This window comes from Raphanus sativus, chromosome 5 (genome assembly GCF_000801105.2).
Source record: "Raphanus sativus cultivar WK10039 chromosome 5, ASM80110v3, whole genome shotgun sequence".
NCBI classification, from domain to species: Eukaryota; Viridiplantae; Streptophyta; class Magnoliopsida; order Brassicales; family Brassicaceae; genus Raphanus; species Raphanus sativus.
The window spans coordinates 5555424-5623858 of NC_079515.1; the positions used below are offsets into that span (position 1 = coordinate 5555424).

At 36.4% G+C, this 68435-nt stretch overlaps 11 protein-coding genes across 12 annotated transcripts; 4 read left to right on the forward strand and 7 right to left on the reverse strand.

Moving 5' to 3' along the window:
* Positions 1–3164: 3164 nt before the first annotated feature.
* Positions 3165–3754, reverse strand: LOC130495104 (uncharacterized). Its single transcript, XM_056986211.1, has 2 exons — positions 3565–3754; positions 3165–3444 (listed from the first exon to the last, which is right to left on the reverse strand). Exons 1-2 carry the CDS (start codon positions 3709–3711, stop codon positions 3307–3309), a joined length of 285 nt encoding a protein of 94 aa, XP_056842191.1. The 5' UTR covers positions 3712–3754; the 3' UTR covers positions 3165–3306.
* Positions 3755–4059: 305 nt separating this feature from the next.
* Positions 4060–8932, reverse strand: LOC108862383 (protein STRUBBELIG-RECEPTOR FAMILY 7). Its single transcript, XM_018636489.2, has 16 exons — positions 8491–8932; positions 8075–8210; positions 7901–7972; positions 7742–7807; positions 7572–7643; positions 7407–7475; positions 7249–7320; positions 7099–7164; positions 6951–7013; positions 6536–6867; positions 5839–6128; positions 5488–5759; positions 5266–5398; positions 4807–4940; positions 4570–4726; positions 4060–4479 (listed from the first exon to the last, which is right to left on the reverse strand). Exons 1-16 carry the CDS (start codon positions 8582–8584, stop codon positions 4348–4350), a joined length of 2160 nt encoding a protein of 719 aa, XP_018491991.1. The 5' UTR covers positions 8585–8932; the 3' UTR covers positions 4060–4347.
* A 4585-nt stretch (positions 8933–13517) lies between these two features.
* LOC108838732 (triacylglycerol lipase OBL1) lies at positions 13518–16272 on the forward strand. Its single transcript, XM_018611610.2, has 5 exons — positions 13518–14013; positions 14085–14347; positions 14438–14471; positions 15014–15675; positions 15767–16272. The coding sequence occupies exons 1-5, from the start codon at positions 13668–13670 to the stop codon at positions 16022–16024; spliced, it is 1563 nt and encodes a 520-aa protein (XP_018467112.2). The 5' UTR covers positions 13518–13667; the 3' UTR covers positions 16025–16272.
* A 2472-nt stretch (positions 16273–18744) lies between these two features.
* Positions 18745–21067, forward strand: LOC108859958 (triacylglycerol lipase OBL1). Its single transcript, XM_018633857.2, has 5 exons — positions 18745–19151; positions 19222–19484; positions 19574–19607; positions 19892–20553; positions 20645–21067. Exons 1-5 carry the CDS (start codon positions 18806–18808, stop codon positions 20900–20902), a joined length of 1563 nt encoding a protein of 520 aa, XP_018489359.1. The 5' UTR covers positions 18745–18805; the 3' UTR covers positions 20903–21067.
* A 1938-nt stretch (positions 21068–23005) lies between these two features.
* Positions 23006–26408, forward strand: LOC108858033 (uncharacterized). Its single transcript, XM_018632023.1, has 7 exons — positions 23006–23317; positions 23380–23919; positions 24018–24644; positions 24748–24882; positions 24987–25516; positions 25613–25694; positions 25788–26408. The coding sequence occupies exons 1-7, from the start codon at positions 23006–23008 to the stop codon at positions 26406–26408; spliced, it is 2847 nt and encodes a 948-aa protein (XP_018487525.1).
* An 821-nt stretch (positions 26409–27229) lies between these two features.
* LOC130512726 (uncharacterized) lies at positions 27230–28306 on the forward strand. The gene is made up of 3 exons (XM_057010997.1): positions 27230–27287; positions 27357–27936; positions 28015–28306. Exons 2-3 carry the CDS (start codon positions 27357–27359, stop codon positions 28044–28046), a joined length of 612 nt encoding a protein of 203 aa, XP_056866977.1. The 5' UTR covers positions 27230–27287; the 3' UTR covers positions 28047–28306.
* Positions 28307–28807: 501 nt separating this feature from the next.
* LOC108858034 (uncharacterized) lies at positions 28808–29612 on the reverse strand. The gene is made up of 3 exons (XM_018632024.1): positions 29483–29612; positions 28962–29410; positions 28808–28891 (listed from the first exon to the last, which is right to left on the reverse strand). Exons 1-3 carry the CDS (start codon positions 29610–29612, stop codon positions 28808–28810), a joined length of 663 nt encoding a protein of 220 aa, XP_018487526.1.
* An 8720-nt stretch (positions 29613–38332) lies between these two features.
* On the reverse strand, positions 38333–39981 carry LOC108859888 (serine/threonine-protein kinase WAG2). The gene has a single exon (XM_018633791.2). The coding sequence runs from the start codon at positions 39940–39942 to the stop codon at positions 38500–38502; it is 1443 nt and encodes a 480-aa protein (XP_018489293.1). The 5' UTR covers positions 39943–39981; the 3' UTR covers positions 38333–38499.
* A 7283-nt stretch (positions 39982–47264) lies between these two features.
* LOC130512508 (CASP-like protein 2A2) lies at positions 47265–48049 on the reverse strand. 2 transcript variants are annotated; one of them, XM_057010569.1, is made up of 2 exons: positions 47784–48049; positions 47265–47669 (listed from the first exon to the last, which is right to left on the reverse strand). In XM_057010569.1, the coding sequence occupies exons 1-2, from the start codon at positions 47977–47979 to the stop codon at positions 47380–47382; spliced, it is 486 nt and encodes a 161-aa protein (XP_056866549.1). In that variant the 5' UTR covers positions 47980–48049; the 3' UTR covers positions 47265–47379. The 2 variants fall into 2 exon arrangements, with proteins under 2 accessions (XP_056866549.1, XP_056866548.1); XM_057010568.1 differs by having other exon boundaries at positions 47265–47734; positions 47816–48048.
* Positions 48050–59227: 11178 nt separating this feature from the next.
* On the reverse strand, positions 59228–62785 carry LOC108862326 (ubiquitin carboxyl-terminal hydrolase 25). The gene is made up of 8 exons (XM_018636419.2): positions 62259–62785; positions 61680–62172; positions 61524–61599; positions 61346–61438; positions 61015–61101; positions 60043–60929; positions 59822–59953; positions 59228–59665 (listed from the first exon to the last, which is right to left on the reverse strand). Exons 1-8 carry the CDS (start codon positions 62440–62442, stop codon positions 59563–59565), a joined length of 2055 nt encoding a protein of 684 aa, XP_018491921.1. The 5' UTR covers positions 62443–62785; the 3' UTR covers positions 59228–59562.
* A 247-nt stretch (positions 62786–63032) lies between these two features.
* LOC108862327 (probable sugar phosphate/phosphate translocator At3g14410) lies at positions 63033–65140 on the reverse strand. The gene is made up of 7 exons (XM_018636420.2): positions 64912–65140; positions 64398–64505; positions 64268–64302; positions 64058–64170; positions 63709–63970; positions 63361–63629; positions 63033–63254 (listed from the first exon to the last, which is right to left on the reverse strand). Exons 1-7 carry the CDS (start codon positions 65011–65013, stop codon positions 63100–63102), a joined length of 1044 nt encoding a protein of 347 aa, XP_018491922.1. The 5' UTR covers positions 65014–65140; the 3' UTR covers positions 63033–63099.
* Positions 65141–68435: the final 3295 nt, after the last annotated feature.

Here is a 68435-nt window from a genome sequence, read left to right on the forward strand (position 1 = left end):
GAAGATTTTATAATATAATTCCACTAATCTAGGCAGTATATGAAATCTTAGTAAACTAAATATCAAAAAATTAGAGTGATTTCTATATACCATGAAAATTAGTTTAGAATACATTAATTCAAATGTCGAATGTGGTTTGAATTTTTTTACTAAAGTGAAGAGTATAAACTTCAGTATATAGAGCATTTGTCGAAATCTCAATATTTTTGAAAGGTGTTAACCCACAGATTTTGAAAAAAATAAAAATATGAAAATCTTGTTTTAGTGTATATTTTAATAGAGCACTGACATAAGATGATGTTCAAAGATGATGTTCAAAGAGTTTAGAACCTCGGTTGTCTTCGCTTCTCTAGATAATGAAGATTTATAATGCTAATTCCACTAATCTAGTCTGTAAATTAAATTTTAGTAAACTAAATATTAAAAAATAGAATGTTTCCTATATACCATGAATGATAGTTTAGAATACATTAATTCAAATGTCGAATGTGGTTTGAAATTTTTAAAACTAAAGTGAAGAGAGATAAAACTTCAAGTAATAGAGCATTTGTCGAAATCTCAATATTTTTGAACGGGTAACCCACGAAATTGAAAAAATCAAAAATATGAAAATCTTGTTTTAGTGTATAGTTTATTATAGCACTGACATAAGATGATGTTCACAGAGGTTTAGATTCTTTGTTGTCTCCGTTTCTCTAGAAAATAAAGATTTTGTAATGGTAATTCCAATAATCTAGGCAGTATATGAAATTTTACCAAACTAAATATTAAAAAATTAGAATGATTCATATATAAGATGAAAGATAGTTTATAATACATTAATTCAATTGTCAAACGTGGGTTTAAATTTTTAAACAAAAGTGAAGAGTATAAACTTCAATATATAGAGCATTTACCGAAAACTCATTATTTTATAATGGGTTAACCTACGGATTTGGAAAAATTTTAAAAATATGAAAATCTGGTTTTAGTGTATAGTTTCATCGAGCACTAACATAATATGATGGTCAAAGAGTTTAGAACCTCTGTTATCTCCGTTTCTCTAGATAATGAAGATTTTATAATATAATTCCAATAATCTAGGCAGTATATGAAATCTTAGTAAACTAAATATCAAAAAATTAGAGTGATTCCTATATACCATGAAAATTAGTTTAGAATACATTAATTCAAATGTCGAATGTGGTTTGAAAATTTTTTAACTAAAGTGAAGAGTATAAATTCAGTATATAGAGCATTTGTCGAAATCTCAATATTTTTGAACAGGTTAACCCACGGAAATTGAAAAAAATTCAAAAATATGAAAATCTTGTTTTAGTGTATAGTTTATTAGAGCTAATTTTATAATGAACGGGTTAACCCACGCTTCTCTAGATAATGAAGATTTTATAATGCTAATTTCACTAATCTAGTCAGTAAATCAAATTTTAGTAAAACTAAATATTAAAAAATTAGAATGATTCCTATATATCATTAAATATAGTTTGAAATTTTAAACTAAAGTGAAGAGTATAAACTTCAGTATATAGAGCATTTACCGAAAACTCAATATTTTTGAAGGGGTTAACCCACAGATTTTGAAAAAAATTCAAAAATATGAAAATCTGGTTTTAGTGTATAGTTTCATCGAGCACTAACATAATATGATGGTCAAAGAGTTTAGAGCCTCAGTTATCTTCGTTTCTCTAGATAATGAAGATTTTATAATGCTAATTCCTCTAATCTAGTTAGTAAATGAAATTTTAGTAAGCTAAATATTAAAAAATTAGAATGATTTCTATATACCTTGAAAGATAGTTTAGAATATATTAATTCAAATGTAGAATGTGGTTTGAATTTTTAAACTAAAGTGAACAGTATAAACTTCAGTATATAGATTATTTACTGAAAACATAATATTTTTGAAGGGGTTAACCCATGGGTTTTGAAAAAAAATCAAAAATATAAAATTCTTGTTTTTAGTATATAGTTTCATCGAGAACTACATAAGATGATGATCAAAGAGGTTTGGAACCTTTTTTGTCTCTGTTTCTCTAGATAATAAAGATTTTATAATTGTAACTCCACTATTCTAGACAGTATGTGAAATTTTACTAAACTAAATATTAAAAATAAAAATAATTCCTATATATCATAATGATAGTTTAGAATATATTAATTTAAATGTGGAGTGTGGCTTGAAATTTTTCAACAAAAGTGAAGAATTTAAACTTCAGTATATAGAGCATTCACCGAGCACTAACATGAGATGGTGGTCAAAGAGTTTACAATCGCTATTGTCTCCGTTTCTCAAGATAGTGAAACTTTTATAATACTAGTTCCACTAATCTAGGCAGTATATGAAATTTTTGTAAACTAAATATTTAAAAAATAGAATGATTTTTATATATCATAAAAGATAGTTTAAAATACATTAATTCAAATGTATAATGTGATTTGAAAATTTTAAACTAAAGTAAAGAATATAAACTTTAGTATATAGAGCATTTACCGAAAACTCAATATTTTTTGAAAGGTTAATCCACGGATTTTTTAAAAAAAATCAAAAATATGAAAATTTAGTTGTAGCGTACAATTTCTTAGAGAATTGACATAAGATGATGGTTAAAGAGATTTAGAACATTTGTTGTATCTTTTTCTCTAGAAAATAAAGATTTTATAATAGTAATTTCACTAATCTAGGAAGTATATAAAATTTTACCAAACGAAAAATAGATTTGTCTAAACCTACTCCATCTGATTCCAATTGTAAATAGTTTTAGCAAAAAATGTTTGTTTCACAATATAAATAATATACATATTCCAATTGTAAATAGTTTTAGCAAAAAATGTTTGTTTCACAATATAAATAATATACATATTTCAATGCACATTTTCATTCATTGAATATTGTGTGACTAATGAAATAATGTTATGTTTTTTATAACTAGTTAAATTAATTGATTAAATATTTTTTTAAAAAAATAATAAATTTCAAAATATTTGTATTTTTAAGCAAAACTATTTATAATTAGAAACGGAGGTAGTATTATACTATTATCTAATATAAAATTTCTGCTACTCAGAAATAAAGTTACATTTGTTATGATTATATGATACTGTAGTTTCTAGGTCTTATTTATTCAATATCTGTGTTTGTATATGTGTGTGTGTGTATATATATCTAGGTGTGGTCATGAACTTTATTTGGTAAAATGAAATATCTTAGTTGAAGCCTAAAGATGAGTCCAAGAAAACATATAAAGATACACCTAGGTAAATTCTCGAGAGTAACATTTAGAAAATGTCCATGAAGCATTAGGCTCATCACCGGCCAGAGGAGGATGCATCATCATCGCCCGTGGATTCTGATCTTTGCGAGCCTTCAACTTTTTTCTCGGTCTCTCTTCTTTTCTCTTCTCTGTCTTCTTTCCCTTTATTAATCCTCTCCCTAATCTCTTCCTCCTATTACAAGAAAAAAAAATTCATAATTACTACTAAGACAAATGTTTTTTTTAATAACAGAGAACATGTTGAAACCTTGTAATCTCAGTTAATTAGTAGCTACATATGCTGTAAACTTACATTGTCAAGTGATTTAGCGTCAGGAGTCCTGGAACCATGAACACCCGCTCGGTTCGAGGCTTTTCCAACCATTGTCCTCACGCCGTAGTACAGACCTTCACACTTTCCGGCGGCTCTTACAGATCCCGACCATTTTCCGATCATCATTTTTCTAGCTTGATCCTTACCTTTGATCGTTCCTAAGCTTGACCTTCTATATATGAACGTGAGGTGTGGTGCATTACTACTATCCACTGCTTGTCACGTGTCACTAAAATGTCCACGTGGTGTACTCAAAAGTCTAGTAGATCACCACGTGCCATTTGAGTTCCGGGTCGGGTTAACAAACGGTTCCGGACCTTCCGGTTAATCTCAGTCGATCGCATTCGATGCCGGTTACTGACAACCGAGATCGCTAAAACCAAGACCGTTAATTATATTTTCTTTATTAACACCTAAAATTATTTTAAGAAAATAGTAATAATACAAATGGGAAAGACCGTATTAGCTCGGAACTCACAAAAGGACATGTTTTTTTTCTGTTCAATGTTGTTGGAAACTAAAAAAGGCTACAACTCGGGAACACATTACAAAGAAACACATGAGATTGTACACTGCGTAAAGGTTGTTGTCTGTTGTTGTTATTCTCTCAGTTTTATGAAAAATAAGAATAAAAAGAAGAAAACTTTGGTTTGTTGTTGATCGTCTCTCGTCTCTTGTCACTTGTTCTCCTCCGACTCAAAATAATAAGAGTAAAGCTTTTTGTTTGTTGTTTTTTTTTTTTGGATCTCTCAGGTAAAGAATTTACATGTAATCATTTGCTCCGGAGCTACCAGATCCGACTCCAACAGTTCTCTTGCTCATGTTAGCTCTCTGCACCAACACAACCAACGCCTGCACCACTTCAGACATCGGTGGTCTGAACTCTGGCTCCGGCTGTTTACAAGAAAATTACAAAAAAACAAACATTCAGATCTCATTCTTTCCATGTACACACATACACACACATTTCTATGTATACGTTACCTGAACGCAAAGTGCGATAACATCTGCAAAACGGGAGAGAGATTTAACAGGGTAAAGCCCTTTGAGAGCTGGATCAACCATTTTGCTCAATGCATCAATGTCATGAAGCTGAGGTGTTGCCCATCTCACCAATGACTGCTCAGATCTTGACCTTGTGCTGTAATTACTTAACTACTTCAGAACATTGTTTCACACTCTTAAAAAACCGATTATATTTGGATTGCAATAATAGTGTACCTGTCGAATGGTTTTCTTCCGGTCAAAAGCTCAAGCATCACTACTCCAAAACTGTAAACATCACTCTGCAAAGAGTATTGGCCTGACATTGAAACTTCTGGTGCGCTGTATCCTTCGTCGTTTTGGTTCAGTAGCTGCACATTGTATCACAATCATAAGTATTAAAACCAGAACCGAACTGGAACCGAGTTGGACCAAAAACAATTTCAGTTTTCAACTTTGCTACTTGAACCAAAACCAAATTTTATAGATAACCGAACGGTTCCTAAATCCTTTTTTTCGAAACGAAAACCTAAAAACCAAAAAAAAAAATCAGAATATTATCCGGTTTTCAACTTTGCTACTTGAACCGAACCAAATTTTATAAATAACCGAACGGTACCCAAATCTTTTTTAGATACCCGAACCGAAACCGAAAGGGAAAGGCCCCAAGCAATGTTGGAGGTTACTGTACATTACCTCATTGGCAGTAGGGAGGAAGCTAGCGAGACCAGAGTCTGAGAGATGAGGATTCAGCTCAGAGTCAAGTAAAATATTAGCTGATTTGATGTTCTTATGGACTATAGACGGGGAACAAACTTCATGCAAGTACCTGCAACAACACTTTTCCATGAGCACTCTTTGCCATATAATAATAGGCAAATAGATGCGGCGGTTAAAAATGTTTTTAAAAATACTTACTCCAATGCGCGTGCAGTGCCAAGAGCGATCTTCACACGAGGATTCCATATCAAAGGTTTGCTTTCATCTTCCGAAAGATGTAAAACGTCATGCAACGACCCGTTTCTATGAAACTCATATATCACCAAGTGTTGTCCGTGTTCAGAACAATAACCATCAAGCTTCGTCACGTTCTCATGATCCAAATGCGCGATTTTCGATACAATCTCGGTGAAATCTTCAGCTGTGTCAGTGGGAAGAGCAGAAGAGTCTATTTTCTTCACAGCAAGTACCTATCGATCGGATCAAACACAATATGAGAATATTAAAGAAGCCCCTCGTAACGATTTTATTCAAATTTAATTAAGTTACCTTTCCATCATCAAACTGAGCTCTGTACACTCTTCCAAAAGTGCCTTCACCGAGAAGGTTATCGACGCTGAAACTATTGGTAGCTATTTGAAGATCTGCAACCGTGTACACATTCACGTTTGAAGGGACCAGGACTGCGTGTTTCTTTGCAACAATGGGCTTCCTTGGTGTTGAATCTTCTTCATCAAACGACTTGTGTCGCTCAGATGGTGGAGGACGTAGATTCATTGACAGTGAAGTATCCAGCTTCTTTGTCTCAACTACTGGTGGTGTCTGCATAGACTTGTTCTCTGTAACCAACACGAATACAAAGTTAAAACACACACATAAGAACACTTAAATTCGTACATGACTAGCCAGTAGGATTAGTCCATTTATCTTACATTTATAAAAAAAAAATATATTAGTTTTTATGATGAATTATAAAATTACTTTGATGAATTCTCAAATTTAGAAATGCAAACAAAAATAATTGGACAAATGTGTGTATTTGTATTAACACTATTGCTTAATTTAACGTATTTAAACTAATTTCAATCGATTTAAACTGATTTTAACCGATTTAGAACAATTTAAACTCGATTTAAACTGATTAAACGGTTTTACGAAAATTAGGAACAGTTGCTACTATACCAGTTTTTAGAACAATGATTAAATGTATATAGATTACTAGAGATTCTTTTAACTGTGTTATTACCTTGATGAATGTCATTGGAGGCGACTGTGAAGGGCTCGTTAACGTTTTGATCACTCCTTTCAATGTCAGTGGACGATGTCCGCTTTGATCTTTTTCTCTTGACCAAGAAGAAAGCTATGACTGCTGTTACAACCAACAACGAAATGACTATTCCTGCTATTCCACCAGCTCCAAGCCCTGAGCTCTTGGAGTCACTGCTACTGCTGGAATCACCACCACTGGATGGGGATGATCCTCTGTTACCGGATTTAGGAGTAGGTGATCTACGGATAGGAGGTGTGCCGGGAGGTGGTGGAGGTGCAGGCCCGGTGTTGAATGAGTTACCATCTTTTCTGTTTCCAAAGATTCATTCATGACAACATTTAGTGAGATTAAGAAATAAAAAAAAAAGTTTCAAATGATGAAAAAGACTTACTGCAAGTTAATGCCTCTCAAAGAATCAGGAATCCAGCCTGTGAAACGATTGTTTGCAATGTTCCTAAGGAAAGCAAGAACAACATCAAGGTGGTGTTTATATATATGATAAAAAAAATTAAAACCGGATAAAGTTTTATATAACTCACAAATTTTCTAGGGGAAGTGTGGCTAGAACATCAATGGTGCCTGTGAACTGATTGTTCTGAAGATAACTGTGTTAAGTTCATAAAACGTTATTAGTGTTAACTGGTTTCGCTTGAGTAAAGTTCTTTCAAAACTCATGGAGGCCTACTTACATTGACTTTGCACTTGTAAGAGAGCTCATTGTGTTGGGAAGAGAACCTGCGATGGTATTGGAAGAGAGGTCCCTGAGAAACACACACACACACATGAATTTGTCAGAACATTTGTTGGTTAACTAGTTTAACCCAGGAAAGAGAAAAGAGGATCTTACAAGATAGATAGAGAAGTGAGTTTTGTGAAGTCAATAGCTAGTTGCTTAAGCTGGTTGTGAGCAAGATTGCTGTGCAAAAACACATGGAGCATTAAATAACCAAAACTTGTCCAAGAAATGTCTGAAGATAGGTAACTGAACTAAACCAAGAAACAGAGAACTTACAGGTACTTGAGAGGTGTCATTAGAGAAATGGAATACTGGGCAGATCCAGTGAACTGGTTATTAGCGAGATTCCTAAAACAAATTCAGAAACTTTTATCAACATAGGAACACAAACAGAAAGAAAGTTGTCAAACATATATATATATATAGAGAGAATCATCAAAACATACAATCTCTCCAGATTTGGAGGAAGCTGATAAGGCAAATCCCCTCCAAGGTTATTGTTGCTTAAATCACTGCAGGGTTCCACCAAAACCAATCTTGAGATTGTAAGCTATGCCAATCAAGAGAAAAAAAAAAAGAAACTTTGGAGCATGATGAGTTCTTACAACTCAGTAACAGAAGTCAATTTATCGAGCTGGTATCCTAGCGATCCAGAAAGTCCAAGACCTGATAACTTTCTGCAAGCAGATTAAAAGAAATAAACAAATGTATTAAGGCATTGATACAAAGATAGAAACACAGTGATGGATGATTCTTAAAATAAATGATTAAAAATTTACATTTGAGTAACTCGTGAGCCAGAACACGTGATGCCTTTCCAGTTTTTTTGTCCACAAGGATCACCTCCTGTTGCTGTCCACTGTGATAGCTGTCCTGGTGAATTCATGGAGGTGAACATGTTGTTTAACGCCAAACCTGCGCACATATTCAGAATCAGAGAAACTTGAGAGTTAACAACATTCAAACCCATTAAACTGAATCTTTATTTGGTTGGTTCTGTGAAAGCAGATCCAACGTTAGAGAGGGGTTTTATGGACAGAAAGTTTTGAGCTTTGGGGATGAAAAACATAAAACCCAGAATCACCGATCAAACTTACACAAAATAAAGGATTAGAAAGAAAAAAAAAACAAGAAAAGATGGAGACTTTTTGGGGGGGAAACAGAGAGGGAGAAGCAGAGGAAGAGTAAAACTCACTATCAGATGCATCTGTGTCTCCAAGGATGAAACTTGGCTTCAACCCTACAATGCAGAGTATAAACAGAGCCAATACCACATGATTCTCACTCATCTTCCTTCCTCTCTTCTATCTCCCTCTCTCTCTCTAGAACCCAGATGAGACAGAAGACAACCCAAATGGCAAAATCCCAAAAGGAGGAGAGAAAAAAAAGAGCTTGAGTTTGTAGATTTTTTAGACTTTTTCTGTGTTCTGAGATTTTATTTTTATTTTATTATTTTTGTGTTAGCTCTAGATTTTATACTGTTTCAGCCATAAGACGAGTTAATCGAGTAAAGCTGGAGGGCGCGATTTGCTATAAGCCTGTAAGTAAGAATCCAAGAGGCCATTGAAATAGGCTTGGCTTAGCATTTCCTTTTGCATTTTTTATTATTCCTAATTTTAATTTTTTTATTGATTAATGATACTCTTGTGAGATGCTAATTTTCCTTTCAGGTATGTTCATGAATGAGGTTTGTTTAAAAACAATTTATATTGGTTGGTGTATTCATGGTTATGGAACAATTTATATTGGTTGGTGTATTCATGGTTATGGTCTGACGCATGTCCTTTTTTGGGTTTTTTATGCAGTCCTCTCATTCCCACAAATAAAAAAAAAAAAAAAAAAAAAAAAAAATAAAATAAAATAAAATAAAATAAAATATATAAATAATACAAATAAAATAATAACTACCTGTAGTTTTCATTAGCCCCCGACGCGCTTTTAGAGGTCGTCTTTTCTATTCGGTATTTTAATTCTTTTAAGCTTCTAACATTTTTTTCTTTTTTTTTGTTTCTGTGAATAAACCGGAGCTTTCATACAGTACATATTTACTTCGAAGATTGGTCATGATTGGGTCTTTCCATCATTGCTTTGAAGATTTAGTTACTTTCCCTTCACATCTAAGTGGAATTTAAAAAGGAAATAGTGTTACAACAAAAGGTAATTAGTGAATAACATGCGACTGATTAGTGAATAAGTATATGTGTTAAAATGTGTATTAATATCGCAATTATGGGTATGCAATGTATTTAATAAATTCGTCTTAAATAAATTCACGAGATTCTTGTTTGAGTGTATGAGAAAAGAGAATAATTATTCACTGCTACACTAATTAATTATTAGGTTTAACATCAGCGGTTAATTACTTGAAATTATGGTGCATCCTGGTTCAGCACTATGCCAATCATTTCGTTAACTTTGAACTTTAATGTCAAAAAAGAAGTTATACATCAGGATAATCAATCATGTAGTTTAGATTATCCCAATGAAAATGAAATAATTGTTTGGTAATAACGTGCTAATCGGTCACTCTACGTGGTTTGCCTCTCATTCCCTATAGTAATGTCTTCGTTGAAAAATTCTAACTTGCTCTTAATATTTGACCGGCCATCAAAATACGTGTTTCGGATATTAACTTTTAAATGCACCGACGAGACAAATAAATACGGTTTTGCATTTTAGCATTCTGGAGAAATAGAATTGGAAAACTATATTATATTGATACGATTTGCAGAAACCATTGGCGATATCTATCTATTTTCTGAAAGGAAATATACTACTTAAATAACAGATTAGTATTTATGTATTTATAATAGAACTCAAGATATACTTAAATTCTCGTATTTTTTTTTGAACTTTGAGTGTTTTATATTCTTACATATGTTTGATACATGTAATTTAATATGAAACTGTTATACATGCTTACTGATAAATAGATTTCAATAGCCAACCGTGTGCCAGCAAGAAGGAACAATCTATATTAAATAAGGAAAGATATGATGTATCTCTCCAGCAATTTTTGTTTTTATGTTCAAGATCCATTCATTCAAACTTAACAAGTACATATATATTTTTGAAAACAGATGTCAAGAAAACATTAAATAAACACGAAACACAATCAGGTTAGCTTTGTGAAACCTGACGTTTACCTACAAATATTCGTCGGGTGACGAAAACACTCACATTAGTTATCATGCTAGTGTTTATTATTTATTATCGTTTTTGTTCGTAGGATTGTATGGTGGAGCAGGTATTAGACCATGATTAACTGGAGTTCTTAGGGGTGGAATATTTAACATAATCTTTTGTTAAAATTAAGAATCGGTTCTTAAATTCTGATAAGAACCACATTCTCAAGAATTCCCACTAATCATGTTCTTAGGTATATTCTCGTTTCAATGGGAACTTGACCCGGACTATTAATTTTGATAAGTACAAAGTTTATAGACAAAAATAAACAAGAGAAGAAGAAGTACGAATCATTATGCACAAAACGAGTTGCGTTTAGTAGCTTACAACAATACATCTTTCAGAAAAAACAATGAACCCGTTAAACTACTAGGCCAGGTCACACGAATCTGACTAGTCCACACGTAATGGCTGTCGTTTATATGCTTGCCGACAAACTACGCGTCGTTTTTATTTCTGATTTTCTACAAAATCTAGGCGACCTAATTACGTTATTTTGGTAGGTCCATACGCAACGGATGGAGGAGAACTATTTGCTTCCATAATAAAACGGTCGGTGCGTGCATGTTAGTGTGTATTGTGTACGTTTTTTTCTATTTATCTATTTCCCTGTAAATAAATCGATGGTGTATATGCTTCTGTGGTTTTTTTTTTTTTTTTTTTTTTGCTAAAAGATTTACTAGCATTCATAAATCAAGGCAAGATCACGTCATATGCTTCTGTGATTTACTTTAAAAGATATATTCCACCACGAAATTTAAATAACATGATATGTATAGATCAACCCACTACAAAAGCCTTTATATAGACTGGATCTTGTAAAGTATTCCTAGGTTTCGTAACGTTCACAGGCTTGGTCGTTGTTAACTGCATCGTGGTAGTCTACGTATCGTGGTAGTCTAGTGATTTTCACTGTAGGAAGAATCGTTTTGTACTTTTGTTGGTCTTGGATCCTGGTTAGAAATCGATTTTTCTATAGTGTAAAGTTACTATCGTTTTTTGTGGTTAGCTGGTGTGAGTATCTTACTCCCACGTCACCGGTAGTCTGGTAGATAGACTCGGGGAATGAGTCGATTGCGACTGCCATACAACTTTGATTAATAAGAAAACGTATATTTTATGCCCTTTATCGTTTTATTCCTTTGGAGTCCAGGAGTCTGTATTGAATATGGTTTTGGTGTTATGTACAGACCGAATAATATAGTTTTTCTTTTAGTTTAAATAAATAAAGCACTGAAAGTTATTCGAACACTAATGTCTATAAATATCAAAATAAGCCACTTGCTAAAAACACAGTCCACCAAAAACTCTTATAGAAAGACAAAGAATAAAAAAATAAATTAAAATATATCATATAGATAGATGTAGTTCGTCAAACTAGCTTTATTTTGCTATAAACATATCACAAATTCACTGAGAATCTAAAATCAAATAGCTAAATGAAACTGGAATCACACAAAGAGAAAATGCTTTGCTTGTTGGAGAGTTTACTTTTTCGGAATAATTGAAACAGAACTGATAAAATACAGAACCGACGTCTTGCGTGCATGTCAAGAGAATACAAATTTATTCGTCCCAAAAGGTCAGAAGACTTGCATTAGATGATATAAATCGTTCTTTAATCTATAGCGAGAGTCAAGAGAGAGCCGCTTTACAACTTCAGAGTACAAATATCATATCTACTTGCAAAAACTAATACCGTCCTATAATAAGGACAACATAATAAGGCAGATTCCCAAGCATCCTAAATCCTTAGTCATAGTGATTAATTTACAGTGATACACGTATCATTTGGGGTTCGATATTTACTCTAATCTTAGCTTAGAAAGAGTTCTAACTCTTGTTTTTAAGGTAATGTGTAAAGAGAGCAATGAAAAATTGTCAAAATATGGTGAGAAAAGGGAGGGAACGAGAGGAGAGGACACGTGAACTGCAGGACATGTGTTGGATTGTTGGCCCGTTGTCCGTTGAGGACAGGGGCTCACTTTCTGAACACTTTTACACGTAGGCACGCACAGTTGTTGGGCCATTGTTATCGAAGCCCACTTTCTGTACACGTACACGTGTCCGCGTTTATCAGAAATTTTCATTTGGTCTTTTTCATTCTCTGGCATTAGTCCATTTTACATCGATTAATAGTTGACGAAAAATTCGATGAATAGACAAAAAGGAAGCAGATAGATCTGTTATATTTAAATATCAGGTAATATTTTGTTTTGTGGTAAAAATCAGGTTATATTTTGCTCATGTTATTTCAATAACTATTGTTTATCCAACAAGTGTTCTTTATACAAAACGTGAAGAAAGCAAGCTCTTATTTTGTTTGATTCATGACAAGACTTTCTATAGCTTTTTCTTTTCTTTGAAAAACTTTCTATAGGAAAGAACACAAACAAATATCCAACGTTAAAACTTGAAATTATATGTAGCATCTAGCGATTTAGAGTAGCAAAGAAAGTAGAGTGGTATCTAAAATATGAGATGAAAACTGCAGCAGTGATACGGCCTGAATTAAGACTAAAGAAATGGTCGTGAAGAATAATTCGTAGTGGGGAGAATGCTTCACGCCGTATTTAAGGTACTAGCACATGTTGGTTCTGACTCAGAAGAGTACTTGGATGTATTCCTGAACTCCTCCTAATGAACAAAAAAGGAAACTACGTACTTCAAGTTTGAAGTAATATAAAAGCGTAACGAGTAACAAACAGAGAGTTATTACGAAGCATTGAACATATCAGAAGAAAACATTCCTTAACAGAGACTCAACTGAAAGTTGAATGGTAGGTGAACAATAAGCTTCTCTTTCTATCATTTGGATGCCAAAAAATAAATAAAAAGTGCATTGAGCAGTGCAGTTTTTGTTTTGGACACGAATTAAACTTTCCAAACTAGATTCTTTTTTGTTTATGTTAATTTTGCCAACTCTAATACATAAAAATGACTGACAACATACAACAAAAAAAAAGAAAAAAAAAGTGAGAGTAAAAATTGACGAATTTAATCTTCAAAAAAAAAAAAAAAAACTTTAACCTAGACAAGCAACATTGCCTCTGTGACAAATAAAAGCATAAATCAACACAAACAGAGATATATATACATATGTCATAGTGCATGCAAACACACTAATAAAGAGTTACAAGCCACCTTCCATCTGATCGATACAAAGAAAGAGAGGGAACAAGAGACATGCGCAAAGACAACGAACCCGATCCGGGTTCAAATCCGGGTCACAGGTCAAACTACTTGATTATCCGACCTCACCGAGGTGGATACAGAGACCTTTTTCAATACGGTGTGAGAGGAAACGAAACAAGCAAGAAGAAGTTCCTTGAACGACCTGATGATTACTCCATCAGCACCACATCGGTGATCGATGATCACCGATGGGTCATTGTCGTCTCGATCCTCGTCCGTAAGATCATCGGACTCCTCCGTACACCAATGGAATACACGGGTTTGGTCGTTGACTTCGTGCTCAATCTCTTGTCTGCGAATGGTGGCTTCTTCGGTTTGGTTCTCGGGTTTATCAAAGGTACAAACTTTGAGATAGATAGAAATTTAAAAAAATTAATTTTTGATGTGGATTGTGATTGTGTTGTGCAGCGAAGGTAGTGGTGCCAGAGAGAGGCTCTGTGAGTTTTGTTAGTACGATTGGTCAGCTTGATGGGAGGATTGATCTGTATAAAGGTTGGAGTTTCGTCGAACAGTTGGTGTGCATGGAGGATTCGGTTAGTTCCGGTTCTTCTTCTGGGAGGGTTGAAATCGAACCGGGAAGTCGTGGGCTTGTGGATTTGTGTGTGATGGCGTCGAAGCTTGCGTATGAGAACGCTAAGGTTGTTGAAAACGTCGTGAATCTCCATTGGAAGGTAAGTTTAGTCTAAAAATAGAAACTTTCATGAAGATAATAAATAAAGTTTCCAACTTTATTAAAAGTTTCAATCTTTTTATGAATGCAGATGAATCTGGTGGAGTTCTTGGATTGTTGGAATGGTGAGAGTTAGGACATGATTAACTCCGTTCTCTTAGCTGATGTTTTTAACTTATGATTTGATATGATATTTCTTTATTTCTTTTATATTTTTCGGCTAAGAGACGGCTATTAGAGCATCATTATTGCATGGTCCTTGTGGTAAAGTTCTTAGTATTCATATATGTATATGTATATACTATATATGCGTATATAATTGTTCGCTAAAGACTTTACGGAAACCGAAATCGAAAAGCTCTTAATTAAGGAATTTTCGGTTTCGGTTTCCGTAAAGTCCTTAACAAACAATTATATACGTATATATAGTATATACATATACATATATGAATACTAAGGACTTTACCATAAGGACCAAGCAATAATCATGCTCTTATATCTCTTATTTAAGAGACAGTTCTTAGTTTTAAAATCTAAGAAAAACTAAGAACCTTAGTCGAAGCTAAGAACCCAGTTAAGAGACTGGGGTTAACGATGGTTTTAGACTCTTAGCACATTTGTTTACTTTTTTTAAACATGAACAAACACTTTTGTGTTATCTTTGCAGATTATCAGAAGCAGATGTCTACACAAGTGTTTATGCTTACTGATAAGGAGAAAGATGCAGACTTGATACTGATCAGCTTCAGAGGCACTGAGCCGTTTGATGCAGATGATTGGGGAACTGACTTCGACTATTCTTGGTACGAGATCCCCAATGTGGGTAAGCTTCACATGGGTTTCATCGAAGCAATGGGTTTAGGTACCAGAGACTACACTCCCACTTTCGACTACCATCTCGTAGAGCTAAGATCCTTCAAGGAAGAGAATCATATCAAGAATCTCCCGGAGATGGTAGAGAGAAGCGCTTATTACGCGGTTAGAGAAACTCTGAAACGTTTGCTTGCGGAGCACGGAAACGCCAAGTTCGTAGTCACGGGTCACAGCTTAGGAGGCGCGTTGGCGATTCTGTTCCCCACGTTGCTGGTGTTGAAAGATGAGACGGAGATGATGGAGAGGCTGCTTGGAGTTTACACGTTCGGACAACCTAGGATCGGAAACAGAGAGATTGGTAGTTTCATGAAAGCCAAACTGAATCACCCTGTGGATAGATACTTTCGAGTTGTGTACTGCAACGACCTTGTTCCTAGATTGCCTTACGACGACAAAACGTTCCTCTACAAGCATTTCGGAGCCTGTCTGTACTATGATAGTTTCTACAACGAGACAGTAATGCTATCATCACTGAAAACAAACTTTAAAGGTTTTTAGATTTGGACTTAATTAACTAATGATTGGTTCTTTCTTGCATGTTCAACAGAAAGCAGAGGATGAACCGGATCCGAACCCTTACGGTATGCGTTTTGCGATTCTTGCTCGCGTAAACGCGGTTTGGGAGTTAGTTAGAGGCTTGATGATGGGGTTCATTTACGGACCTGGTTATAAAGAAGGATGGTTTAGGATCTTGTTTAGGATCATAGGACTGATGATTCCAGGTCTCTCGGATCATTGCCCGACTGATTATGTTAACTCGGTTAGGCTTGCACCGGGTTATGACCTTCAGATGTCCCCTCTTTGAAGAGTGCTCTGTTTTTTATATGCTTGCCGACAAACTACGCGTCGTTTTTATTTCTGATTTTCTACAAAATCTAGGCGACCTAATTACGTTATTTTGGTAGGTCCATACGCAACGGATGGAGGAGAACTATTTGCTTCCATAATAAAACGGTCGGTGCGTGCATGTTAGTGTGTATTGTGTACGTTTTTTTCTATTTATCTATTTCCCTGTAAATAAATCGATGGTGTATATGCTTCTGTGGTTTTTTTTTTTTTTTTTTTTGCTAAAAGATTTACTAGCATTCATAAATCAAGGCAAGATCACGTCATATGCTTCTGTGATTTACTTTAAAAGATATATTCCACCACGAAATTTAAATAACATGATATGTATAGATCAACCCACTACAAAAGCCTTTATATAGACTGGATCTTGTAAAGTATTCCTAGGTTTCGTAACGTTCACAGGCTTGGTCGTTGTTAACTGCATCGTGGTAGTCTACGTATCGTGGTAGTCTAGTGATTTTCACTGTAGGAAGAATCGTTTTGTACTTTTGTTGGTCTTGGATCCTGGTTAGAAATCGATTTTTCTATAGTGTAAAGTTACTATCGTTTTTTGTGGTTAGCTGGTGTGAGTATCTTACTCCCACGTCACCGGTAGTCTGGTAGATAGACTCGGGGAATGAGTCGATTGCGACTGCCATACAACTTTGATTAATAAGAAAACGTATATTTTATGCCCTTTATCGTTTTATTCCTTTGGAGTCCAGGAGTCTGTATTGAATATGGTTTTGGTGTTATGTACAGACCGAATAATATAGTTTTTCTTTTAGTTTAAATAAATAAAGCACTGAAAGTTATTCGAACACTAATGTCTATAAATATCAAAATAAGCCACTTGCTAAAAACACAGTCCACCAAAAACTCTTATAGAAAGACAAAGAATAAAAAAATAAATTAAAATATATCATATAGATAGATGTAGTTCGTCAAACTAGCTTTATTTTGCTATAAACATATCACAAATTCACTGAGAATCTAAAATCAAATAGCTAAATGAAACTGGAATCACACAAAGAGAAAATGCTTTGCTTGTTGGAGAGTTTACTTTTTCGGAATAATTGAAACAGAACTGATAAAATACAGAACCGACGTCTTGCGTGCATGTCAAGAGAATACAAATTTATTCGTCCCAAAAGGTCAGAAGACTTGCATTAGATGATATAAATCGTTCTTTAATCTATAGCGAGAGTCAAGAGAGAGCCGCTTTACAACTTCAGAGTACAAATATCATATCTACTTGCAAAAACTAATACCGTCCTATAATAAGGACAACATAATAAGGCAGATTCCCAAGCATCCTAAATCCTTAGTCATAGTGATTAATTTACAGTGATACACGTATCATTTGGGGTTCGATATTTACTCTAATCTTAGCTTAGAAAGAGTTCTAACTCTTGTTTTTAAGGTAATGTGTAAAGAGAGCAATGAAAAATTGTCAAAATATGGTGAGAAAAGGGAGGGAACGAGAGGAGAGGACACGTGAACTGCAGGACATGTGTTGGATTGTTGGCCCGTTGTCCGTTGAGGACAGGGGCTCACTTTCTGAACACTTTTACACGTAGGCACGCACAGTTGTTGGGCCATTGTTATCGAAGCCCACTTTCTGTACACGTACACGTGTCCGCGTTTATCAGAAATTTTCATTTGGTCTTTTTCATTCTCTGGCATTAGTCCATTTTACATCGATTAATAGTTGACGAAAAATTCGATGAATAGACAAAAAGGAAGCAGATAGATCTGTTATATTTAAATATCAGGTAATATTTTGTTTTGTGGTAAAAATCAGGTTATATTTTGCTCATGTTATTTCAATAACTATTGTTTATCCAACAAGTGTTCTTTATACAAAACGTGAAGAAAGCAAGCTCTTATTTTGTTTGATTCATGACAAGACTTTCTATAGCTTTTTCTTTTCTTTGAAAAACTTTCTATAGGAAAGAACACAAACAAATATCCAACGTTAAAACTTGAAATTATATGTAGCATCTAGCGATTTAGAGTAGCAAAGAAAGTAGAGTGGTATCTAAAATATGAGATGAAAACTGCAGCAGTGATACGGCCTGAATTAAGACTAAAGAAATGGTCGTGAAGAATAATTCGTAGTGGGGAGAATGCTTCACGCCGTATTTAAGGTACTAGCACATGTTGGTTCTGACTCAGAAGAGTACTTGGATGTATTCCTGAACTCCTCCTAATGAACAAAAAAGGAAACTACGTACTTCAAGTTTGAAGTAATATAAAAGCGTAACGAGTAACAAACAGAGAGTTATTACGAAGCATTGAACATATCAGAAGAAAACATTCCTTAACAGAGACTCAACTGAAAGTTGAATGGTAGGTGAACAATAAGCTTCTCTTTCTATCATTTGGATGCCAAAAAATAAATAAAAAGTGCATTGAGCAGTGCAGTTTTTGTTTTGGACACGAATTAAACTTTCCAAACTAGATTCTTTTTTGTTTATGTTAATTTTGCCAACTCTAATACATAAAAATGACTGACAACATACAACAAAAAAAAAGAAAAAAAAAGTGAGAGTAAAAATTGACGAATTTAATCTTCAAAAAAAAAAAAAAAAACTTTAACCTAGACAAGCAACATTGCCTCTGTGACAAATAAAAGCATAAATCAACACAAACAGAGATATATATACATATGTCATAGTGCATGCAAACACACTAATAAAGAGTTACAAGCCACCTTCCATCTGATCGATACAAAGAAAGAGAGGGAACAAGAGACATGCGCAAAGACAACGAACCCGATCCGGGTTCAAATTCGGGTCACAGGTCAAACTACTTGATTATCCGACCTCACCGAGGTGGATACAGAGACCTTTTTCAATACGGTGTGAGAGGAAACGAAACAAGCAAGAAGAAGTTCCTTGAACGACCTGATGATTACTCCATCAGCACCACATCGGTGATCGATGATCACCGATGGGTCATTGTCGTCTCGATCCTCGTCCGTAAGATCATCGGACTCCTCCGTACACCAATGGAATACACGGGTTTGGTCGTTGACTTCGTGCTCAATCTCTTGTCTGCGAATGGTGGCTTCTTCGGTTTGGTTCTCGGGTTGATCAAAGGTACAAACTTTGAGATAGAAATATAAAAAAAAAATTTGAGTTTTTGATGTGGATTGTGATTGTGTTGCAGCGAAGGTAGTGGTGCCAGAGAGAGGCTCTGTGAGTTTTGTTAGTACGATTGGTCAGCTTGATGGGAGGATTGATTTGTATAAAGGCTGGAGTTTCGTCGAACAGTTGGTGTGCTTGGAGGATTCGGTTAGTTCCGGTTCTTCTTCTGGGAGAGTTGAAATCGAACCGGGAAGTCGTGGGCTTGTGGATTTGTGTGTGATGGCGTCGAAGCTTGCGTATGAGAACGCTAAGGTTGTTGAAAACGTCGTGAATCTCCATTGGAAGGTAAGTTTAGTCTAAAAATAGAAACTTCATGAGGATGATAAATAAAGTTTCCAACTTTATTAAAAGTTTCAATCTTTTCATGACTGCAGATGAATCTTGTGGAGTTCTTGGATTGTTGGAATGGTGAGAGTTAGGGCATGATTAACTCCCGTCTCTTAGCCGGTGTTTTTAACTTATGATTTGATATGATATTTCTTTATTTCTTTTATATTTTTCGACTAAGAGACGGCTATTATATCTTTTATTTAAGAGACAGTTCTTAGTTTTAAAATCTAAGAAAAACTAAGAACCTTAGTCGAAGCTAAGAACCCACTTAAGAGACTGGGGTTAATGATGGTTTTAGACTCTTAGCACTTTTGTTTACTTTTTTTTAAACATGAACAAACACTTTTGTGTTATCTTTGCAGATTATCAGAAGCAGATGTCTACACAAGTGTTTATACTTACTGATAAGGAGAAAGATGCAGACTTGATACTGATCAGCTTCAGAGGCACTGAGCCGTTTGATGCAGATGATTGGGGAACTGACTTCGACTATTCTTGGTATGAGATCCCCAATGTGGGTAAGCTTCACATGGGTTTCATCGAAGCAATGGGTTTAGGTACCAGAGACTACACTCCCACTTTCGACTACCATCTCGTAGAGCTAAGATCCTTCAAGGAAGAGAATCGTATCAAGAACCTCCCGGAGATGGTAGAGAGAAGCGCTTATTACGCGGTTAGAGAAACTCTGAAACGTCTGCTTGCGGAGCACGGAAACGCCAGGTTTGTAGTCACGGGTCACAGCTTGGGAGGTGCGTTGGCGATTCTGTTCCCCACGTTGCTGGTGTTGAAAGATGAGACGGAGATGATGAAGAGGCTTCTTGGAGTTTACACGTTCGGACAACCTAGGATCGGAAACAGAGAGATTGGTAGTTTCATGAAAGCCAAACTGAATCACCCTGTGGATAGATACTTTCGAGTTGTGTACTGCAACGATCTTGTTCCTAGATTGCCTTACGACGACAAAACGTTCCTCTACAAGCATTTCGGAGCCTGTCTGTACTATGATAGTTTCTACAACGAGACAGTAATGCTATCATCACTAAAAACAAACTTCAAAGGTTTTTAGATTTGGACTTAATTAACTAATGATTGGTTCTTTCTTGCATGTTCAACAGAAAGCAGAGGATGAACCGGATCCGAACCCTTACGGTATGCGTTTTGCGATTCTTGCTCGCGTAAACGCGGTTTGGGAGTTAGTTAGAGGCTTGATGATGGGGTTCATTTACGGACCTGGTTATAAAGAAGGATGGTTTAGGATCTTGTTTAGGATCATAGGACTGATGATTCCAGGTCTCTCGGATCATTGCCCGACTGATTATGTTAACTCGGTTAGGCTTGCACCGGGTTATGACCTTCAGATGTCCCCTCTTTGAAGAGTGCTCTGTTTTTTTTGAACCGGAATAAATCTTGACTGAACCGGAACTCGGTTAAGATGTTGGTTTTGTAAAATAAAATAAGATGAGTTCTGGTTTTGTTTAGTTTCTTGAGCTTTAGTCAATAAAATAGTAAATTTCCAAAATAAAAAAAGTTTTATTTTATTACTCGTGCATATAATTTTCGCATTGGTTACCACCAGAGGCAAAGATCACACACTATGTCATATATAAGATGAAACAAAAAGAGACTTTATTTGGTCAAAATGAAACTAAAACCAAAAACGTCCAGAAGATTTCATACTATGAACTCCTTTTGTCACATAACATCATCCATGGCGTCTCTCTCTCCATAATCCATATGTTTCAGGAACAAAAACTCCACCAGCTTAGTCGGTGGATAAAGTGTCTCTCTCTTTTGGTTGATGCAAAATAACCAAAAATAAAAAAAAAACCACAAGATTGATTCTTTAGGTTAAAAAACGAAAGTTTGCAGGGTTTTGCACCAATAGAAAAGAGAGGATCAAAAGTTTCTTGGAGAGGGGATCACACCATGCAGCCAACAACACCAACAAAGATCTTCAACATTAACGGAGCTCCAAAGAAGAAGAGGTGGAGAGGATGAGCGGAATATAAATATACATATCTAGAGTTATATGTAGTGGGTTCATTTGAGTGAGAACTCAAAGGGCTCTGTCTCTATTCATCGCCATGGATGTACCAGCAGCAAAGCATGGTGGCACAACGGCGGAGGATATAGAGACGAGCTCGCTGTTCCTTCGCCAAGGAAACACATTTGCTTGTGAAGGCATGGCCTTTGCTGAACTTTCTCTTGAATTCTGCCATGATAATTAGGGTTTCTATTATTGAGACCCTTTTTTGTTATTTAAGGTCGAGAATATGGGTGCCAGAAAAAAAAACCCTTTTGTGGGTGATGGAAAAGAGAGAGAAGGAGAGCAACTGAAAGACTGTGATAAACGAGAACAGGACTTGAAGAGTTTATATAGAGAATAAAAAGAAGAAAGAGGTGTTGTAAACAAAAAGGAAGTGAATTAAGAGGAGATGAATATGGTCTTGATTTTCTTAGTTCATTGACATTGAGATTTGCATGGCTCGCTTTGAATTCTCCGATGAACTATACTTTCATGACATCATGAATATTTTATTGTCATTGTCAAATCTATGGGTTCTATAACAATCCGTGTAACACCACGTTTTATGTTTGTCTATATATCTATTAATAATAGAAATCACAATTAATGTTGAATTATGTCTTTTAACCTAAATAATGCATTTGTTTAAAAAAAAAATTAAAATGTATAAAGAGGTGATTTTTCAGAAAAATGTGTATTTTCATTTTAAAATTTATATTATGTTTTAAAAGATTGTAAAAAGGTATAACAATGTGACTTTTATCATAATTTTTTTTATAAAATTTTAAAAAGTTATCTTTTGTCTAAAATATGTTGTTCATTTTCAGAATATAAATAGTAAATATCTCATTTTCATGTCCATAAGTCCATTAAATGAAAAAACGCAAATGAAAATGTGTAACTATAAGGACACAAATGAAAAGTTGTTTTTTTTTTAAAAGGACACAAATGAGAAGGTGTGATCATAAAGATACAATAGACATCTATATATATATGGTTGATGATGCTTATGTGTGTGTAAGTTTTTAGTGTTGGTAGTGTGTAAGTTTTTAGTGTTGGTAACAACAATAATACAAATCAACACACAGTAGAAAATAGGGCAATTGCATAGTATATACATAAAAGGAAAGATAATTAGCTGACCGAAAACATACTGTGCATTTTTCTGATATCCCAAGTATATCCTTATATTGTGAATAGTAGTTTATCAACGTGACTAGGTAGAGGAATAATATCCTACGCAGATTTAGTGTAATTATGACAGTATATGGAAGTAAATGGCGAATTGATTTCTTCAAACCTGCAAAAAACAGCTTTTACTTTCATTATCAACCATCCACCATCAACCCTCCGATCTCCCAACATCGGAATTTTAGTTCTTTATTGTATTTGCTCGGCGGAGTAACCGAAGGAAGTACTTGGAGGATTAGGGGAGGATTTGGTGGAATCAATGGTTTCTTGTCGACTTGTTGATTGTCCGGAGTCACCGGAAGAGGAAGAAATGGGGCCAATACCCGATATGATGTTTGCACCCGGCGAGGAACCAGTTGGCGTTCGTGTTTTAACTTACCACTCATCAAGTGCTTTGAAACGGATTTTCTCAGCTCTAGATGCAGAGGAAATTGAAGTTATACGGGGATCTTCGTTCGGGAAACTAGTTGATATTGCAGAGAAACCAGTGTTCTCCGGTAGATTGCCCGGTATCTATTATCCCGGCAGCTTAAAACGAAGAAGAAGTATGAAGCGTGGTTTCGATTTGCTGGTAAACCGGTTAGGTTCTCATTAAGAGAATTTGCTATTGTTACTGGTTTGCCCTGCGGTAAGTTCCCTCGTAAGTCCAAGATGAAACTGAAGAAAACAATTGTGGAGAAACCGTATTGGCCGGCTTTATTTGGCAAAGTGGAGGTTGTGACCGTCGCAGATGTAATCAAGATGCTCTACCGGAAAATTGTAAAAGACAGGGAAATCCGGATTAAATATGCTTGCTTGGCTATACTAGAATCTGTCCTTCTCCCAACAAGCAGTAAGATGAAGATATCAAGAGAGCATGCTGAAGCGATTGAAGATCTTGGAGAATTTCTCAGTTATTCTTGGGGAAGAGTTGCATTTCAAATGTTGATTGGTAGTATCAAAGAGAGAGATGAGATAGCATTGTCGCAAAATACAATTGCTGTTAAAGGATTTGCACTTGCGCTACAGCTCGTTATGGTTGAAGCGGTTCCAGCGTTGACAGAGGTTGTCCAAGAGATTTGTTCATCTTCGGAATCCGATAGCGAAGATCTTGAACGTAACGGTCATGATATGTTCACCAAGAAGCAGACCCTAAATCCTGCACATGCCAGAAATGTAGACAAGCAAAGCGATGTAAGTTATGGATATTGATTGATTTGGCTGAAATTATGGTTAATTTGTAGATTAAACCTGTAGATTCTAAATTGTGTATGGTTATTGCATTTGTATAGGCTTCAGTTTCAAGTGTTCTACTTGCTTCCCCTACTCTTCCAATTGATGTTTCTTGTTGCGAGTGGTCTGATGAAGAGGAAGATGTGAAAGTTGTCAATCTTGTTACGCGCATCACAAGAAACAAGGAGTTTACAGTTGCTTCTTTTCGTGGTGGCGTTAAGATGAGTGAAGTGGAGCGTATGCGAGAGGTGGCGACATCAAATGTAAAGGGCAGAAAAGCCAAAACGGTCAACCACTATGGTCAGCACCCGGATCCGCGGCATCTCGCTGAGCGTGTGATAGCCCAACTAACACCCAAGTTTGAATTAATGGATACCAACATCAAGTCTGCATGTTCGACTGTTGCTGCGATTGAGGGCAAAGTTGTTGGGCAAGTGGATGGTTTGTTTGCTAAGTTCAAGGAAGAAATGCTTACATGTGTTAAAGAAATGGTATCAGCAATGTGTAAAGATTTCGTAGGTGTTCATACTGGTGCATCAAAGATTCATGCGCCTGTCTCCAACGCAGCAGCAGGACATCCAAGTAAGATAACTCCCGAACCGGATGTGCATCGAAATACTATACAAAACGTGCTAAGCAACCTAAGCGAATACTATACGCCTCCACGCGTAAATCATAGGCATGAGGTTTGTTTTCTTTTACTATACATTAGTATGCACGTGTCTTGGTAGTTACAAGTAGTTGTGTAGGTAATTTGGAGCTATATCTAAACTTTGTGAATTTTTTTAGGAGAATAATATGACTGGAAACATCACAGATCATGTAGCCTCCGGTTTTGTATGTGGTTCGCCGGTTGATGAACATTGTGCTCAATCAGCAAGCAGTGCGAATCGTACCCGCCAAAAGTCGTTTGCTCTTAATTTGGTAACGTCCTTTGTTGCTACCTATTGGCGAAAACTTCAACTATCTGGTTATATCGAAAATTAACCACATTTTTACTTTTGTTTGAATAACATTTGCTGCTCCAGGAAGCTGAGAACAGGCTAAACCAAAACCATAGGCTCGAACCGTCCTTCTCCCTTGGGCTTACTCAGGAGGATCAGACCCAGAGGATTGGGCATAATGAGCAACCAGAGGGTCATAAGCATGTAGCGCCGCCTGCCATGGCCGTTGAAGACAATTTAGAAGAAGGTCAGGGCTCAGGTAAAAGTATGTCTCGTAGGAGGGAAGAAGGGGATATGGAGGACTATCCCTCTTTCTCACTTGGGTTAACTCAGGAGGATATGAACCAAGGACCGGGCAATTTGATGGCTAGGGAGATGCCTCAGCGGGAAACAACTCTGCAGACGACTGTTGCAGATAATATTGAAGAAGGACAAGTAACACGAAAAAGTAAGAGGAAGAGGGGGCTTCCCTTAGGTCTTGTCGAGGATTATCAATGTGGTCGCCACATTATGTCGCGGGCTAGAGAAGCGCAGATGTTTGTTTTTGGTACAGAGAGTGTAGCAGAGATGGAAAGGAAGTATGAGCGGCTCACAACAAAACTCAGAGACCAAGTGTAAGTTTCTTTTCGCAATTTATTGTGGGTTGATATGCAGTAACTTAAATTTTACTTGAGTTCCTGCTAATATGCTATCTACCGAGTGTGGTGCAGGGTGGTAAACGTGGAAGGACTTTTTGTAAGCGGAAAAGACATTTCTCTCATTCTCGCGCGAACGAGGTTTTTTCCGGCCAAGGTTGTATAGTAGTTGCACTATCTCTACACTTCCTACTATATAAGTGTATTGTTTGTGAATTGTTTTGCATTGTGTGTATATGCGGCGTTGTAGGTTATGGATATGCTTACACGAGTTTTACGTTCCTCGATTATGCATCTCATGGACGGCGATAGGCAACACCGGGTTGCATTTCTAGATTCCAAATTTGTCGCCGCAATGAACAGGACGTTCCCAAAGTTTTGCAAGAGTTTAGATAAAGCGGCATACATGTTTCCAACAGGATTGAGGGATATGTTTCCAACATCTGACACGATGGAGGTTCCACCAACTAGGTACTACTTTCCATTCTTTGCTGCAAAGAACCATTGGGTTGGGATTTGCTTTGATGCTTCGGAGGGCGTTCTGACTGTTCTGGATAGCAATAATGGAATGTTAAAGGATAATGTCGTGGAGAAGAAGTTAAAACCGATTGTCCTAATGCTTCCTTATCTCGCAAGATTTGCTTGTCAACTTTCTGGTGATTTGTCAATTATCCACTGTTTTGATGTTGTGCGGCCGAAATCGGTGGAGCAGATTACCAAGCCTGCTGACTCTGGATTAATGGCTTTGTTGCTAATGGGCAGACACGCTATTTATGGCATGGAGGCATGTAAAAATATCACTTCAGATGTTCTTGCTGCCGAAGGGAAGCGTGCAGCTATATTGACCTATGAGTTCAAGGAGAAGTTGTAGTAACTGAAAGCTGTTGTATTTCATTTCTGTTTACCTTTCAAACACTTTAGTATTGTTATTTGTGGTATCTCTGAATTTGTATTTGTAGCGTGTGTCCTGGTTATTGTAATAATCCGTAGTAGTTTGGTAAGCTTGGACGTGAGAACTATTTGTAGCTGCATGTATTGTTATACATCAAAAATAATTGTAGGCTGAATAATTTCTGGCTTACACCGTTATTATGCAGTTTTTCTATTAAATAATGATTTCCTATATCATACCATATGCCACATCTGCAAACTTTGATAAGTTGCTTCACACGCTCCGTTTTTGTGTTAGGTGGTGGTTATATACTATATTCTATTTCAACTGATACTATGCAGTGTGGGTATATATATTTTGGTTACCTACAGTAATTATTAATGGTTCATTTCGTTTGCCACACTGGTGTATACAACTATATCATGCCAAGGGAATTTACAAGAAATTATACGTTGTGTAAGCTGGATGTTATTATGCTAATCCAAACCATTCTTCGGGAAAAAAAATTCGTCCAGAGTAACCAGATTTGTGATTTTAATTTCGAAAGTTGACAGTAATAGACGGAAATCATTATCTCCATGTGCTGATCTCTTCAAGTCAGGCACGCGTTGGGAACGTTAGGTTGTATTTGAAATATTTTCCATATATGACAAATTTCTTTAGTCTTTGTCTCCAGCGAATATCATCATGAAACCTATTCTATAGTTGCTAGATAATTGTAAATAAATATTTTTTTTTACAGCGTGTTGATCTTATCTCTTCGTTGTGGGATTTATGCTTCTATAAATAGCAACCCCATCTATACAGCATCCTCACACTACTCACAGCAATACTACACCGAGTAACATTTAATCGAAGGTTGATCTAATTTTCTATATTTTAAGTTTTTACTTTGGTGTTAATATCTCGTCCTCACTTATATTGCAGATGTCAATCCCATTACCTGTTCGTTTATTCCATGGTGGGTGGAAGCGTGGTGAAGATGGCCATTGGACCTTTCATAGGAAGCCAAGCGACCTTGGTTATACTGTTATGGTCAAACTAAATGAGAAGTTGGAAGATTTGGAGAATAATATCCGTGGTCGTTATAACCTCACTGATGACATACCCCTAGCGCTTGCATACCACCCACCAATGTGGATGCTTGAGCCAGAGGGAACTAGGCGCCCACCAACCACCCTTACGTCCACCGATACCGTTGCAGCAATGATGGGTATTCGGTCTTGGTTTGCAGAACTTGTCCTCTGCGTTTGCTCCGGAGCACAAGATGTTGCTTATTATCAGTTTCTTTGCGGAACAACTCTCTCGGTTGGGGGAGCAGTTTTTGTCTTCTCCGGTCACAATGACAAAGAAATTGTTGCAAGTAAGGAAATTCTTGAAGAAGTTTTTAACGAGGAAGAAAGGATTGCGATATACAGGAGCCATTATGAACTAGAGAAGGCTAAGCAGGAGGCTAGACAGAATGGTTCTTATTCAGCTGGTGGAACAAGTGGAGTCAACAATGAAGGTAGTTTCGGCAATTTTATGTTCACCTACGTTGAAGATATACCTAACTAATGCATATATATATTTCTTTATTATTTAGATGGTGCTCAGGCTCCAAGTGACTCGGAGTAGTGAATGGAGGAGGTGCTGTGGTCGCCGTAAAAGTGACGACGAATAAGGCTATGCGGTTGTTCTATATTTCAAGCTTTCAAGTGTGATGTGTAATATTATCTAAATAATCGAAGTCAATGTTAGGCTTCACGCTTTTATGCGTTTGTAAAATATGCGTTTATTTTCTGTTGTATCAGTGGCACAAGTTGGGTATGTCGACTTTATCATCTTTTCGATGCATGTGTAATATTATAAAAATTAAAATATGATGTTTTACCGTCCATTAGAAGCCATATAAGTTTGGATTTATATAATTATTGGCATTTAGAGGTTTATTGGTTACTAACAAAGCCGTTGCAATGTTGGGTTAGAGGTGTATACTTGGTGAATATAAAAACTGGATTATATCATTTCCTAATTCGTCCACTGTATACGTCAGCATTTGGATTTCCATTTTAAAATTTAAAGTCCCTGGGTTGAATTTTAGCTTCCCCGTATATACAAACTTCATTGGTTGCCTTATATGGACCGATTGTGTTATCGTAGTTCCTCCATCTTATCTACGTAGTTTCCTTTGCGGTACAAATATATCCAAGCAAGCGATATTAGTCATCTTATTTATTTTACAATCTCGGGAAATAGAACACTCCTGCCTCATTCCAAACATGGATACAATATTTTACATCACATGTTTTCTTTTTACTGTCATTGACAGTCCACCATACGTATCAAACACCTTCATCATCCGAGACGCCTGAGTTTTCTTTTTGCCGCCCTTACATTTATATAGCAACTTTGCACGTTGCTTTGTTGTGTCCTGCTGATTTGCACCGGCTACAAACATGTCTTCTCCTTGGAGTTTTCATCTACAACCATGGTTTGTATATTAAAGTTTAGTTAAACAATGCTTTATCGTAGATAATAGAAGCAACTTACTCGTATTTCGCCGGTAGATAGTATTCTACTCTTCCTTGGTCTTCCGGGGGGACGTCTGCTTGCTGGAGGGAACATAACACCACCTTGACTAGCTTCTCCGTTTGTGGTTGTTTCGTTGGTTATCGGGACAATGTCCTCCGCATATGCTGACGCCAGAGTTTTAGTAGTGTAAAAGTTAGATACAAGGGATTCAATATTAACTTTTTCCTTGATTGCTGATGCGATGGCATGTGGGCAAGGAATTTGGAGCTTCTGGAAAGCATAGCAGCTGCAATACTTTTCTTCTAGGTTAACCTCATATGTAGACCCGTTTTTGTCCTTAACCTCTAACTTTGCTGAGTTTATTCTTCTTACAAGCATCCCGCCACTGTTCTGAAAATTGGTTTCTAGGATCTCTTCCACCTTCGCTGTCAGTCTTCCACTACCGACCTGTTTGACATTGCGTCTTTCTGCAAATCAGGTCATAAGTTTAGCTCTAATATGCTCCAAGAGTGCCATTATTGGATATTCTCGAGCTTCACGAAGAACGGAGTTCCATGTCTCCGCAACATTGCTTGTCATTATGTTGTACCGGTTTCCTGTGAAATATGCTCTGGCCCAGTGCTCGAACCCAATGCCAATTAGATATTCCGCACAAGAAGCATTAATCATCTTGATTTCGTTGAAAATGGTGTAAAATTCACTTCTTTTAAAAGCTCTGGCTGCTTTGCCCACCAAGTATCCAAGGTTTTTGTTTTTGAAATAAGTTCGGATGTTACGCTTCAGATGTAGAATGCAAGCGCAGTGACTTACTTCTGGATATACCTACAAGTTCCAACCTGATTTTGTAAGTGACATTCCTCGAGAATTTATAATAAATGGCAACATGTTTTTTGGGTTTGTTGTGTTACCTTAGAGATGCCATTGTATATGGAGGAGTGGCGGTCTGACACAAAAACGACATCCTTGCTGTTGGGAATGAACTTCAACAGCATTGTGAAAAATCACTCCCACGCATTGTCATTTTCACCATCGACTATGGCCACTGCGATTGGAAACACTTGATAATTACCATCTTGTGCTGATGCAGACAACAAAGCGCCCGCATATTTGCCGCGTAAATGTGCCCCATCGATGATAATGACATTGCGCATATGTTTCAATCCATTTATACTAGCGCCAAGTGCAAGGAACATGTACTTGAACCTGTGCCCCACAGCTTCATCGTAACTTGTATGCATTTCTGCGAGCGTCCCTGGATTGGCTACAACGAGTTTGTTTAGGTATTCCGGGAGCAATCTATAAGAAGTTCCAAATGACCCTTTCGCATATTCTAGTGCCACTTCTCGTGAGCGCCATGCTTTCCAATACGAAATTCTGACATTGTGATCGCCCAGCATGAGTTGCATTATCTCATTTGGTCGTGGTCCAGAACCGGCACCAGCAAATCTTGCCTTTATCATTTCTCCAATGACAGCATGAGTAGCTGTTTGTTCATATCCTGTGTTTCCAAGCTGGGTAAGTAATAATATTTTAAAGGCATATTGTTTAGTTGTGACGTTCGTTAAAGGTTCCCAATTTTGTAACAAAAATCTTTTAACTCTGCTTTGGCATGTTTATGCCTTAGAGCGTAAATGTAACAAAAAAAATTATATTTTATATATATATATATACATTTATATCATCTGTATATATACCTGCTCGGTCGTCAATGGAACATGAATGCTGTAAAATTGCTTTGCGAATTTCGTACTTGCCCACATTCTTGATTTTTACTGCATATACCCTCCATTTGCAGGAACTAGTTACACATGTTGTAACCATACAGTCGGGAGTTGACCGAGTAGTTCGGAAACAGAATTTATGCCGCATAGCGTATAAAGCCATTTCCTGTTTGAACTCAGTTCTAGTCCTAAACACCTTCCCTTTGTATAATGCATCACACGTGTATGTTTGGTTTCCTACATTTTTTTCCTCCATATGTTAATGCATATGCATCTAAGTGATAATCTTCATAAACATATTTCACATTAATATTTCACATAACAAAGTCCAGCCTACAAAATATCATATGCATCGTACCGTTAAAGAGAAAGACAAATAACATTTTCGTAGTGCCCTTCTATATCACATCAAAAGGAGGCATCTTATTATTACTTATGAGATAGATTCTAAAAGAGGGGATCGAACCCACCGCAACCATCTTCGGCTTCGGACTCCAAGTCGGCAGGGGTGATTGGAGACCCTGGATCAGCCCTGTTGTTGCTCATTCCAACTGTGAGATTGAGATCCAAACACGGTTCGGGGGGTGGAGATGCACCATAAGGACTTCCAACAACATTGCTAGGAATGGCAGCTGTGGTTTTTATTCCACCCTCGGTTGAAGCTTCCCCTTCATACATTATTTATTCAAAATGTATTGCGTTAGATTCCGTTAGTATAATGCATATGTTATTAACAATTGTAAGGTAAATCGAACCTGATAAGAGAGTTCCGGTTCCGTTTGTTTCCACCAACGAATTTGGTCCTATTGGAACTGTTGGAGGTATTGCTCCATTGATCTCCATGTCTTTGAGCTCGTAGGATGAGCCAGTGTAGGAATCGTCATCATCGTCATCGATAACAATGAAAGCTGCAGGTGGTGGAGCAGAAACCCTCCTGTTTGGAGCAAGTGGCTGGCCAACAGTTCCTTCATTGCGGAGTTGGGTTGGCTCTATGTTGTCTTCATATGTTTCTTCTGTGTCTAGCATGCCATTCCAGTAAGTAGCATCTGCTTCCATGTTTTCCCACAAGTTAAGAGGTGGCACATCAACTGTGGGAGGGTTTTGATTTAGTGAACCGGGTTCGAAGACAAGCTGTGTGTTGCCTAGATCTTCAATGCTCATCGGGTGTCCATAAAGCACTACAAAAAATTGGAACGCAGCTGTTGGTTAGTCAAAATTGGTTAGGCCCGTATACCCGTATCCAATATTACAAAATTTATCCTACAATTACAAGCTCGCTTGGGTATCAGTTTATTTAACCACTTAAACTTAGTATATCTTCGCATGTGTCGGTCTAATGTTATTTCTAATGCCGCCTCATATAAATATTCTCCACTAACTTAACATTATATATTTTATTCTTCACTCTTAAAGGTTTACCTTCATAACTTGGATCATAGTTGAGAACCGAATCAGGAGATAAGGGCATCTCTCCTTCCAAATCTATAATGGCATCGCCGGGGATGTTTTGGTTCTGAGGCACATCCTCTGTAGCATCATCAGTGTCTTCTAAACCATATACCATCTGTATTTCAAGAGCCACACGGAAGACAAGAAGCAGTTGTGGTTCGTTGAACATAAGCTCTAGAATGTGCTTGCTACAAACGATCGGATGCCCTCCCACCAAATCTTGCAAGTTTTTACAAACAAACGGTTATTACAAATCAGAAAAATACTGTTAAAAACAGGTTAACAGGTTTCGGTTACGAAATTTACCCCGTATAGCTTGACAATGTTCTTCTTCACTTACTCCCTCTCCGAGGTATGTTCTTCCCTCAACAGTGAAGGGCGTTCTACATAAGAAATCATATTTCGCGACTTCTTCAGGGCCACAAGTTACATAGACCACTGCTTCAGGCATATAATCAGACACGCTTGTCATTATTTCGACATCTTTCTCGGTCGTGAGAGTGATTGGCGCAGCGTTTGGAGCTTCTTGATCCATCATCCAGAGCGGTAGTCGATAGGTAAGTGCAACAGGTGTTAGGATACCAAGGCTGAAGGTTATACGGATCCTCTCCACGAGACCATCGATTGAGTCCGTACGGTTGATAATCATGACGTCTCTTTCAACGTTTGGGGTTTCTTCGAAAGTCCACACCCCATCAGGAGCTTTTGACCATAGCCCGCGAACGAGCTGAAACAACCTTCCCATCTGCAAAAACAGATCAATAGATTTTTCATTAGGGCCTTACTTATATTTTTTCTATCCTGCTTTTGCTCGACCAAAAACAATTAACGTACGGGATAGGAGTAAATGTTGAACCCTAAAGTTTTTTCCAAAATATACCTTTAATCCCTTTCAAGAAAGCGATTGCCAGCAGGACTTCAATTTATCTGGATTTTTCTTAGTTGTTTCTGTGTATTGTTGCGTTTCTGGTAGCCTCCATTTATAGCGAGGTGAAGAAGGTGAAGATTGAGTTTCCTGGACAAAATCCAGTTTAAATCCAAGCATTTAATGATGCCTCATAGCTAGGTATAGACCTAATGATGATTACAAATGGCTCAAAAAATATCTCTGACACAATTACTTAATTTGGATATATTAAAATTTAAAAAATTAACTTGTACGGTTTAGTTTCGTTTAGCTTATGAACTAGCTTACTGAAACCCCTTAATTCCATTTGCACTCATTCCGTTTCTAGTTAGAATAACATTAGTTATCAATGATACTTTATACACAGTCACGCTGCATGTATGTTTAAGTCGGTTGGTTTTTATTGGTGCATGCAATGCAGATGGTTCTATTTTATTTCCTCATTTTGGTTTTTATGTTCGTTTCATGGTTGGCGGCCGTTGGGTTATTAGCAGCACATAAATTCAAGATATTCATTGTAATGGCGTTTTGTTTCTTTTTCTGCTAATATGATAAGTTATGTTTATATTGAGTTGTTCTTAGACTTGGGCGGCTTATGTACCGGGTCCTGGACAAAAAATTTGTTGTATGTTAGCACCATTTAATCGATACATACGGAGCCATATATTAATTGCCGAAAAAGTTAGGGTTTCCTTTTTAGCCTTCGTGTTTTAATTCTATTTTGAAGTACAACGTTGGGCGGGAATGTTTGCCACAAATATATGAGACAAAATTTTGTTATCACACAAAGCAGCAGACATGCGTATCTTCCAAAGATTTGGGTAACATTTATCCCCTCCGACGTACTCCTCCAACATCGGGGGCTACAAAGTAAATTTGACTTCTTCTGCCCGCTTCTGTTCATCCAGGGCACGAAAACCATTTTCTCTTTGTTTAGATCCGCAAATATGTTTGGTTTCGTGTTTATTTAGCCAAATTGGCCTAGAAAATAATTATAGAAGATAGATTTGTGATTTTCTCCATGAAAAATCATTTTTAAGATACAAAAAACGAACGAATAAGAAATCAATTAGTGAATTGATCTAATACCAACCCAAAAAAGCATAAGATCAAAGTTAGTTTCTTTCTTATTCTCTAACAAAGTGTTAAGGTTGGATAAAAATAAAACTAGATTATGGTTTAAGATAAATTTCACTATAGAAATCACAAAAGTTAGTTTTACACGTGGTATAAGAGCCATTATAGCATTTAGTTCACTGTAATTAACGTAAATAAAATGATGAAGATGTAAAAGAAGTTGATAAAATGTATAAGGATGTGTCTTTTTATCTTAAATTTTTAATTTGTTAACAAAATTTGTAAAAATATGTATATTTTCTCCAAAATATCAAAGGTTGAGTTTTATAACTATATATGTGTCTTTCCATTTTTTTTTTTTGCTAAAATGTGTCTTTCCATCTTTAAAATGGCATTGTCTTAAAAATATTGCAAAAATATATATAAGTATGTATCTTTTCATTAAAAAATTTACATTGGTTTTAAAAATAGTAAAAGGTACAAAGATGTGTCTTTTCATTTTAAAAATTGTATATGTTAAAAAAATTGTCAAAATGTCTAAAGATGTGTATTTTCTCTACATGAATGTCAAAGGTCGTAACTTTTTATCCTAACAATGTGTTTTCTCATCTTAAAAATTGTATTGGTTTTAAATAGTGATGTCAAAATATATTAGTATGTATCTTTTCATATTAACAATTTGTTTTTTTTCTTCATTTTAAAAATTGCATTGGTTTTAAAAGGTTGTTCAAATTTATAAGGATATGTCTTTTCATCATAAAAATTTTCATTGCTAAAAAAAATGTCAAAATTTTTAAAGATGTATATTTTCTAAATATTTTCAAAATTTGCAACTTTTCATCCTGATGGTGTGTTTTTCCATCGTTAAATAACATTTTTTTTTTAAAATGTTGTCAAAATATATATGTATGTATCTTTTCATCTTAACATTATTTCTTTTTCATTTTAAGAATTGCATTAGTCTAAAAGAAGTTGTTAAAATGCATAAAGATGTGTTTGTCATCTTAAAAGTTGCTTTTGTTAAAAATAAATTGTCAAAATGTTTAAAGATATTGGTGTAACTGTTGGAGAATATAATTTTTAGCGAAGAACCAGTGTAACCTTTGGTGATAAATTATTGTAATTGTTAGTGATTATAGTATTTGGTGATAAACCGTTGCAACTTTTGGAATTAACCATTGCAACTATTAGCTATCCATTGCAATGTGTAGTTATCAACCATTAGTTACAATCTTTATATAAAGAGTTATGTGGATTGATAAATCACTACAAGAAAACCACAACAATCGCAATATAATAGAAAATGTATTGATTCATTGTTAAATGATTTTCAAAGATTTTTTTAAGAACACACATATAAACATAGAGAGCTCGTAGAAGCCCCCTTAGTCCTATGGTTTGAATAAGGATTCATTAATACTTATAGACCAACTGAGGTTCAAACTCCAGAAAACGCAAATTATGCATATTATGGAGAAAAATTTACAAGAAGTCTTTAGCATGGTGCATGACATATCATCGAACATGAATTTTATAGGATGGCTCGGAATAACGCAGAAGACGTGTATTCTCATAAGATAGTAGAATTGTCTATTGTAGAATCTTTTATGAAATATTTATCAGCATTGTCATAGTATAATTAATCATACGTTAAAAAAATATAGAGAAGTTTATTTGTTATTTTTTGTATTTAAGTCTAAATTTTTAAAAAATTGTTTGAAAACCCGATAGACTTCTAGAGTAATCTATCTCAATACCATCTTGACTTCAAACATACAATTTACTAATCCAAAAGAAGTCATCATGTCTTCAAAAAGATAAATTCATAATTTATCAATTTAGTTGATTTTATTTAATTATTATGTTAGTTTAATATAATAAATATTTTTATAAGAACTTTCCCAGAAATTCAAGGTAATATTATAAATGTGAAAGGTCATTCCAATATCTTTAGTATTCTTTCTAAAAACAAAGCAAGTAAATAAATATATTAAAATAATATTTCTTACCAACATAGAAATAGTAATTGTTTTAAAAAGTATGAACTAATAATTCTGATACTATTTCTTAAATAAGAGAAATTATTTAAAGAACATGCAAAAATAATTATTTTTGAATAAATTTTAATTATTTTTTTTTCAAAAAAATAATTAAAATTTATTCAAAAAATGATTGGCTCTATATATTATATGAAAACTGTAAGAATAAACTTGCAATTGTATGTATTATTTGTTCTGATAGTAATATAACCGGAACATTAAGGTTTCTAGAAATATATCTTAAAATACTTTGTATATCATATTTTAGTTATCAAAATTAAATATAATTATTTATATAATTGAATTATTTATTAGCCATATAATATTATAAATTATAGATTGTAACATATATTTTTTTTATAAAAAATGAGTTTTCGTGTGATATCGCACTGGTTTTTTACCTAATTGAAATAACATAATGAAGCAAAACATATATAGAAACATTCCGAATGCGGTATTGTATATGGAAAAGAACAAGATGCACATGCACACGAGACACGACATGCACACGTATATAATTTTCGAATTCTGGCTCTTCTTAAAATGAACTTCTTCAGACAAATAATAATCTAATTGTCTTGAGATTCAACAAAGAACTTATTTTATGGACCTTTATTTATATGTAAGAAACGCGGTAACACACAGCTGTTCAATAATATTAGTAGGCTTCAACAAGATCTAAGAAAGAGTAGAAAGGGGAGAAAGGTGGGCATGGAAAGAGGAAAGATGTTGAAAGATTACAAAACATTGAGATTTGAGTTTAGAGAAACATGCAACCGGCAACCTTATCTTTTCCTTCTCCACTTGAGCAGGTTTGTTTGGTTCGCTAAGAGCATATCAAATGATCGAATCAAACTGAATCAAAAAATTAAATTGTTAAACCATCTAATTGAAATTTTAAAAAATCACTTTGATTTCAATCTCAACGACTGTATTCGTATTGCTACGGACGAGTGTTCCAACCTGATTTCGATGATCAGGTTGCAACATTGTGAAGTTTAGTTTAGCTCTTTTTCAAAAAAAAAAACATTATGAAGTTTATAAAGAAAGAAGTAAACTGTTTCTCAGTTCAAGAAAAAAAGAAGTAAATTAACTGTTTGCTCAAAAAAGAAGAAGAAGTAAACTTGATGAAATATAGCTTATGTACAATTTTAGTTAAAGACTACGTACCAAACCTACATTTATATTTGAATTTTATTTGGCTTCGTTAACTTGGTAAGTGCTTAGTATAAATCACAAATATATCGACTACATTGTGGTAGCTCAACCCATATCTCAGCTTGGGTTTATAAACATAATCTTTAACCATTGTCATAATTAAATTACTCAAAACAAAACCATCCGTATCATTCCTTGAGGTTTTACAGCTGCTATAACAAAATCATCCCTCTTGATTTCTTCCTCATTTTTCTAATCAGTTCTTCGTTAGTTCGTGTATCAATTTTGGGATAACAACAGATCTTGTATCACATTCAAATCCTCATCAACCATACATGTTAAGATAGAAAGACCTTAGTATATATGTTATTGTGGGTCTAAGGATTCTAAGTCCAACAAGAATCATCAATTTTTATTATGCTATTTTGAATAACCTAACCAATTCGACCACATTCCAATCAATTGAAGGCTGCGACGTGGGCTACTAGCATCCTTCCGTGTCAACGAAGATCTAAAAGTTCTGACGGTAAAGCCCAATTTTAACTACAGTCTCGATATTTTTTTTTAATATGATCGGTCTTACCATCGTAGTAGACACATCTGTATCCAACCATTATTGTGTTTGTGTGTTTAACATCCTTTAGCTTGATATTTTATGGATGTCTTCAAGGTGGCAAAGGTGCAAATGTGCAATGCGATGAAAAACGATAGCATGTTTCCTCTCATTCTCTCCCAATATATAAACCCATCTACCAATCGTCTTTAGAGAACTCTTTTTTTTTTCTTTTAATCCATATATTTATAGCTTGCCATGAAATTAGTCTCTAAAATCTAAAAATGCTGTTTGCAAAAAAAAAAAAATCTAAAAATGCGTAAGAGAGTATTCTAGTCTCTATAAACATGAAAAAATAATTATAGCTATCTTTATTTTATCTTGAGTTGCGTTTTAAACTCGTAATATGATTTTTATTTGTATTTAAAATTTATTAGCCCTTGGAATCGATAAAACATCTACTGCATTCAAGTATACGCATAGAGGAAGATATGACAAAAGAGTATTCATACTGGTATAATTTCCATATACAAAATCGTTGAACATTCTATTGTATACACACACACATATACACCCTTTATGTTTGTATTGTTGCACCTCTAAACTCGTATAAGAAAATTGAAGAAAGAAACACACAAAACGTGAGACAGCCTTAAACGCGTTTGCGACTCGCGTAGCTTTTCCCTACGTAATGATAATAATTACTATTGCTCTGGTTTTTACTCCCACCGCTAGAGCTTTTACCGCGCAGTAAATAAGACAACGCCCTCCACAAAAACGACTTCCTACTTCGCGGCGTAACGGCGGTCACGTGACCAGCATGTGCTCTCGTCGACTTCTTAATCACAAGGCCTCTAACTTCCTCCGGAGGCTTATAATGCCTAATCAACGGCCACTTGATCCCGTCGAAGAACGGGTGACGTTTGATATCCTGCGCACCCCTGGCGCATCCTAGCCTCTTCTTCGGGTCCTTGACCAAAAGCTTCTCAATCAAGTCCCTAGCCTCGTCTAAATCACTGTCCACGTGGAACTTCGCGGTCTTAGTGGTCGACACTATATTACGCAACGTCTGCTCTTTACTATCTCCTTTAAACGGCGTCGTTCCGTGTAATAACTCGTAAAGGAATATTCCGAACGCCCACCAGTCCACTCCGCTTCCGTGTCCGTTGCCGGAGACTAGCTCCGGCGCAAGGTACTCATGTGTTCCGACGCAAGAACGCGAAAACGCCGTCACTGGCTCCGCCGTGAACTCCGAAACGATCTCTTCCCTCTCGTACGACATTTCCTCGGCGGGTGCGGATAAGCAGCCGCTCCTCCGCCGACGAAGGGACGGCGAAGAGGATGTTCTCCGGTAGCGGCGAGATTTAAACGTGGGGACAACGTCGGATTTGAAACATAGGTCGAAGTCCGACAGCATGACGTGTCCATCTTCTCGGAGCAAAACGTTCTCCGGTTTGAGGTCTCGGTATACTATTCCCATCGCGTGGAGGTACTCTAAGGCGACGAGAACCTCGGCGGCGAAGAATCTAACCGGCTGAAGCGGTAAACGGTTGCCAGGTTGCTTGCGTAGCAAGGAGTGTAAGTCTCCGTTGGGGGCGTAGTCGATGAGGAGACACGTGTAGTGAGACTCGTCGATGCGAGCGTGGAGCGTAGGGAGGAAAGGGTGGTCTAGCAAGGAGAGGATCTCCGCCTCGGTCTCGACTTGAGATAGCTTCTTGGCCGTGGTTAGGTTGTTTCGGTCGATGACCTTTAGGGCGAATCTTGCTGAAGAGTCGCGGAGGTTGCATAGGAAGACGCGGCCGAGGTTGCCTGTGCCGAGGTGGCGTATTAGTTTCAGGTGGCGAAGGTGGATGTTTCCATCGGAGGAGAGGAGTTTAGCCGATTTGATTGCCGACCAGTGAGGATCTTGGCGACGGTGGTTGATGGTTGAGGAGGAAGTGGATGAGGTTGTTACGGCTGAGGAAGTGGAGAGTCTGTCGTTGAAGCTTAGGGTTAGGCTGGAACGACCGCTCGAGGAGGCGAATGTGCGGTCGGTGACGGTGGATGTGAAGCTGAGATCAAGATCGGTGTCAGGGAAATATATTTCTTCTTCCATTTTCTTGTTGTTTCTTGAATTTTTTTTTGTGGGTTTAAAGGGCGGGGAATTCTGAGTTATTTATAAAGAGGATAGTTGAGAAAAAAATTATTAGTTAGTTTAATTAATTATTAATTAAAAGAAAAAAAAAGTTATGTTTGGTCTTTGAAGGCTTGACTTGAGGAAGCTGGGGAAAAGACAAGGGAATGTGATTCTTTTGACATTAACGGGTCATTTTTTTTTTTTTTTGGTTTAAGTTTATATAATTATTTTAACATGGATTGAAATTATGATTAATCTTGGGTGTGCAATCACATGCTTTGTTCCATGATAATACATGCATGATATTCATGATTACTTTCACAACTACAATAAGACCTACGCTTTGTATAGGATGAGTTTATATAAAAATTATTTGAAAATATTATATGAAAAAATAAAATATATATTCTTGATCGAATTAATATTTTTGGTCCATAAATAATTTTTTGAAAATTTTTTTGCTAGGTCAAAAATTCACTTATCGCATAAGAACCTAACGTTTAGGCCGAAGAATCTCAAGCCTACTATTTGGTTACAATGAAACCATGTCAGCTCAGTTTTATATCATGATTTAGCAATTTAAAAATTAATAATAGTTATAAGAAGTTTACGTTCATGTGTCAATCCAATCTATCTTCAATACTTTTTATCTTTTATAGTCGCTTTTTCATTTTGGTTATTACTCGATGTAAATATTGATTTTTGAATTTATCTCATTTTATTCTTTTGTTTTCGCCTGAGATTTAGAAATGCTTAAGATTTAAAATTATTAAAGAGATACATACTTAGGTTAATATCCGCGTCTTGTACAGAATAAATATTTTATATTTATTACTTATTTATGTTTTCTGCATATTATCAAATAATAAAATAATAATTATATATTAAATAACTAAGAAATCAGTTACTATTATGTAATAAATTGGCATGCACATATAAATTAAACGATCACTCTTGTTTGTTTGCAATCATTTTAGAGTAAATATATTAAAGCAATCAATCTTTCTATGTATATGATGTATAATTAAATTTAAATGATATTAACATAGATATATAGTATACTTCTAATATGATAATTTATTAAATGAAATTTCTACTTATATGATTTTATGATTATTTGCATATTCGTGTAACAAAATTTTATGCCAACGAATTTACTTTAGTGTGAGATATTTAGTGGTTTCAATAATTTATCATCATTTGAAAAACAATGAAGATTTCAAAATTAAAATATTAACCTTTTCGATATATGTTCATTGCAAATATTAGAATATAAGTATATATTTTCATATGAAGTATAGTTTAGTTTAAACTATTTGAAATATATATAACATAAACACCTATTAAAATAAAACTATTTATTCATATGGTTTTACAATCATTGTATCTTATTACATAAAAAAATTAAACCTTAATCACAAAATTTTATGTGATACTTTTAAAAGCTTTAGTAATTTATACTTTTTGAAGAATTCAAAATATAACATATATAAAAATCTAGAATTTTATTATATGACTAATGTAATTGTGTAATTTATTTTAATAATAAAAAATTAAACAAAAATGATAGAAATTATACAGATTATTAGCAAATTTTTATTATTTAAAATCATTAATTGCTATATATATTCTAATCACATTATGTAATTTCGTAGGTTTTAGTTAAAGAAATAATAGATAATAAATATTAATTTTATAAATGAATGGTCAACAATAAACATACTATATAATATAATATTTATTATCAATTTAATTTTAGATTAACAAAATTCTCAATTGATTCAAAAGCCGTTATATAAATAAAATTGCATTTCAATTACGTGACAATTCAACATATCATTTTTTAATTAGCACAAACTATAAGTTATAAGATTTTAAATGTTTCTCTGTTAATATATATGCGATGTCTCTAGTAAAAAAAGCTTATTGAGTTGGAGAACAAAAAATACAGATTTAAGAAAGAAAATATAAGTATATTTTATTTTCACGAAACTTGCAAGTGGATTAACCCTAATTTTTAATAGGTGCGTGAATATGAAGAAACTTAAATGTCAGTGAGATCAAATGCCCATATATGTGCATTTATTAGGCAGTAATAGTTTGTCGGCAGTAAGGTTCCTTAAAATTAGCTTCCTCACTCTTACGTGTGCTGAAACTACGCTAACGATCTTATCTAACAATCAAGGAGTCAATCACACATGTTTAATGCTACAATACAGTAAAAATACTATAGCATTTGTTTGCTAGGCTTTCATTTTCGTAGCAAGGCAATTACTAGTTGTGCACAATAGTTTTTATATCATATAACTACTTCTTCACCAACTAGTATATTATTAGCAATTTCACTTTTCACCATATTTCAAGTTCACAACAAAACATTTATCGCATGCACAAGCTTTCTTAACGTTTTAAATATAACTAGTTTATATAAGTTTTTGTTTTCTTTTAAATAAATTAAGTTCATAAACAACAAGAACGATTTGATTATGGAAATAACATATTTTCTGGAAACGAATAAACGATACAATCTGAATACGATTAAAATATAAAATTTTCATCGTTGTTTTTTCGCTGGGTCGTTGGTCATAAATTTAAGAGGGATTCGCATGTTGAAGAGAATATGGGAACTGGATCCATGTGATGGGCCATTACTAAAGCTTCTTACCGTTGCGGGACTCACGTCGACTCAAAAGTCTTACTTTGTCTGGCACGTGGCCAACATAAGACCCATCTTTGTCGCTTCTATCAGTATATAATTAGGTTAATAATTCTTTCAATAATTCTCATTTACTTCCTACCTAAATTATTATACATTTATATAAAATACTACCATCTTGGCTTTTTTTTTTCCAGTCAATTATTGAAGTTGTCACATTATAAGCTCGTAGATTGCTCGTTTTATTAGGTTGATACATGGAGTCACTGATAACATGTCGTCTTATTAAAGCAAATTGGAGAGATTTGACGGTTATATGACTTAACCGGCCATATAGAGAAGTGACATAGATTAATGATTGGTTTAAGTGTAGTTTCATCAACATATTTGTTTTCTTCAGAGCCCTTTTATATGATAGTATTTTATTCAATCATTATAATAGACGATGAATATACATATATGGCAGAGCAGACCGGTACCTAATTGATGGATGATGCAAGTTGCAAAACAAATTCACCAACACAAGACTGTTAAAACCCAATATGTCAGGAAAGGGAAAACACGAGGATCTGGCCCTAGGTATATGTTTTATCTTGTAATTAACTTAACACACAATAATGTCAAATTGTCAATATATCTTCAAGCGATTTGCATTAGAAGTAATGAGATTTTGTTGATTAACCACGTGATTTGGCATAATGATAATCGATCCATTTATACTCTGGTCTACGAACGTGATAATAACATAATTTATAGGTTCTCATACTTTAGTAGTTTTACGTTTACGATCGACTATTGGAATTTAGAGTATAAGTGTATATATATTATATATGTATGTACGTTTATAAGCGCATTTTACTAGTATATCGATTATCGAATGAACTAACTCTCAGTAACGGTTTTAAAATATTTATCTTAATTTTAAATGCTATGAATAATATACTGCAAACGATTTTTTTATAGAGAAATAATTGATGGGGCGAAGAATCCAACCTGTATTAATTATTAAGAGAAACCATTATTTGAAGACGAAATAATGCTTAACCTTTCATGTGATGAATAGTTGCATTTTGTTACAACTACTTCTAACAGAAAGAGAAAAATCTCCTCATTTATATGAAGTCTATTTCACTATTTCTATATATAACAATGTGTAGTATGATACATACATTGGTCACATTAATTTTGAGGCCAATATAATCCGTGCCTTACATGAAATACATTGATATAAAAAACCTTGGTTGAATGAAGAAAACAAAATAAATTGTCACTTATTATACATAGTTAACAGTTTTGCTAGGCTTAAGTGGTTGGGTGAGTAGACGTAGGAGTACTGAGCATGGAGCGGATATCCGGAATTTTAAAGATATATATGTGATCCAATCCGTATGAATAATCGATTTTCGATTCAATTCGATATGTAATCTTCCGGATATCCAGTGTTATGGATATCCAGAAAATTAGTATATTTTACCGGATATCTGATTCGATTCGTCGATTCAGTAAAATAATGAAAAGTCATTTTTTGAAAAATATTAAAAGAAAAAAAATATTTCATTACAAATTATTTTAAAAATACATACTTTAAAAAATTTAATGACCAAATAATTCATATAATGAATAAAGTAATTAAAAATCTCTATAAAAATATAAAATCATATATATACATTACGGATTGGATCAGATAACCGTTTTAAAAATGAATATTTGTGATTTGCTCCTTATTTGATATATATTGGATTTTAGTATTTGTTTCAATTCGTAAAATTATGGATATCCAAATTTTTCGGGTCGAATCAAAATAAATAAAGACTGAATCAAATTTCGTCCATCCCTAAGTAGATGTTAGTTGCTTATAGTAACCACGCTTCACATAATAATTTCTCTTATCTATCTTTTTAAAGCTGAAGTACAATTTCGGTGTGTTTGGATACTTGGATAAGAGTATTAAAAAAATATGGTGTGTTTGGAAACATAGATTGTAATCTTTTAAAAAAAAATAATTTTGTTTGGAAACAAAGATAGTAGTATTAAACAAAAAATTAATGGGCTTAAGTTATTAAGTCCATTATAAAAGAATGTTGTCAATATATATAAGAAAAATACAATACAAAGCCCAATTTGAAATACCAACTCAAATTATGGTTTTTATATTTCATATTAAGTTTTAAAAATATAATATATGTAATTGTTTATATGATAATACATATTAAATACTATTAATTATATGATTACTTATATGATGGTACATACTACATATAAAATACGATTAATTATATGATGAAATTATACGATATATAATAATGACTAAGGATGGGTTTTCAGACATCCATACGGGTTTGGTTCTGATCGGTGCGTTTCAGGTTTTCGAGATCAAAGATTTCAGTCCTATTAGGATGTTTCTAATTTTTTTTGAGTTTGATTCGGATCTTTGCGGGTTTGGTTTGAGTTTGGATAACCTATTTAAATTGTTTTTAAAGTTTTAAATCACTATATATTTTAAATTTCTCAAAATCTATAAATAAAGTAATATATTACCTATAAATTTATATAACATATGTCAAAATACCTAAGCTTAACTATCAATTGGTTTGATTTAAAATTTTGGATACGAAATCAATAATTATTTTAAGTATTTTTGGTGATTTGAGTATACTTTAACTATTTCAGATACTTTTTTTGACTATCTATATATATTTTCAAGTATTTTAAACCAATTTAAAAGTATCATTCTTGATGTTTTGTATACGTTAAATATAAAAATAATTAATATATAAGTATATAAATCTATTTTTAGATAAATTCAGGTACACGAATACTTCGGTTCGGATCCGATTCGGTTCTCTAACTAACAAAATTTTGAATAATTCGAATATTTAATCAATTTATGTTCAGGTTTGGTACTATATTTACGGATTGGTATCAGTTCTGTTCCTCGGATTAATTTTGCCAAACCCTAATAATTACATGAAAAACAAAAAACATCATATTTTTAAAAATATACATTCGCGGATGTGCAGAGATCAAAGTCTATATTTACTTTAACAACAAGCCAAATAAATATGTTGATTGAATAGCGAATAAAACAAAACTAGACAAATACATAGTTTACCAGAGATACTCTATGTGTCGAATTCATTATAAATTTTTTTTATTAAAATAAATAAGTTCAATAATTACAAACAAATAATATATTTCATAAAAGTGAAAAATCAAAATATTAGTTATTATTGCTCTTATATAATACTACACATCAAAACAACATAAGTTTATATACGCGGGGGTTACTATAAGCAACTAACATATACCCCTAGGCCCTAACCACTTTAGCTTAACAAAACTGTTATCTATATGTTGTTTCGTGAGGAATTTGAAGGACTTGCATGAAATCTTGACCTAATTTAACAACACTTCAACGATTTCAGCAATTATTATTTCCAAGACTATACTATAAATGCATTGGAGTCCTATTGACGCCCCCAAAATACGCATTGGAGTGTAAACCATATAGTTAGTTACGTTCCTTTTGAGGTGCACTGCATCTTAGCTTAGTTTTGTTAATACGATGATTAATTTGTTACTTTAATTATAATTATTGTGTCCTGATCTAGCTCACTGGTTGTACAAAAGCACTTTAATTAATTTAACAAGTTTAACATGGTCATATCATGTACCAACGACGTTCGTTGAGTTCAAAACATGACAGAAGCTCCTAATCATCACCTTGGACCATATGGGTTTTCAAATACATTGAACTACGCCCACTTCTTAGCTAAAAATATTTAAATAACTACATAAGAACCTAACTAGAGCCTGAGATAAATATAAATATTTAAATAACGTAACTTACGAGTCAATTATTGACATAACCAACACAAGGGACATGTAGATGTAGTCATCTACATCCTATAAATTGTTAGACGATAATTATTTTTTTGGGTAAAAGACATTATTTAAGGCTAGTAGTGAACTTACCGAAACCTACAATTGCACTCGAATTCCAGGCGACGCAATTTCTACACCAGGAGGTCTGGGTTTCAATTCCCGGAAAAAGCGAATTATGCAGAATATTGGAGACAAGTCTTACAAGGGATCTTTAGCATGGCGCAAGAATTCAGACATGAATTCTTATAAGGCAGGTAGAATGGTCAGCTGTAATATCATCTATGTAATGTTTATAGTTGTTTCTAATAGCATAATAAATCCGACGAAAAAAAGAAGTCAAATAGTCAACGCCTGCTGTTGACTAATCAAGTTGCGGCCCAATACTTGTATATGGGCCTGCTTTCAACCGAGATATTTATAGTTAGTAAAAGGCAAATACAATATTGTTGAAGCCTAATTGACGGTAAAATAAAAGATTGACAAACATTATGTTTCCATGGTTCCTTAGCCAAACTTGTATATGGGCTTTATGTGGTGATTTGCTTTCGCCATAACTTTTTGCTATATAAAAGCTCATATGACCGTCCCATTTGGACATTTTCATCTTCTCCATTTGCCAACATACGAAGTTTTTAGGACCATTTGTATTGCATTAACGGGAAATAATCATGCATGTTTAGTTTTGTCAGATGACAGATTTGGTTTTGATCACCATTTTTGAATGTATGATTTTGTTAAAGAAAAAACTAAGGTATAAACATTAGCGAAACAAAACCTTAATATCAGTTACTCTTTTATTCAACTTTCACATTCATTTTGCCCAAAGAAGTTTTTCGTATACATGTACCTTCCTCCTGCTTATGTGTTTCTTTCTTTCACTGCTTAGGTGCTTCAAATCTGCTAAAGAGTCTATAGGAAGAGATGAATGAGAGCGACACGTAAAGAACAGACACAAGGAGTGCTAATATAACCGAGACTAGTGCCTTGTGACAGAAGATTCCATAATAATCACAAGCAGAGCTCCAAGTGATGTTCAAGTTTCCTTTATATGCTAAATATACCGTCTCTGCAGATACAGCCCCAGCCGCTAGAACCGCATACGTGACCACTTGGTCAAGCAAGAACACTGTCCAGAGTCTGGGCTTGCTTATACGACATGGAATCGCTATTAAAAAGATAGCAGAAAGAAGAGAATATGTAGCACAAACTCCATTAGTATTCACCAAATACCTAAAATAAGAGAACAACAAAAGCAAATTAAGGTTCAATAATTGATTACTTTCTAGAGTGAGAGAGTGAAAGAGTGTGCACTTGAAAGCTCCAAGAGTTGAGTAAGAAAGAGAGCCAAAGTCATTGGAGATAGAGTTTTTGATCATGATCACGAGACTCGCAATACTTAGAGCCATTGATGCGACTCGCAGGACCGTCTCTACAGTTCTCTCCGTTCGGTTAACATTTTGATCAGTCTTGTCCATTTTCTTTGTTTTTATGTTGCGGGAAGAGAGATCTTTGCCTCTTTATAATTTGAAGTGTTTCAAGTCATAACAAACAAAACAAGCGCTCAAACATTAAATATTCTCATGTAATGAATGATGTATGATGCCACCAGTCTCAGTTTTAGGTATTTGTCTTGTTCTGTATCATTTTATCCAAATCTAGTAGTACGTACCAGAAATGAGTAAAAGTTAGATATTTGATTAAACTTAAGCAATAAATGAATAATAACATATGAACTGTTTATTAAATTGAGTTGTCTTCGTTCATTTATGATTTTCCGGTTTAGACCGCCCACTCTTCAAACAGATATTTTCTAACATTTAACTTCGTTAATTTTCATTTCCTAACTAAGAAAAACTCATTCACATGTATGGTTAGGCGTATATATTATTCAGACGTAATTGCAGACGTGGAGACTCCATCCATAATCATTAACACATCTCCTAAACACATCTTTAACTAGATATATATCTATTGTTTGGCGCGACCAAAAGAACTTTGACCTTAGTGTCTCGTTGTTCCTCTTTTAGTGTCTCGTTGTTCCTATTGTTCTGCTTGTTGTTGCTTGTTGCTGCTTGCTCTGTTTTCTTTCTTTTTTCTCTCTTTCTCTTTTGCTGTAATAAATGGTTACCCACAACTCTGTAAAATGAAAAGCCTGGTATAAATCTTGACATTTACACCAAAAAAAAAGAATTTTGACCAGCCTACAAGACAGATCGTATATAATCTAAAGTATAACTAATGTGAGCAGTGGCCGGACTAGAGACATTTTATATTGAGGTAAAAAAAAATTAGTAGGAATAAATTTTCATTTTTAGTGGGATCAATACTTTTTTTTCAAGTAAAAATAAACATTTTACATTTTTCGAGCAAAACCAAATAATATTCTAAAAATAGTGGGGTCAGTTGATCCCACTCCTTCCCAATTGTCTCCGCTCCTGAATGTGAGTAGTATTAAATTCCGAGCACCAGTTTTATGCATCAAATCTGTAGTATAGACCGTTGCATTATCTACGCGTCGCATCTTCCAAGCATCATACATACGAGTATCAAACCTTTGTTAGCAGTACATTTGTTATAATGTTTAAACCATAACAATTGTTGAACAAATTTCACCAAGAAAAGTATATTCATTGCTGGATTTTATTCTTCTATTCTTGATGATTAATTGAAGGATAATTAAGAAAGAAAGGGAAAAATATGCTATTTTATAAAGTGACGTTATTAGATTATAAGTTTCATACGATCGGCCACTTCCATTCTTATGACCAATTAAACAATATTTGTATATAAGTACATAAGTATGGTTCTATATGGAATCTAACATGGAGAAATAGAGAACGAAACAGAGCAAGGGTCAACTTGCCGGGCACAAATCAACAACGGATTAAGTATGTGAACAAATCAATAGTCATAAACCGCTTATGTTTAAACAGGCAAGTCATCCTTGGGGAATATGAGCATTTTATTTCCCAGCTATTTGAAACTAGCACTTTTAATATTCAAATATTGCTTGCGTAAAATTATTCCCGAACTAACTGTTGACTGCGTAAAATTGGCCATGAAATAGTCAACCATTAAAGATTGCGCAATCAATCCTTGGATATTAAAAGTGCTGATTTCAAATAATCGGGGAATAAAAAATTATATTTTTGTCATAAATTTTTAAATTTAAATATCAATCAACTTTTTTAAGTTCAAGTTAAATTTTTTTGTCAAATTGGATGAATATAGATTTTTATTTATTCCACATTCAACGTCTCAACGTCTATAAGCTTTTATTATGGTCTATATAAAATTTTTATTACAGTAGTTTTCTGTAAAAGGTTATACACATTATAAAAAATATGCATTGGTCATAATAAAAACTGTATATATATCATTATAAAAAACTTATATAGACCATAATTTGAAACTATTTTTATTATAATTTTGTAAGATCATTGATATATATTTTATTATGATTTATTTTTGGATGCAACTTTGTAATATTTAGTTATGAAATCTAGATTTAAAACCCATTAAATGTTTTTAGTTTTGCATTGATATGTAAATTATTACGAGAGAAATATATATATATATATATATATATATATATATATATATATATATATATCATATAGCTTATGTAAAACATACATATATCTAAAACAAAGATCCAAAATGATTAGTCAGTGATCTTATATGATCAGTCAGTGATCTTATAAACGTAAATTAAAAGAATGTTATATTTAAATTTGGTAATATTAATCTGTTGCAGTATTTATATATAAAATAAATGTGTATAAGCTTTCACAATTTAAATATTTGTTTTTAAAATTAACAAAAAATAATGTAAAATCATTTATATATACTGTTTTGGTACTCTGCTTTGACAGTACAACATCGGCAACATTTCTAATTAGTTTATAAATTTTCTTAATTTGAATTTTAAAAAATTGATTGATAGTTTAATTTAAAAATTCATAATAAAAATATATTTTTTTATTCTCCAATTATTTGAAATCGGTATTTTTTAATACCCAAATACTGATTGTGCAAAATTTCATGAACTTATTGTTAACTGTTCAAAATTGAGTTTTGAATAATCAACTGTTAAAAACTGAATGAAAATCGTTAGTTTTCCGTTTAAATTTTAACGGTTAACTATTTCATGGTCAATTTTATGCAGTCAACAGTAAGTTCAGAAATAATTTTGTGCAATCAAGATTTAGTTATTAAGAATGCTGATTTTAAATAGTTGAGGAACAAAATGCTCATTTTCCCGGTCATCCTTGGGTCAATTCCCTACCTTCTTATACAACCAGAGACTCCCGTTGCTTTCTCTCGATCTAGAGCTGCTTGTTTGATTGTTTCAAATGTGCTGCTTCGCTCTTTGACTCTTTTGTTGTGGTTAATCCTAGTATATATGCATTGGTACCGTATATACAGGCAGACTAATGCGATGGGTGTATGCATATGATTGTGTTCTCGATTCTATTACCCATATCCATGGTAGGGAATTTTGACAATAACCCTAGTTTAAGAATAAAATCTAAATGTTGGGATCAAAGAACATAATCTAGAGGATGGGCTGACCAAAATTTTCAAATGCCAATTTAATTCGAATAGTTATGTTCGTTCCAGACTGCAGAAACCAATTGAAGAATTTCATTTATAAAAAAAAAAATCAATTTCTGTGGATGATTAAGTAGTGGAATATTTATAATTGTATGCTATATAAACTAAATCCGTCAAAGCATTCTTCAGTTTATAAGAAAATTCCAAGATAAACCTATTTATATGTCAATGAGACGGTGGCGGGAAGCTTCAATTGAAGAGGCAAAATGGTCCCATGCGACGCCGTATTGGAGCAGCTACCTTTCTCCGCCGTAGAATAAAAGGTGGTCCATTAGTCTGTTTTGATTATGTGGTTTCTGTAATAAGCGTATCAAAAGAAAATGCTTGCTATGGTACGACGTCTAGCATCTATGTTATATGAATTGTCCCATCATGCTATTAAATGCGTGGTCGACTTTTGTTGTTTACTTCTATTAGTAGTGTTCTATTTCCTAGTGTTTAGTAAATTAGTAACATAACGTCGTATGTATGTATGATGCTTGGAAGATGCAACGTGTGGATAATGCAACAGTCTATACTACAGATTTGATTCATATTAAACATTCATATCAAACTTCTTTTGAACTAGATGTTCATAAACCAAGCAGAATAATTATACTTTAAACTTTTAGATTCGAACAACAAAACCCTATAAATGTCCATCCTAAAGTCTGGCTTTTGAGTCAAGTCAAGAGACGGTACGTAATGTAAATGTTGGATATAGTAGTAAACGGTCGACTAAGTAAACAAGAGTTTGAAAGCAACTTGGAGATAAAGCAAGTTACAGCTAAGATGGACAGCTCACGTGACAACCGTTGCAGGACCACTCTTTCCGTTTATGCTCCAACATCAAAGGAGCACAAGTCTTTTGTCGTGTATCAAACAAGGGCCCTGTTTTGTACACATGAGACAAGGGGCAATTAAGGGACTTCGTGGTTGCTGGCAAAAGGATTAGGTTTACGACAGAGCTTCTATATAAAGCTGAAGGATACTTGTGAGAGGTGAAACAAGCGAGTGAAACGTTTGAGAGGCAGCAAGAAAGTGAAGAACTTTTCATTTCTGTGTAAGCTGAGTGATTGTTCTTGTACACATCAGAGTAGAGAAAGGAAACAGAGAGAAAGACTTTGTAAGAATCTTTTGATTCGTGTTTTCTTTGTAACTCTTGTAACTCTGAAAGTCTAGTGGATTCCGGGACAAAAGATCCCGGCCAGACGTAGTGACCTTTGTTAACAGGCACGAACTGGATAAACTTGCTGGTGTGCTCCTTTCTTCTTCTCGTTGTGCTCTGTTTCTTCTAGCTAAAGAAACTGTCGATAGGCTCTGTTTCTTGAGTGTATTTGTCTGAACGTTCTCTTTGGTCCATCTTGGTTTGGTTGTGATTGAAGCAGGTTGAAAGGAGGTGCCTTTTGGTTCATTTAATCACTACAAAGTGGTATCAGAGCCTGGTTGTGCTTATCTCGTGGTGTTAAGCAGTCATTCTGACTCTTGAGCCATGACGTCGTCAAGAGTGGATATTGAGAAGTTTGATGGACATGGTGATTACACACTGTGGAAGGACAAGCTGCTGGCGTTTCTAGATCTGAAAGGTTTGAGCAAGGTTTTGGAGGAAACAGAGAGCTCGAAGGGTAAAGGTTCAGATCTGGATGAAGCAGAAGAAGACAGTAAAGAAGCAAGGGAAAAGGAAGAATCTTTGGCAGAGAAGAGAAAGAAGGCAAGAGGAATCATTGTCCTTAGCGTCACAGATAGAGTTTTAAGGAAGATCAGGAAGGAAGAGAGTGCTGCAGGAATGATCAAAGCCTTGGATAAACTCTATCTTGCAAAAGCTCTACCGAACCGCATCTACCTGAAACAGAGACTCTACAGCTACAAAATGTCAGAAAGTCTATCTACAGAAGCAAACATAGATGACTTTCTGCATCTTATCGCGGATCTTGAAGATGCTAACGTGATGGTGTCTGATGAGGATCAAGCAATCCTCCTCCTAATGTCACTCCCTCGACAGTTCGACCAGCTTAGAGATACGTTGAAGTATGGCTCAAACAGAACAACTCTGACTCTTGATGAAGTTGTTGCTGCAATTTACTCAAAGGACCTGGAGTTTGGATCGAGTAGTAAGAGCTCCAAAGGTCAAGCTGAAGGTCTGTATGTCAGTAAAGGAGAACAAAGAGGAAGGGGTGAACGCAGAGAACGATCCTCAAAGCAGAACAAAGCTCGGTCCAAATCCAAAGGCAAGAAGGTTTGTTGGAACTGTGGAGAAGAAGGCCATTTCAAAAATTCTTGTCCAGGGAAAAACAAACAGTCCAACAAGAACAAGGATCAAGCGTCTACTAGCAGAAATCAAGGAGAGGCTGCTCTGGTTCAAAGAAATCAGATTGATGCTGCAGGGCTATACGTAACAGAAGCTCTATACTCTAAAGATATAAGTCTTGAAGATGTATGGATCATGGATACTGGCTGCAGCTATCATATGTCTCATAAGCGGGAGTGGTTTGAGACTCTGAGTGAAGATGTTGGAGGTTCAGTAAGGATGGGAAACAAAACTACATCGAAGGTCCAAGGAATTGGAGACATCAGGATTCGAAATGAAGATGGCTCTACAGTGGTTCTTACACGAGTAAGATACATTCCTGACATGGACAGAAACTTGTTATCTATGGGTACTCTAGAGGAACAAGGATGCAGTTTTGAATCAAAGAACGGTACACTGCTAGTGAAACAGAGAGACACAACTCTGCTGACAGGAAAGAGGTATGAGAAGCTCTACATTCTTCAAGGAAGGTCAGAGAAGGGTCAGTTACTTGCAGTGGAAAGGAGGTCAGACGACACAGCTTTATGGCATAGGAGATTGGGTCACATGAGCCAGAGAAACATGGATATCTTAGTGAAGAAAGGCATTCTAGACAGAAAGAAGATATCTACACTTGAAATGTGTGAAGATTGTATCTTTGGAAAAGCAAAGCGTGTAAGTTTTGATCTGGCCACACATGATACTAAAGACAGATTGGATTACATTCACTCTGATCTATGGGGAGCTCCAACTGTTCCTTTATCTATAGGAAAATGTCAATACTTCATCTCTTTCATTGATGACTACTCAAGAAAGACATGGGTATATTTTCTGAAGCATAAAGATGAGGCGTTTGGAACTTTTGTGGAGTGGAATGTCATGGTGGAGAATCAGATTGAAAGGAAGGTAAAGGTTCTGCGTACTGACAACGGGTTAGAGTTTTGTAACCATCAGTTTGATGATTACTGTAAGAGCAAAGGGATTGTCAGACATCGAACTTGCGCCTACACACCTCAACAGAACGGCGTTGCTGAGCGCATGAACCGAACCATCATGGAGAAGGTGAGAAGCATGTTGAGTGATTCAGGCTTACCAAAGATGTTCTGGGCTGAAGCTACACTAACGGAAGTGACTCTAATCAACAAGACTCCGTCATCTGTTCTTAAGTTTGAGATTCCAGACAAGAGATGGAATGGGAAGCAGCCTGCATACAGTTATCTGAGAAGGTTTGGCTGCCTGACTTTTGTGCATTCAGATGAAGGAAAGCTTGTGCCTAGAGCTAAGAAGGGAGTGCTTTTGGGTTATCCACCTGGAGTAAAAGGGTTCAAAGTGTGGTTGATCGATGAGAAGAAATGTGTAATCAGCAGAAATGTTCAGTTTCAAGAGAATGCTGTTTACAAGGATGTCGTGAAGAAGAACAAGGAAAAAGTCACAGGAGAATCATCAAGATCGTTACTTGACCTTGACTTGGAAGTTGAGGGAGATTCAAGCTTGGGTGGAGATCTCTCGGAAGAGACAGGATCCCTGAGAGATCAATCACCTGTTCGTGTTGAGGCTCAGGAAGATGAGTTAGACATTACAGGTGAAATCCCACTTGAATCACCTGAGAGTTATCACTTGGCACGTGATAGACCAAGGAGATCAGTAAGAGCGCCGAGGCATTTCGATATTGAAGGTTATCTAAGCGAGGATACCAGTGATGAAGAAGATGGATACCTCTCTGCTGAAGCTTTGATAACTACAGTGGATGGAGACAAGCTGGAACCCTCAAGTTACTTGGAAGCCCTTCAAGATGATGATTGGGATCTCTGGAAGGGAGGCATGGATGATGAAATGGATTCCTTGATCAAGAATCACACTTGGACAGTGGTGAAGAGACCGAAAGGTCAGAGACTGATCGGTTGCAAATGGATTTACAAGCGTAAGCCTGGAATTCCTGGAGTTGAAGACCCAAGGCACAAATCAAGACTTGTTGCTAAAGGATATTCTCAAAGGGAGGGAGTAGATTACAAAGAAATCTTTGCTCCAGTGGTTAAGCATGTGTCTATAAGGATCTTGTTGGCCATTGTTGTGGAAGAGGATCTTGAGCTTGAACAACTGGATGTCAAAACAGCATTTCTGCATGGAGAACTTGAGGAGAAGATCTACATGGAAGTGCCAGAAGGTTATGAAGACCAGTTTGGGGAAGATGAAGTGTGTTTGTTGAATAAGTCTTTGTATGGACTGAAACAGGCTCCAAGGAAGTGGAATGAGAAGTTTGACAGCTACATAAAGGAGATTGGGTTTCAGAAGAATCCATACGAAAATTGTGCCTATACAAAAACACTTGCTGATGGCTCGTTGATCTACTTGCTCATTTATGTTGATGATATGTTGGTAGCAGCAAAGAATATGTCTGTGATCACTGAGCTGAAGCAACAGTTAAGTGTCAAATTTGACATGAAGGATCTCGGACCTGCAAAGAGAATCCTTGGTATGGAGATAACCAGAGACAGAAGTAAAGGCCTCCTGTATCTGTCTCAGGAGAACTATCTCAGTAAAGTTTTGGAGCTGTACAATATGGAACAAGCAAAGCATGTTGTTACCCCGCTTGGAGCGCATCTCAACATGCGCAAAGCCACTGAAGCTGAGTTGAAAGAAAATGCAGAGTATATGAAGTCTGTCCCATATTGTAATGCTGTTGGAAGTATCATGTATTCCATGATAGGGACAAGGCCAGATTTGGCTTATCCTGTGGGAGTCATCAGTCGGTTTATGAGCAACCCTATCAAGGAACATTGGCTGGGGGTCAAGTGGGTTCTAAGGTACATCAAGGGAACTCTGAAGACAAGACTGTGTTACAGGAAAGGTTCCGAGTTTGTTGTTAAAGGCTACTGCGACTCAGATCATGGTGGTGATCGTGATGGGAGAAGATCTACAAGCGGGATGGTATTCACTTTGGGTGGAAACACAATCAGTTGGAGGTCATCTTTGCAGAAGGTCGTGGCTTTATCAACCACTGAGGCTGAATACATAGCATTGAATTCAGCAGGGAAGGAAGCTGTATGGCTCAAAGGATTGATGGAGAGCTTTGGATATGAGCAGAAGAGCATTGAGATATTCTGTGATTCTCAGAGTGCTATGGCTCTATCCAAGAACAGTGTGTTTCACGAAAAAACGAAACACGTTGCAATCAAGTACCACAAGATCAGAGAGATTATCGCTGCTGGATTTGTGGATGTGGTGAAGATCTCAACTCTGAGTAATCCGGCTGATATCTTCACCAAGATCTTGCCCGTAAGTAAGTTCAAATCGGCTTTGGACTTACTACGAGTCAAGGCTGAGTAACCAGACTCAGGCACCGGGATCGGAATCCTGAAACTAGACTAAACTCATGACTGCTAAACACCTCAGGTATCGTTGTTGTTAACTCTTAAGTCTGACCCTTTGCTACTAGGTGGAGATTTGTTGGATATAGTAGTAAACGGTCGACTAAGTAAACAAGAGTTTGAAAGCAACTTGGAGATAAAGCAAGTTACAGCTAAGATGGACAGCTCACGTGACAACCGTTGCAGGACCACTCTTTCCGTTTATGCTCCAACATCAAAGGAGCACAAGTCTTTTGTCGTGTATCAAACAAGGGCCCTGTTTTGTACACATGAGACAAGGGGCAATTAAGGGACTTCGTGGTTGCTGGCAAAAGGATTAGGTTTACGACAGAGCTTCTATATAAAGCTGAAGGATACTTGTGAGAGGTGAAACAAGCGAGTGAAACGTTTGAGAGGCAGCAAGAAAGTGAAGAACTTTTCATTTCTGTGTAAGCTGAGTGATTGTTCTTGTACACATCAGAGTAGAGAAAGGAAACAGAGAGAAAGACTTTGTAAGAATCTTTTGATTCGTGTTTTCTTTGTAACTCTTGTAACTCTGAAAGTCTAGTGGATTCCGGGACAAAAGATCCCGGCCAGACGTAGTGACCTTTGTTAACAGGCACGAACTGGATAAACTTGCTGGTGTGCTCCTTTCTTCTTCTCGTTGTGCTCTGTTTCTTCTAGCTAAAGAAACTGTCGATAGGCTCTGTTTCTTGAGTGTATTTGTCTGAACGTTCTCTTTGGTCCATCTTGGTTTGGTTGTGATTGAAGCAGGTTGAAAGGAGGTGCCTTTTGGTTCATTTAATCACTACAGTAAAGTCTGCATGTACGTATATGTCCTCTTCAAGATATTAACTAGGCCTAATATTAACTGCTAAAAGTTTGGCAAATCCTGTGATCTGCTAAAAGTTTGGCAAATCCTGTGATCTGTTACCGTAATGTTTAGTCATTTTTTGTTCTTTAGAGTCTTTAAAAAGAATACTCATTTAGTTTTTTAAATGTTACTTTGACATCTTTACGAAAATTTTAAAAATTCATGACTAATATTTCTATTTAATGTGTGAATAAATAAATAAAAATAATTTAAATAAAAATTTATTAGTTATTCAAAATGGTAAATCATAGATTTAATGTATAATATAATTGTAGAATGACATTTTTTAAAAATAAAATATTTTTTTACCAAAATAAAAAATAAAAATCTTTTAAGTGATATGTATTATGAAACATAGAGAGTATTATACAACTATATAATAAAATTAACGTTTGAAAAAAACAGGAATATGCATAGGATAATCACATTCTTTTGAGCATTGCTATTTCTCATTGAGCCACGTTATTTGAAATCTATAACTTAGAAGTGAAACTCAATGCTAAAAAGGCGATTCTATCAATGCTTGAAAGCAACTTCTTACCTACCACTTGATTTCGCATCCGTAACACTGTTCTGTAATTCCTATGAATCCTATCTTGATTGATTTCTTTGCGTGGTGTATGAACATTTCAGATTAGAATGTGAAACCAACTTGTTTTAACTATAAGTTCAAAGAAAACAATGAAACCCATCAGTAGTGGTCGGGTGGTAATTTAGGCGTCTGGACAATTGTCATTATCACTCAGTTGACTATGCACTTTAGCCCGAATGGTGTGCCTGTCACCAACGAACTTGCATATATATATATATATATTTGCACGTATTAGTTAGGTTTTGTATAAATCGGTGGTTAAACAAAAGTTCACAATAAAAACTTAGGTGTAACTTGTAAGTAAGTAAATATTCCACATATGTTGTCCTTTGTAGTCGAGATGAAAGTACCTCATATGCGCTTCACACTGTATAAATTCACTTCACTTCTCACTCAAATCATTCACAAAATATCTTATCTGCAATCTCTTGTTTTCATGCCCAACGAAGAAGCTTTCTTCTCCCCACACTTTCTTTTCCATTCAGAAGATCTCAATCACAAATGGAAACAGTTGAGACCACTAGGTTCATCACCGAGGTGGCTCCTGCTAAGTTGATATCAGCGACGACGAGAGAACCATTCAAGAACATGTTGACCACAATCTTTGAGGAAGAGATGGCTTTTGACGAATTAGTCAGAGCCACCGCAGAGAGGGTCTCCTCTTCTTGTCCAGCTCTCTCCTCCTGGTCTCTTGGTCACTACGCCAAGACCAACAGCCTCTCTGCTTCTTAGACCATTTAAACGACCCTAAAATTGCATTTTATTCTCTATTTTTTTCAATAAGACGAAAGACCAATGAAATCATATGTTTCTTGGCCAAATCGTCCATCAACTTTTCCAATGAGAACCTATTTGTAATCTCTCAGCATTAAGAGTTGTTTGTCCAAATTTTCATCTACTCGTTGAATCTTTCGGCTTCATTTTCAGTTGTCAGTGCTCACTAAACATTCTTCCGTTATATCTTTGATCCATCTTTATGTACACCACCGACCATTACCAATAATACATGCACAAAAACTGTAACAAAAGTAAAACCCAAGAACGCGCTCTTATATATTAGTTTCCAGTGCACTAATATATATGAAAAGTGTGACAGTTCATCGAGAGAGGGAAAATTCAGAAAGGGCTCAAATATTATACAGTATGAGATCTGTTTTTTTTTTCCGTTAATTTACTTTTAGCTCTCTTCCAAAAATGTAACAAAAATTCACTTCGCACTCACTGGACAAATCTCGATCCATTTCTCTCTGTATCACAACCAACGGGATGGGTGAAGCAATGTTGTGCGTATGTTATGACAACGAGGACTGAGGAAGACGTACGGTAGGTGGACCAAATAGACTTTTAAATGGTTAAGCAAATTCACGAGTATTTCTTCTTGCCAATTCGACGGAGACAGTTGGCCAGATTTGCTTTCAACTCATCTGGAATCTTAGGTGTCTTTACATCTCTTTTCAACCTCCTCCTACACAAGCCATAAGGTCCAACCGTTAAGTCACGGGAATGAAATTAACATAATAAATGCACGAAGCTAAAAGAGTTCAAACTCCAATCTCTGCAAGTTCTAGCTATTATGCTCAAATATGAGAAAACATAACAAGTTAAGTCGGAGTTCACTTACTTTAAGTCTTGACCATCTTGACCATCTCCTCCTGCTAGCTCTGCATGCAATCTCTTCTTGGCACGCATCAAGTTGTGTGCTTCATCATACCATCCGCATGACCGCAAATATGATGACGCCTCGTCCTGCAGGCTGAGATAATAGACGAGCACAATCATTCTACGTTAGGCATGTCATCAGATACACATTGACTTTAAAACAAAGGCACAAACTAAAGTTACCTCTCTTTGATTGCTTCAAGTTGATCACGAGATGATTTGTCTTTTCTAAGAAAAATGCAGCGCTCATCTCCATTTGTTGAAGACTCCAAGGCTTTGGGTTGGGTTGTACTAACACCTTCCTCCTCAATCTTCTGGTGATGATCAGTCCCATTTTCTGAGCCATTACTCTTTAATGGATGTAAGCCATCTCTGTGATGATTATCGCCCCCATTGGTGGAGCCGTTACTACGCTCATGGGGATGTAATGCCACTGCATTATCGTTACTACTACTACTACTAGCTTGTGCACTGCCGTTTTCTTTAACTCCATTACCACCATTTTCAGTACCAAACTTTTTCTCCGAACAAGTGTAAACCCTCTTTGCCGAAACAGATCCCATATTCTCTTTGTCTGCCTCTGGAGCTAAGTCTTGATCTTGGTCGAAAGAAAGTCTGCCGTTGACAGTAGGAGATACCCTTTTGGCACCAAGGTTGACCGATATACTGATCTTTGCATGTGGCTTGAGAGGAGCCTTCCCAACTTCGGGAGAAGCACGGTTGTTCTTGTGGAACGGCTGCTCTTCACGTGGTTTCATGTTAGCATCTTTAAGGGGACGAGTAAATTTATGGGGCTTTGAAGAAGTCAGGTTATTAGTATCCTTCTGGAAGGACTGCTGCATGTTGACATTATTAAGGGGACCAATAAACTTCTTGGGCATTGGTGTCTCAGAGCCATTAACTTCGTAAGATGTAGTCCCGTTTGATGTTGTTACCAGATTTTTAGCAGAAGCCGGTCTTTGGTTGATACGGCTGAAAAAGAGTATATAGGCCTTTTCTGATAAAACCTCTTGCAAGGTGGAGTGCGTAACAGACGAATCGTTGCAGCAATACCATCGGTTCAAAGAATCCTACACAAGCAGAAGCTAAAAGGTCAGTAAGCAAGTTGGAGAGTTTTCTTTAGGTTGAAAACTGAAAGAGAACAGAAAAACGAACCTTAACATATGCATAATAGTGCCCTGATTCAGGAGAAAACCCAGAATGCACAATTATCCCAAAAAGCTTGTATTCTGGTTGAGGATCCTGCAAGTATAGTTTGACACAGTAAGACGATTAAGAAAAGCAAGTAACGGAAAGTACAAATACATTTGAACCGAAATATTTCACAAGCTAGAGTAGCACTATGATGATTTCAAAGGTAGATGCAGGTACTAGGAATCATATTGACTTCAGATAAAAGAGCTAGGAAACATCAAATTCGAAATAAATAACAGAGACACCGACAACAAACTTTAAAAATTAAGCTGGAAGTGTCAGAATCTTGTACCTTGCTTGATTTACTCATGAATGTCGAGAGAAACAGAATATCACCAAATGTAATGTGCTTATCAATCTTCCCACCAAAAATACCCTCAAACCTCTGTTAAAAAAAAATTCAAAGCAAACATTTAGTATATCTTCAACTCAAAACAGAACTCAAATTTTGTAAAACAAAAACTACTCACTTTCAATTGGATGACAAGGATATTAGGTGCTTGGAGTACTGACATTTGCTTCCTCGCCGTCACCAACTTCTTACAACTAAAACAAATGAAACATTTATGTTAATAAGTAAAAAAAAAATTAAACACAACACTCTGAGAGAAAGACGAATCATTTACCTCTCGCATTTGTACTTATTGTTCCCATCCAAAATCTCAGGCTGAAAGAACTTCTGCAACGACTCCTTCACCGAGCTACTATTCGAAATCTCAAGACTGATATCCATAATCTCATCCGCTTTATTAGACTCCGCACCGCAGGGCAAACACTTCACCTGGCTCTGCATAGCGCCGCCGAAGATCTCCTTCACCTCAGTACTACAACTACTACTACTACTATTACTCCCATTAACACACTCACCGCCGCCCCCCTTCGTCCTCAGCTTCTTAAGACGAAGAGACGTGTTGTGGCACGCATCAATCACATACCGCAAGAACTCATGAGCGTCCTCTTGACGCCCAAACTTAAAATGCTCGGCGAAAATCTTGAGACAGCTCGAAATCTTGTTAGGCGAATCGATGGCGTGATCCACGCTGAGAGACCTCGCGATCCGTTTCTCAACTATGCAGAAGGGACAGTCTCGTTTCCTCTCACCATCAACAAAAGAATCACCTAATCCAAATTATATAAAACTAACTTAATACCCTAATTTTTTCTCAAAGTTAAACCTAATATCTTGGAGGTGGGGAGAGACTTACAGTGAGAGGAGTGTTTGTGATTGAGGCAGAAATTAGCGAGAGGAGGAGTGTAGGTGAGGCATTGGAGGACGCTATTGAGGTAGCACGTGTTGCCGAGGTTCCGTAACCCTAGAGGCGGACCGTTCCTACGCTTCTGACTGAGTAGACTCGGCATCCAGCTCATCTGCAGCTTGTTATATCCCATCTGAATCGGTTCTTCTCCGCCGGAGAAAAGGACCGACGCTACCGCTCATGGCTCAATCGCTAGCTGCGACCGCATCTATCGCCGCTGCTGCTCTCCACAAAAACGCGTTTCTACGGTTTCTATATGATTCGGACGATTTCGCGCTCCGCGAGAAGATTTATTGATTTTGGAGGAGGAGGAGGAAGAAGAAGAGATCGATTCGATGGTGGTAACTGCCGAGGAAGAGACCCACCCAGCAACCCGATAAATCTCCAGCGAGAGCCTTCGTGTTATTATTTTCCCCTTTCCTCTTTTTTTTTTAAATATAAATTCCAGGTAGATTAACAGAAATGGAAATGCGACAAGAAAAGTAAATCCTATTACTGGGCTTTTAGGCCCATTTTAAAGCGAAAGTATGGTCTTACGACTTTGGTACTGGCGGCGCTAACTTTTGCATTTGTCAACTGTACTTGGAAATTATAAATTAACTTCTGCTATGTGAATGATAAATATTCGCTCCACGTTCATTTATATATCAATTACATAAGAAATTACATTATAGTTACTGAAAAATCATGTGAATTGGACAAATTGATTTTGATCTTTTTTCGTCGTATGAGTTGTTTATATAATTCGGACGGTACATTTCATTGAAAAAAAAAACAATCGAAGATTACCTCAAGACCGATGAGGAACAACATCATCCTCTCCTCTCTCTGTATTGGGCAGTGACACCAACGGTATCGATTCACCATCTCCTGGAGTTTCTGAGGTAACTCGAGATGCTTCCTTCTTCAGCTTATGGTTGTTATAAGCTGCTACACCGGCAATGGCTGCGTGTGAAGAACACACAAAGCACCAGTTATAAGATCAGCAGATTTTTTTTTACTTTTAATTCTAAAGACAAATTGGTTATGTGAGGAGTTCTTTTAGACTTACCAATGGCGTAACCAAAAAGGTTGATGACCGTGAGTTTCGTGTCGGCAAAGAGCAGAGCTGAGACCAAAACAACCACCCAATCCTTGACAACGCCAGCGACTCGGATAGTGAGAGCACTCGTGTGAGAGATCACCAAGAAAACCGACAAGTTGAGAGCAAATGTACAGAGGGAGTTAAGGGACAAGACTACGAAATGGAAGTTCCATGGGCCATTGCCATCCATCTTCGACTTCTCCAGGAAGATCCACGGTACAAACAAGCAAACAGCACTGCCAAAAGGAGGATTAAGTACACCTTTAGGCTTTACATAATGTGAGAGGATTGAAGAAGATGGGATTTTGTCTTTACCTGCAGGGGCTCACATAGTACATAAGAGAGATTGGGTTTAGTTTGATGCCTTTCCTCTTGACAAGAATCTCCATGAAGATAAGCCTCAGGGCCTCTCCAACGACACCACCCATTTGATAAACAACTCCGATCCAGTTGATGTTTAGTTCCCCGTACGAGGCTACTAAAACACCGAAACTTATGATAGACATAATCAGAAGCATCCTGCAGCTCATCATTTCAAGTCCAGCAGCTACTCCAAGGATAAACACGGCAACAGGCACTGCAAGAAGTATAACACAAGATTAAAATCAGTATCCATAGTCCACCACCTTATCAGGAAATGAGAGCAGGAAGAGTTGTTTATTACTTATAGCTTTCAACATCTGGGCAAATGCAACTGAAATGTAGAGATAGGCAGTGTTTCCCAACCAGAGGGTCATCGCAAACATGGCACCTATTGGAATAACTGATGTAACGTATCTGAGCACATAAAAGGCGAGTTGTTTATTACTTAAACCAAAGACCCATTCATTACTACACTTTAAAAAAAAAAATCAAATTCGCTTTTACTCCTTACATTTCTACTGTCATCCCTTCCTCAACCTTCACGATCTTCATGGAGAAATAAATAAACCAAAAAAAGTTAGAATCAATGCAAATCCTTAATAATGAAACAAAGATACATTGCAAGATCGGGTGATTGATACCTTGAGAACTTTGGTAAGAAGAAAGCACAAGACAGAGGAGAAGATCATATGGAGTAAAGTCAATCCAAGCGGATAAGGAAAGTTTATTTCCTTAGATGACAAAACCCACTGCACAGTAGAGTAAGTCAGAGACAAGTTATTCAAAAAAGCAAACTTTTTTTTGGTTACACAAACATAATGAGTGTGGATCATTGGTTGCTAAAAAAAATTAGGACAGTGGTGGACTCTGATGCATAAGTAAATAATCACATAGTGACGCGGCAACGAAACAAACTCAACTAATCTCTCAGCAACCAGATTACAGTTTATCCTCAGGAACTAAAAGAGAATCTGCTAGTCAAACTTCCCGGTCAGAAAGAATCATACATTGAACCTAAACCGAACCAAACCGACCACACGCTATGCAGCTCAATCCTTACGAAAAACTATGCGAATCGGTTTCACAAATCGAAAACAATACGATGTGGAGAACCACAGATCCAGTGAAAGAGAGGTGGTGAGGTTTAAGTTAAACCTTATTGAAGAAGATTTGACCGCTAGAAAGTGCGATGTAGAGAAGAATGTAAGCATATGTCACGAATTCATCTCTCATGAATCCTCTGCTCCGATCCGCCATTGGAATCGATGATTACTTTGATCTCCGATCGGAAAAGAATTGAGAGTAGTCGCCTGCCTCTGTGTGTTGAACTTGGTTGCTTTCTTTTACCTTTAGTCGTCTCTACTCCTTCACTGAAAGCATTTCACTTTTCCGTCTACTCAAACAACACCACCTATATAGGAACGACGGTGTGAAGAAGGGGGTCCCACTTTTATTATCCTCCTCGACGGATCACGTATTTTAGGCTTTTCGTAAGCCCAATAGTTTTGTGCTCTTATTATAAGGCCCATGAATGTTCTTTCCCGTAAATTGGATCTATAGATATTTTTGGGATAGAATCTAATATACTGATTCATTTGATATAGATGAAAAATGAAACCAAATTTCTCTCTCGGGCACGACCTTCGAGACCTCTCCCTGAATCCGGTTTGTTCCCGCTCACGGTTTTTTCGACCCCGGTTTATTTCCGTTTCTAGCAAAATACCATCTGGGCCCACAAACCTGTTTCCCTCCATCTGCCTGGTTTCAATTTTCTTTTGGGAAATTTTTCAAATCTGAAACCGCTAGTGGAACATCTCCGGCATCCCACCGGCGAAATGGCCGGTAAACTGGACCCCCGACCTTCGTTTAGCTTACTCTCTCCACCTACAACAGCTTCCTTGACAACCGACGCCTGGATCTCCGACGTTTGAAGAGCAACAGCCCTAGAGTCGACTGTAACTCCTCGGGGCAAGTCTTCTCCTCCGCGGCACCCGTCTTCTCCCTGCTACCGTCACGTCCCTCCTCAAGCTTTACCCCCTCCAAACAGAGCTCAAAGCTCCTTTCAAAAGAACATCCTTGAAATGGCGCGCCGGTTTACTACAGCTGAAAAAGGAAAGTCCATCCCCTCCTCCTCGACGATGATAGAACGCAAGAGGATTCGAGCGCCGGACTTCGATACTTCGGCCCTCATCCAAGCTAATGCACTTACCCTAATAGGACGACTCACAAATCCTCAAGAACAGCGGGTGAGCGACGTCATCTCTTCTCTACCAAGAAAGTGGAATCTAGAAGGCTCTGTTACAGGATCCGATCTTGGACAATCCTGCTTCCAGTTCAGGCTCACATCGGAGAAGGATCTTAAAGAAATCCTGAACAACTGTCCCTATCACTGCAATAATTGGATGGTGATTCTCCAACGTTGGGAACCTGTTATATCACCAACCTTCCCTTCTCAAATTCCTTTTTGGATCAAGCTTCAAGGTCTACCACTACATTTTTTGCATGAGAAAATGATTTATGAGATTGGCCATGAGCTTGGTCATCTTGATAAGTACGACATCTCGAGAACATCAGCTCGTATGAGGGTCTTTGTTGATGCTCTCAGCCCCCTGATTAAGGAATCAGTCATCGACTTTGATGCAGGAGAAGAAAGCTTCATTACCTTCGAATACGAAGGTCTCAAGAACCACTGTTCTTCCTGCAACCGTCTCTCCCATCTCAGGCAGAACTGCCCCTTCAGATCACCACCTCTGGAAGACCTAAAGGAAGAAAGTAGAGTAAACCCAGATTCTTCTCGTCCAATGAAAGCTCTCCAAGCTCCTCCTTCCGAACAAGCTATCTACCTACCTCCACCGGAAAACGCTAGAGCTCTGCCACCATTCAACCCCGCACTTGTAGAGATTGCAACAGGTAATACCTCATTCTCCCAAAGGCGTGACAGGCACGGTAACCCTTTTGGAGAAAGGATCTCAAACAACTCAGCTTGGGTCCGTCCTCTCGTGAATAAGATCACCCCGAGGAATACTGCTCAGAGACCATCTGAGCATCAGAGGAACAGAGAAAGCAATAACAGAGGCATTGCCCCTCCCCCAGTGAACAATAGAGAGGGTCGAAGAGACAGGACTCAGCATCAAAGAAGGAGTCCTTACTCGAGGGAGGTAGCGCCCTATCCAAGAAATCGTTTCTCTCCTCGCAATAACACTAATCCCAATAGGCGAGAAGTTTCAAAGGAGAGGGAAGAACCCAGAGTATCACCTGAGCAGACAATTAGAGGCTCCCCACCATATACGAGGAACAGACCATCCCACCAGAACAAAAGGAGGGCTGTAAGACAACTCCCGGATCAGCAACCTTCCTCCCCGGGGCAGAGAGCTCAGAGCGCCCAATCTGCAGCTCCTCCGGAAAGAAGCAATCCCCGAAATGGACAACAGCCACTACACCCTTATGAGACCACCTTCCCTCCACGTCCCCCACTGGAACGAAACCTCTATGCTTCTGACTTCACGCCTCCACCACAGATCCGCACTACTGAGGATATAATGGAGGAACTCAGAGAAGTTACCTTCCGCTACACCAATCACCCGGACCCTAAAGAAAGGGAAGCACGCATCCAACGAGTTCTTGACAGTGAAGCTAATGGCCTCATGGAGGAAACAGCTGCTAGGTTGATAGCAAACGACAATTTGATTGCGGCAAATACGGAATCCCCAGCACAACAACTCATCTGTTTCAGACCGGAACCGGGTTACCTTCAAACAACGGGACATGAAATTTCTTTTGCACAGGATAATGAGGCAGGTCCATCTATCCCAGCTCCACTCATTAGGGAGGGAGCCAGGCAAAACCGCCCTCCAAAACCCAAGCGTAGCCAACAGACAACGAGAGGTTTGCTAGGCCCAAGCCTCAGGAAGATCAACCTCAGTCGCTCTCAACGCTCGCCATCAGTACGCAACTCATCAAACGGTGAACAAGCCACCACTCCTGCAAGGTCTTCAAGGAGAAGACAACATCGAGTTAATCGCTCCTCGATTGCAGCAAACGATACTCCCAACCAGCAGGGCGAGCAAGAGCAAGAACAAGAGGAAGGCAACCCAGTGCGGAACACACAACCCGCTACTCAGTTAACCCCCCGGGTGGATTTTCGCCACCTAGGGCGGGATCTTCCTTAGCTGTTGTAAGTTGGAACTGTTGCGGGTTGGGGAACACCGAAACAGTTCAGCGGGTTAAGGATATGTGTAAAACCATATGTCCTAATATTTTGTTCCTCATGGAAACTAAAAATCCGGATGTGTTTGTACTGAACGAGCTTGACTCTATTCAAATGGATAATCAATTTTTAGTTTCTCCTCATGGCCATGGAGGTGGTGGTTTAGCTCTCTTCTGGTCACAAGAGGTCTCTCTAACGGTCCTCGCTCACTCCCACAACTACATTGATACGCTAGTAAACTTCAAGGGAGCCACCTTTTACATTACCTTCGTATATGGCGAACCGGAAATCTCCCGGCGACAACAGGTTTGGGATGCAATATCGGATTTAGCCCTAGAGAGATCGAGTCCTTGGCTCCTTACAGGCGACTTCAATGAAATTGTGGACAACTCGGAGAAATCTGGTGGACCAGCAAGACCGGAGAGATCGTTTACAGCTTTCAGAGAATTTATGGCGCGTAATGATCTTTTCG

What these genes read in the sequence shown, in the direction of transcription:
- LOC130495104 (XM_056986211.1), bottom strand. Translation starts at nt 3,711, where the DNA reads ATGATGATCGGAAAATGGTCGGGATCTGTAAGAGCCGCCGGAAAGTGT. An exon ending in ACGCTAAATCACTTGACAAT is followed by an intron (nt 3,445 to 3,564) that starts GTAAGTTTACAG and finishes TTCTTGTAATAG; the next exon opens with GAGGAAGAGATTAGGGAGAG.
- LOC108862383 (XM_018636489.2), bottom strand. Translation starts at nt 8,584, where the DNA reads ATGAGTGAGAATCATGTGGTATTGGCTCTGTTTATACTCTGCATTGTA. An exon ending in ATGACACCTCTCAAGTACCT is followed by an intron (nt 7,476 to 7,571) that starts GTAAGTTCTCTG and finishes GTTTTTGCACAG; the next exon opens with CAATCTTGCTCACAACCAGC. An exon ending in CTCAGTTTGATGATGGAAAG is followed by an intron (nt 5,760 to 5,838) that starts GTAACTTAATTA and finishes TCCGATCGATAG; the next exon opens with GTACTTGCTGTGAAGAAAAT.
- LOC108838732 (XM_018611610.2), top strand. Translation starts at nt 13,668, where the DNA reads ATGCGCAAAGACAACGAACCCGATCCGGGTTCAAATCCGGGTCACAGG. An exon ending in GTTCTTGGATTGTTGGAATG is followed by an intron (nt 14,472 to 15,013) that starts GTGAGAGTTAGG and finishes TTATCTTTGCAG; the next exon opens with ATTATCAGAAGCAGATGTCT. An exon ending in ATAGTTTCTACAACGAGACA is followed by an intron (nt 15,676 to 15,766) that starts GTAATGCTATCA and finishes CATGTTCAACAG; the next exon opens with AAAGCAGAGGATGAACCGGA.
- LOC108859958 (XM_018633857.2), top strand. Translation starts at nt 18,806, where the DNA reads ATGCGCAAAGACAACGAACCCGATCCGGGTTCAAATTCGGGTCACAGG. An exon ending in TCGTGAATCTCCATTGGAAG is followed by an intron (nt 19,485 to 19,573) that starts GTAAGTTTAGTC and finishes TCATGACTGCAG; the next exon opens with ATGAATCTTGTGGAGTTCTT. An exon ending in ATAGTTTCTACAACGAGACA is followed by an intron (nt 20,554 to 20,644) that starts GTAATGCTATCA and finishes CATGTTCAACAG; the next exon opens with AAAGCAGAGGATGAACCGGA.
- LOC108858033 (XM_018632023.1), top strand. Translation starts at nt 23,006, where the DNA reads ATGGTTTCTTGTCGACTTGTTGATTGTCCGGAGTCACCGGAAGAGGAA. An exon ending in AGTCGTTTGCTCTTAATTTG is followed by an intron (nt 24,883 to 24,986) that starts GTAACGTCCTTT and finishes TTGCTGCTCCAG; the next exon opens with GAAGCTGAGAACAGGCTAAA. An exon ending in CGAGGTTTTTTCCGGCCAAG is followed by an intron (nt 25,695 to 25,787) that starts GTTGTATAGTAG and finishes GCGGCGTTGTAG; the next exon opens with GTTATGGATATGCTTACACG.
- LOC130512726 (XM_057010997.1), top strand. Translation starts at nt 27,357, where the DNA reads ATGTCAATCCCATTACCTGTTCGTTTATTCCATGGTGGGTGGAAGCGT. An exon ending in AAGTGGAGTCAACAATGAAG is followed by an intron (nt 27,937 to 28,014) that starts GTAGTTTCGGCA and finishes TTTATTATTTAG; the next exon opens with ATGGTGCTCAGGCTCCAAGT.
- LOC108858034 (XM_018632024.1), bottom strand. Translation starts at nt 29,612, where the DNA reads ATGATTAATGCTTCTTGTGCGGAATATCTAATTGGCATTGGGTTCGAG. An exon ending in GACATGGAACTCCGTTCTTC is followed by an intron (nt 29,411 to 29,482) that starts GTGAAGCTCGAG and finishes CCTGATTTGCAG; the next exon opens with AAAGACGCAATGTCAAACAG. An exon ending in TATCTACCGGCGAAATACGA is followed by an intron (nt 28,892 to 28,961) that starts GTAAGTTGCTTC and finishes CCATGGTTGTAG; the next exon opens with ATGAAAACTCCAAGGAGAAG.
- LOC108859888 (XM_018633791.2), bottom strand. Translation starts at nt 39,942, where the DNA reads ATGGAAGAAGAAATATATTTCCCTGACACCGATCTTGATCTCAGCTTC.
- LOC130512508 (XM_057010568.1), bottom strand. Translation starts at nt 47,979, where the DNA reads ATGGACAAGACTGATCAAAATGTTAACCGAACGGAGAGAACTGTAGAG. An exon ending in TCAACTCTTGGAGCTTTCAA is followed by an intron (nt 47,735 to 47,815) that starts GTGCACACTCTT and finishes CTCTTATTTTAG; the next exon opens with GTATTTGGTGAATACTAATG.
- LOC108862326 (XM_018636419.2), bottom strand. Translation starts at nt 62,442, where the DNA reads ATGGGATATAACAAGCTGCAGATGAGCTGGATGCCGAGTCTACTCAGT. An exon ending in TCACAAACACTCCTCTCACT is followed by an intron (nt 62,173 to 62,258) that starts GTAAGTCTCTCC and finishes AATTTGGATTAG; the next exon opens with GTGATTCTTTTGTTGATGGT. An exon ending in CAAGATGGTCAAGACTTAAA is followed by an intron (nt 59,666 to 59,821) that starts GTAAGTGAACTC and finishes TGGCTTGTGTAG; the next exon opens with GAGGAGGTTGAAAAGAGATG.
- LOC108862327 (XM_018636420.2), bottom strand. Translation starts at nt 65,013, where the DNA reads ATGGCGGATCGGAGCAGAGGATTCATGAGAGATGAATTCGTGACATAT. An exon ending in GTCAAATCTTCTTCAATAAG is followed by an intron (nt 64,506 to 64,911) that starts GTTTAACTTAAA and finishes TCTACTGTGCAG; the next exon opens with TGGGTTTTGTCATCTAAGGA. An exon ending in TTCTTACCAAAGTTCTCAAG is followed by an intron (nt 64,303 to 64,397) that starts GTATCAATCACC and finishes TTCTCCATGAAG; the next exon opens with ATCGTGAAGGTTGAGGAAGG.